The sequence below is a fragment of the Phaseolus vulgaris genome, chromosome 9 (assembly GCF_051622355.1).
Source record: "Phaseolus vulgaris cultivar YP4 chromosome 9, ASM5162235v1, whole genome shotgun sequence".
Taxonomy (NCBI): Eukaryota; Viridiplantae; Streptophyta; class Magnoliopsida; order Fabales; family Fabaceae; genus Phaseolus; species Phaseolus vulgaris.
The window spans coordinates 15935159-16006789 of record NC_143506.1 but is presented as its reverse complement, the minus strand read 5'-3'; the positions used below and the strand labels follow the sequence as shown (position 1 = coordinate 16006789).

The 71631-nt window shown below is 30.2% G+C and overlaps 8 protein-coding genes across 23 annotated transcripts in view; 5 read left to right on the top strand and 3 right to left on the bottom strand.

Annotated features, from left to right (window-relative positions):
• LOC137820927 (Protein kinase superfamily protein) overlaps positions 1 to 4109 on the top strand; it is a 12402-nt gene extending 8293 nt beyond the window's left edge. For all 7 annotated transcript variants that reach the window (XM_068625270.2, XM_090295843.1, XM_090295847.1 and 4 more), the window contains 2 exons: positions 214 to 486; positions 3714 to 4109. In XM_068625270.2, coding sequence (XP_068481371.2) covers positions 214 to 486; positions 3714 to 3941 — 501 coding nt within the window. In that variant the 3' untranslated portion in view covers positions 3942 to 4109. The remainder of the gene's footprint in view (positions 1 to 213; positions 487 to 3713) is intronic.
• Positions 4110 to 7705: 3596 nt separating this feature from the next.
• LOC137820928 (putative protein phosphatase 2C 59) lies at positions 7706 to 10888 on the top strand. 3 transcript variants are annotated; one of them, XM_090295976.1, is made up of 9 exons: positions 7706 to 7823; positions 8091 to 8326; positions 8440 to 8567; positions 8871 to 8969; positions 9070 to 9228; positions 9633 to 9719; positions 9802 to 9893; positions 10115 to 10189; positions 10360 to 10888. In XM_090295976.1, exons 2-9 carry the CDS (start codon positions 8244 to 8246, stop codon positions 10543 to 10545), a joined length of 909 nt encoding a protein of 302 aa, XP_090152102.1. In that variant the 5' UTR covers positions 7706 to 7823; positions 8091 to 8243; the 3' UTR covers positions 10546 to 10888. The 3 variants fall into 3 exon arrangements, with proteins under 3 accessions (XP_090152102.1, XP_068481373.1, XP_090152103.1); XM_068625272.2 differs by lacking the exon at positions 7706 to 7823 and adding an exon at positions 7853 to 7948; XM_090295977.1 differs by lacking the exons at positions 7706 to 7823; positions 10115 to 10189 and having other exon boundaries at positions 8097 to 8326; positions 10360 to 10687.
• Positions 10889 to 21479: 10591 nt separating this feature from the next.
• On the bottom strand, positions 21480 to 23159 carry LOC137821944 (zinc finger protein CONSTANS-LIKE 4). Its single transcript, XM_068626761.2, has 2 exons — positions 22141 to 23159; positions 21480 to 22025 (listed from the first exon to the last, which is right to left on the bottom strand). The coding sequence occupies exons 1-2, from the start codon at positions 22771 to 22773 to the stop codon at positions 21726 to 21728; spliced, it is 933 nt and encodes a 310-aa protein (XP_068482862.1). The 5' UTR covers positions 22774 to 23159; the 3' UTR covers positions 21480 to 21725.
• Positions 23160 to 36563: 13404 nt separating this feature from the next.
• On the bottom strand, positions 36564 to 37448 carry LOC137822776 (protein GLUTAMINE DUMPER 5). The gene has a single exon (XM_068627771.2). The coding sequence runs from the start codon at positions 37264 to 37266 to the stop codon at positions 36763 to 36765; it is 504 nt and encodes a 167-aa protein (XP_068483872.1). The 5' UTR covers positions 37267 to 37448; the 3' UTR covers positions 36564 to 36762.
• Positions 37449 to 41917: 4469 nt separating this feature from the next.
• LOC137821943 (NAD(P)-binding Rossmann-fold superfamily protein) lies at positions 41918 to 50037 on the top strand. The gene is made up of 10 exons (XM_068626760.1): positions 41918 to 42193; positions 42564 to 42681; positions 42768 to 42856; positions 43185 to 43240; positions 43337 to 43392; positions 43936 to 44029; positions 47182 to 47261; positions 48615 to 48657; positions 49080 to 49171; positions 49598 to 50037. The coding sequence occupies exons 1-10, from the start codon at positions 42138 to 42140 to the stop codon at positions 49775 to 49777; spliced, it is 864 nt and encodes a 287-aa protein (XP_068482861.1). The 5' UTR covers positions 41918 to 42137; the 3' UTR covers positions 49778 to 50037.
• A 1388-nt stretch (positions 50038 to 51425) lies between these two features.
• LOC137821816 (ankyrin repeat-containing protein BDA1) lies at positions 51426 to 53342 on the top strand. The gene is made up of 2 exons (XM_068626584.2): positions 51426 to 52142; positions 52483 to 53342. Exons 1-2 carry the CDS (start codon positions 51546 to 51548, stop codon positions 53248 to 53250), a joined length of 1365 nt encoding a protein of 454 aa, XP_068482685.2. The 5' UTR covers positions 51426 to 51545; the 3' UTR covers positions 53251 to 53342.
• On the bottom strand, positions 52232 to 59497 carry LOC137821815 (histidine kinase 5). 8 transcript variants are annotated; one of them, XM_068626579.2, is made up of 14 exons: positions 59134 to 59471; positions 57887 to 58703; positions 57657 to 57713; positions 57234 to 57461; positions 56958 to 57051; positions 56657 to 56863; positions 56346 to 56476; positions 56060 to 56109; positions 55551 to 55915; positions 55288 to 55391; positions 54415 to 55188; positions 54138 to 54305; positions 53850 to 53968; positions 52233 to 52360 (listed from the first exon to the last, which is right to left on the bottom strand). In XM_068626579.2, the coding sequence occupies exons 2-14, from the start codon at positions 58595 to 58597 to the stop codon at positions 52309 to 52311; spliced, it is 3060 nt and encodes a 1019-aa protein (XP_068482680.2). In that variant the 5' UTR covers positions 58598 to 58703; positions 59134 to 59471; the 3' UTR covers positions 52233 to 52308. The 8 variants fall into 8 exon arrangements, 6 of the variants coding, with proteins under 6 accessions (XP_068482679.2, XP_068482680.2, XP_068482681.2 ...); XM_068626580.2 differs by having other exon boundaries at positions 59224 to 59359; XM_068626578.2 differs by lacking the exon at positions 59134 to 59471 and having other exon boundaries at positions 52232 to 52360; positions 55288 to 55388; positions 57887 to 58609.
• A 5909-nt stretch (positions 59498 to 65406) lies between these two features.
• LOC137822241 (uncharacterized) lies at positions 65407 to 67511 on the top strand. Its single transcript, XM_068627135.2, has 6 exons — positions 65407 to 65806; positions 66229 to 66368; positions 66486 to 66643; positions 67049 to 67196; positions 67303 to 67365; positions 67458 to 67511. The coding sequence occupies exons 1-6, from the start codon at positions 65407 to 65409 to the stop codon at positions 67509 to 67511; spliced, it is 963 nt and encodes a 320-aa protein (XP_068483236.2).
• Positions 67512 to 71631: the final 4120 nt, after the last annotated feature.

The window sequence follows — 71631 nt, the reverse complement described above, 5'->3', positions numbered from 1 at the left end:
TTTGTTACTAGCATTTTTCTATTTACTTTGTGGAATTATGTTGCTTTTCCATAGAAGTAAATGTGCTTTATTCAAATGTCTAATCCTTTTGAGTAAATATCTCGGCATTTGCAAATGATGATCCTTTTAGTTTCTTCCCTTAAATTTGAATTCTAGTGGATAACATTATTCTACAACTTTGGACTGTGTAATATGGGTGTCATTTTTGTTCAGGTAGCAGCAATATCTGAACAAGCTTCTGAGATAACTGGAGACCCTAGTTCTGAAAAGTTTTCAAGTTCTTCTGTTTGGAAATTATTTGACATCCATGCTGTTGTCGATTCCACTGAAGATCTTTTATCATTCATATTATCAGACAAGGGTCTTAGAGTGCGTCTTTTCCTTCTTCGGGATATAGTAGAAGCAGCTGAACATTTTCTGCAAGAGGAAGTGATTGATTGCGCATTTGATGAGAAGCCTCAAGGCCAGAGTACATTACTATTTGAGGTATTTTCTTTTGTTAAATATATTCTAAATGCATTTGCACATCTCTAGGGAATAAATTATTTACAATCTCCTCATTCATGAGGAAGAGGATCTAGTTGGCTCTTGCGAAGAACTTCATGCTCTATCTCCCTTCAACCCTTTCAGTGAAATGTGGCAAAAGGAAAAAAAAAAGCTAAGACTGATCCCACCAAGTAGGAAACGAAATCACACCAAGTACCCCTTCAGCATAGGTACTACTAGATCACCTCAAATATCTCTCCGGTGTGTAGGGGTAGGGGTTGCAGACCGACTATAGAACCTTTTCTGAAGAAAAGCGAAATGCGCTATCATACATTTACTTGGACAACAAAATCCATCTATTTTCACTTAATATCACAAATTAAATTAACTAAATATCCAAGAACTTAATCCTTGTATTGGGAAAATACATAACCTTTATGTATTTATGGCTGTAAAGTGCGTTATTACTCTATAGTGTGCAAATCGTGTCAATCCAAATAGTTTGATGGCATCATGGGGAGAATTATAATGGATTTATCATATAGAGTAATGATACGTTAGAACATGATTTTTCATTTGAGGTGGCCGTGGTGACAAGGTGGGTTTGTGGAGGAGGTGATGGAAGGGGATGTGGGCAGAAGTTAGGTGGTGGAATGTTAGACAGTGACAACGGTAGGATAGTGGTATAATATTGTTTTTGAAGAAAGGAGTTTACAATGAATGACCAAAAGGGGGGCCTTGATAAGGGTGAGAGCACGAAACTGTCCTTATCATTGAACCCCATACCCGGGTAAAAAATCCAAATTACAAAATCCAATCTATAATTATCCAAATCCATATTAGTTTTAATCCATTTAAATTGATTTATCTCAAATCCAAATCCATATTTTTGGATTTTAAATTCAATCCATTCAATTGGATATGGATTAGATATAAGATTGGATACATTTTTGGATTATCCAAATTGCATTTTGGGTTGGATTTTGACTTGGCCCGATCCAGGTTGAGCCAAGACAATCCGGGCCCAAGTTGAGCAAAGTCGGCTCAAGTCCACGTCGAGCCGAGTCGTTCGGGCCCAAGTTGAGCCAAATCGTTCCGGGCCAAAGTCGAGCCAAGTCAACCCTGGGCCAAGTCGAGCTGAGCGGTCAATATTGAGTCGACCCGAGTCGGCCGGGGCCAATATCGAGCCAAGTTGGTCCAGGCCAATGTCTAGTCGAGCCGGTCCAACCCCATGTTGAGCTTATTCTTTCGTATCCAATATCTAGTCGAGCAAGCCCGGGCCGATATCGAGTTGAGCAGGCCCAGGACGATATCCAGACGATCGGGCCAGGGCTGATGTCGAGCCGAGCGGGCCTAGGCCGATGTCGAGCCGAGCAGGTTCGAGTCGATGTCAAAACGAGCGGACCAAGGCCGATATTGTGCGAAGCAGGCCCAGGCCGATGTCGAGCAAAGCAGTCCTAGGCCCATGTTGAGTCAAGTGTGCCCGGGCCGATGTCGAGTCGAGTAATCTCGGGTCAATGTCGAGTCGTCCAGGCCCAGGCCGATGTCAATTCGAGCAGTCCCGGGCCCATGTCGAGTTTTCCGAGCCCGGGTCGATGTCAAGTCATCTGGGCCCGAGCCAATGTCGAGTCATCCGGGCTTGGGTCGATTTAGATTCATTCGGGCCTGGGCTGAGTCGAGTCGTCTGAGCACAGGCTAATGTGGAGTTGAGCGGCCCCAAGCCGATGTTGAGCCGAGTCGGCCTGGGTCGATGTCGAGCTGAGTGGGCCTGGGCCGATGTCGAGTCGTTCAGGCCCAGGTCGATGTCGAGTCGTTTGAGTCCGGGCTGATGTCGAGTTGTCTAGGCTCGGCATGTCGAGTCGTCTGGGTCCGGGCCAGTGTCCAACCATCTGGGTCCGGGCTGATGTCGAGCCGAGCGGACCCGGGTCGATGTCGAGCCGAGTTGATCCACGTTCAGGTTGAGTCAGCTTAAGCCCAGTTCGAGCCAAGTTAGTCTGTGTCCATATCAAAATGAATTTAATCTAGATTTAATCCACTTTAAATAGATTTAAAAAAAATCCAAATAAATATGATCTAGTTAAAATGGATATGGATTTTAAATCCAATCCATGACCACCCGTACCCCAATCCCCCCATCACCCCTCGCCTTTTGTTTGGTGGAGGGAATTCTTTGTTCGGTTTAAAAGTCTAAAAGGGAGGGAAGGAGAATTGAAGGAGCCAAAATTCCGAGGAGAGCTCGGACTTTCAAGCTAGGAAAGTACTTGAGGTTTGTTGATTAAATTGGACTAGGGCATATTCGGAGAGTATTGTTTTGGTTGGTGGAAGAAAAGGCCATGGCGTGTTTAGTAAAATTATCAAAAAATGTTTTTTGTTATCATAAAATAAATAAATTTTGGAGCTTGTGATTCAAAATTATCATTATATTCTAATATTTCCACACTTTACCTCTATCGATTAATTATTTTAATGCAAAACCAACTATTATTGAACATATCTTTAAATTACTTTCTTTTAATATATCCAAAAGAAAAACACAATTATATACTACTGAACTATATCAATAATAGATGATATGATGGATTTTAGATACAATTAATCATGATTTTTGAAATATTTTTGCCACGGCTAATTTAAACATTACATAAATTGTCTCCATCCTACTCAACACTCCCAAATCCCTTCCATTGCACTCCGCCTCTGCGAGGTCCTTATCTCTAGCTTCATCACCGGTTTCAGACAATTTAAACACTTTGGACTGCAGCTTCACCGTCATTGCTAGCATTCTTAGGAGCGTCTTTGATTGTTTTATCACTGCCACTGTCACTGATTTGAAGCCCCTGCATCTTCATATTGTCGTCTTTTCCATCCTTAGAGGGCACTAAGATTTCGCTTGATTTCAGAGGAATAAAGCAGATTGCCTATGAAAATTTAAAAAATCTTACCAATACAAAGACGTATATGAAATGATATAATAGTAAATTGATTTTATTTGCTCTCTTCAGCAGATAAACTAAGCAAGGAAATTTTATTTTTCCTTCTTCACTCTCCTCCCCATGCCATGCTTTCCAATTAGTTTGCTCACTTCTTTCTTTGAATGAAACAGTCCATTTAGGTTTTTGTTATTCGAGTAGGGCGGTAGCATGTACTTGTCGCGTGATTTTTTATTCTGAATATAAGAAAAAATAGATTTTGTTGTTCCGTTTGTCTGAGTTATTTGTACGTTGCAGGAGCGTGATATGCTTGGTAGGATTGAAAAAGGGTTTGAATACCTTTGTGAAGTGGTGAAGTTGGCGCCAGCGGAGTGGACAGCAATGCTTATTCGGATGGCCGTAAGGCCCGAAGTTCACAAATTTGCTTTAGACATTATTTCAGCTATAGCTTTGAATTCTAGCCACAAATTACAGGTAGCTTTTTGGCTCTATTTCTCAAGACTTCTTCACAAAATGACAATTTGAGGTAGAAATATAGTCCTTCACTCTCTTTAATTAGAATTAGGCGAATGTTTTTCATCTACACTCGTCATCTCTTTAATTAGAAATTTTGTATGTAATTTGAAGTTCACCTTTCTTGCTCAACGCAATCTTTAACATAATGGCAAAGTTACGGAAAGTTAATTATTTTAACCGAGACTTTCTTTTAGAACAGGACTTCAGTTTAATTAAATCTCATAATAAAATCGTAAGTTAAAGTGTGCACTTATATACTAACTGAAAAAATGACGTATTGATAAATTGCTTGGAGTTTTAATATAAAAATAAGATATTTTTTTGAGAAAAAAAGTTATTTAATAGAAGATAAATTGTGACTAACTTCATAATTTTATGTTTTCACTATTATTTGATAAATTTTGTTAAAGAATAATATAAAATAAAAAATCTAGATAAAACTATGAAGTAACATGAAAAAGTACGTAACAGATTTTATAAGATAAATCATTCAAATAATAGTTCAAATGATAATCGTTTAAATGACACAATTGAATGTTCTTAATGGAAAAATGTAATTTAATTTTTATAAATGTAGTTTGAGAAAGAATATAATACAGATTTGTTGTCAATATATAAAGAATTTGAAACAGAATTAATAGTATGTTTTAACCAAAGTACTCATTAAATCTTAGTAGATGTGTTTATTGAAATTTCGTGCAAAAATAAAAGGAAATAAAATTATTTCAGTAATTTTTTAGGGTTACCTAGATCGATTACTTGAATAATTCATTAGTTTATCGGTTTGATTGAGATATGATGTAATAGAAAATGTTCTTTTTTCTTGGGCTAATATGGATTAGCGGGCCCAGCTTAAAACGATGTAATATTTTTGGAAAATCTTTTCAGAAAAGAAAGAGTAAAGTTTTTTTTTCTGGAAGAAATATTTTAGATAAACATGCACCAGGAATGGAAAGCTCAGTCTTTTTTTCTCAAAAAATAAAGCTCAAATAAAAGTATTACATAAGGAAGAGACGGTACAGGTTTAAATATATAGTTTGTATAGTAAAAGTTTTTATTCAATTTCGTCTTTAGTCTTCGGTATTCAAAATATTAATTAAATGATTTTTCATGAAAAATAAAAATTTATATTTATATAATTAAATGTTTGAAATTGATTTAGTAAACAAAAATATTTAAAAAATAATAATAATTAAATGTATATTTTAAAATTTGTTTAAACAAAAAAACACAAATAAAACATGTATAATTAAAGTTATGATAAAAGGGAAAATAATTTGAAAAAAATAAAATAGGTATTTTAGTTATTAAAAAATCGAATACTATCCGAAATCCTTTTTTTATCAAAATCAGGACAAAGAAAAATAAATGAAAGGACTCTTTCTTTCAGCATCCTTTTTTATTTCAAACTAGAGAGGTGGAAAAGGACTAAAGTACCCTATTTTCTAATATGGACTAACTAGTCAATTTGAAACTTTTTTTAAAAGCAATTTAAAACTCTTTTTTAGATAGAGCAATTTAGAAACATTTGTGATTTAAGAGTGGTATTCCATCTCTATTTGAGTGGGGAGTTAGATATAATGGAGATATGCCGAAAGGTTTTTGCGTTGGTCCAACTAAAGACTTCGTTTTGGGTTTTATCCAAGTCACAATCTGCTTTTTTTTTTTCTTTTTCTGATTAGTACATAGATCCGATGGTTTGTATTAGGATGATCTTATGAGAGGTTTACTTAGTATGTTAGATGATTAAGTTAGTGTTTGTATAGCCATACATGTAAGTATGTCTACTAGGTGTGATTAAAGTTGTCATTATGTATAAGAGTTGAACCATTTTTTAAATGACTCTTATTTATTTATTATTGTTGATAAAAAAATTGAATGGAGATATGCAAAAGTAAGTAAGAAATTGTAGAAACTACAAAATCCATACTATGATTAAAAAACGGTAAGACCACCAGAGTTGTGAAAAAAATCACAGTTTGATGGAGTAATTATATTACGGAAGAAACTTTTTGCCACAATTTTTGTATTTCATGGTTACGACCTCCTTAAATGTCCACAATTTGAAATTCATCGGACCAAAAATATCTTTTAAAACTAAAAAATATTTTGATAGATGTGATGAAATTCATATCATATTAAAGAGTAAAATCTAGAATTTTAGTGGCATGGTGATAAGTTGAGAAAGAAAATACAATTCAACATATAGGTAACTAGTTTTTAAAGTAATATTTATTTTTGTATTTAACCTTCTTCAACTATGCTTTTAGTTTAATAAGATAATTGAGTATTAGTAAATTCTCAATATATATGTGAGATAGAGATATTTTATTAAGAAATCTCGTAATCATTTATGATTTTTTTATTTTATTTTATAATTATGACAATTACCAAGATATATATGTTCAATTTAAAATTTAACTATTTTTTTTTGTTAATATAATTATTTGTTATTAAACTAATTTACACAAAAACGATAACAAACTTAGCTAATATAAATTCTAACCATTGATAAATTTCACAATAGTTCTCACTTCCAACCGATCTAATATATATGTAATATGTATTTAATTTTTTGCATCATACTTTTTTGTTTCTCTCATTGTCACTATTGCTCTCGTGATGCTGCAAGACAAAGCACAACCTAAGTTAGCTTGTAGATTGATTTTTTCATAGTTAAGTGGTTTTGTAACTCATTAAAATTTGTGTATACCTATTTTAGAGTACCTTAGTTTATTTCCTTTAGGAGCTAGAACCATTTCATTATTAAGTTTGATTATTGGTTTATGTATTTTTTTTTCTCAAAGTCAAATTATCTTGTGACTATATGAAACATGTGCTAGAACACATGTTACATCATTTGTTTTAAAGAACTAATGTAATATGTGTTTTGATTATCATGAGCTTGCAAAATATATGTTTCTCATCAATTTTAGGCATAAGGTGCAATAATTTTCAAACTTATATTGAATTAATAATTGATATAAAAAGTGACATACTTATTACAGTAGTGACATCTACATTTATAGATCTAAAATTGATGTAAATATAAAAAAATAATTAATGTTAAATATCAATTTTGTAATAATAAAAAACTAGAAAACATAATAAAGAAAAGCCTCAAAGGGGTATGGGAATTGAGTCTAACAAAAAAAAATTAGTTCTTGTACCTTATAATGAATTAAGATTCTAATTTCAATTAAAAAAATTATGTAAACGAAAAATAACCAAGAGACACTCTTAGAAGAGTTTATAGTGCGGCTTAATTAATTTATGTTTTAAAATAATATTGAAACTAAACATAAAAATTACATGCACTTTGATTTAATTCAACTTTGTTTAATTTAGTTTTTCTAATAAAAATAAAACTTTAAAGTAAATTACAATAAAATTGAATTTTTAATTTTTAATTTTTAATTTCACAAAAAAATATTTATTTTTTAAATTAATTTGATGGTTCAAAATGATTAATATTTTTCCGTGAACGATGTTTATGAAGAAAACAAAAAATGATTTGGTTTGATTTCTAACTAGGACCCTCTTTATTATTTTTAATTATAAGATCATCATTTTGTTTTTAATCTGTTTTCTGTTTTCAAGGATTTCATATAAAAGAGAACATTTCAGTGTTTCTTGTAAAATGGTTAAAAGTAAAAAATAAATTAAAAATAAACTTAACCTAAATAAGGGACAAGGGAGTCATTAATTAAGATGTTACTTTTGGCATTGACTTGGTCAATCTCAAAGCTTGATCTATCCTTCAGCGACGCATATGGAAACCTTAAATTCTATTAGACGGTGAATGATTAGAATAGACGATCATCAAAATTTCATGAATCACCAAACAACCTTTGAGCTTCGAAGGAATCATCCAAAATTAAAAGAACAATAGTAAACACTCTTATTTCCTCTTCTTTTCTAATAAACTTTGCATTCTTTCATTAATTCTCATTGATCATTTTTTCAAAGTAAATTGTCTAAATAATTTTCAAGAAGAATATGATAGCACTTTTTAGGTACCTTTTCTCTCTTGTAAGATAATTCTTCCCAAAATTCAATAGTTTGGACCTGGGATTCAGCATCTTTATGCCTTTAGCTGTATCAATAGCAACATATATGAAAATTTAAACCTTTCTTCTTGTGGTGTTCCATATGCAGGTTAAAACTTGGAACTTGGTGATTGCAAAATGACCCAACCAGTGTTATGATCACTTGAAGCATTGGCAAGAAAGAAGAGACATAGTGGTGGTGTTTGTTGACTTTGGTGAAAGAAATAATATTTGGGTAGGAAGAGTATATTGTAGTTGTAATATGAGCTTTCCCAATTCAGTTTTACCTGCTCCAAACCAGGTTCAAAATTCCCAGAATGCAATTGTGAGCGGTGGGGGTACAAGGTTAAATTCTTTCTTGCATTTTCTTTCAATTTGATGGTGGAGTTGTTAATTTAGATATTCATAGCCAGAATGGGATGTTCATGACACATTTTGTTATGATATTTTTTTTGCAGTCAAAATGGAAAATTCAGCTATGGGTATGCTAGCTCTCCCGGCAAGAGATCTTCAATGGAAGATTTTTACGACACAAGAATTGATGGTGTTAATGGTCAAATCGTTGGCCTTTTCGGAGTTTTTGATGGTATATTCATATCTTCATCACATAGTTCTACAAAGTAACCGGAAAATATGCCAAAATATTGCAGACAGAACTTATGCTATGTGTTAAGTTTTCTTCACATCATGATTTTCAACCTCTTTACCCCAAACTTCTCTTTATAGTAGTATTGACTCTAGAAACTTTATTTATTCCTCTTCCTGAACAATGATAAGCTAATACTGTGTTTTATGTTCGAGGTTAGATGTTTTTCCCTTTTAAAATTTATTCTCATTTCGTTCGTAAAGAGAAGTAGCTCCAACTTTTTATAACTAAAACTCTTTCCAGGTCATGGTGGTGCTCGTGCTGCTGAGTATGTCAAGAAAAATTTGTTTAGTAATTTGATCAATCACCCAAAATTCATTTCTGACACCAAATCAGCAATATGTATGTTATCTATCTATCACTACTAGTTACTTATGTTTGATGTTTTCCAATTTGGCAAATCCAAATAGTGACATTTTTCCAATCAATTTTTTACCCACAGCTGATGCATACAATCATACCGATTCTGAGTTTCTGAAGTCAGAAAATAGTAATAATAAAGATGCTGGATCAACTGCTTCCACTGCGATTTTAGTTGGTGATCGCTTGCTTGTTGCAAATGTTGGGGATTCCAGAGCTGTTATATGCAGGGGTGGTAATGGTAAGGGTCTGTTAGCATTGTAGATACTTTGCATACATCTTATCTGTAAAGTTGCATACATTCTTTGACATGTAGTTAAGTATTAGTTTTGTATTGTTATTTAACTTGATTATCGACATAGTATTATTGTTATATGATTTACATTTCACTTAGCTGTGGCTTATATAATTTGAATTTTTGTTAACTTTTAATGCCATCATTGAGAATTCGTCTTTACTTCTGAGTCTTTGGTGGTGACTATCTCGATATCATTTATTACTGAGTGTGTAATGTATTGCTAGTATAAAAATGGCATGAGTTTGTGCATAACATGGTCTTGTGCATCTACAATGACAGAGTCGTTTTAACCTTCATGTGTTGAATATTTACTTAATACTATTCTTCCAATTGTGGTATTTTTCTAGCTATTGCTGTTTCTCGAGATCACAAACCAGACCAAACTGATGAGAGGCAAAGGATTGAAGATGCAGGAGGATTTGTTATATGGGCTGGTAATATAAACCTGTAACATATAGTTGCCTTCAGTTTTCTTTGTTTAACTTAAAAAATTTATATTGTTTATCACATATACAGGAACTTGGAGAGTTGGAGGTGTTCTTGCTGTTTCTCGAGCGTTTGGTGATAGACTCCTAAAGCAATATGTTGTTGCTGATCCAGAAATTCAGGTTGGTGACATAGTTTTATATTCATCTCAACCTGTGCTTCTGTAGGATACATGACGAAGTTGTACATCTTGTGTAGTTAATTCCTATTACACTGCAATAACATTTATGTGTAGTATAACAAAATTTAGAAGACATGTTCCTTCTGCTATGATTTATCTTTATCCTTATTTGTGTAGTCTCTTTCTTTGATATGTTTAAGCTACGTGTTTTCCAATTTGTAGGAAGAAAAAGTTGACAACTCCCTTGAGTTTCTTATCCTGGCTAGTGATGGACTATGGGATGTTGTCTCAAATGAGGTTTGCATTGATGTTCAGTTCTTCTCATTGATAACTAAAATGCATCTTCATCATAACCACTCAAAGAAGGGAGAGCAATAAAACCAAATCCAAACTCATGATAAATACTTAAGTTACATACTGAGACATCTTATTTCTGCTACTGAGCTAAGATTTAAAGTGTTTTTCAGGAAGCAGTTGCTATGATCAAATCAATGGAAGATGCTGAGGAAGCAGCAAAGAGGTTGATGCAAGAAGCATATAAGAGAGGTAGTGCTGACAATATCACATGTGTTGTGGTTCGTTTCTTGACTAACCAAGGCATTTCTTCTCATAGTAGTAGTTCTGGAGGTGCTAATAAGGCTATCAAAAAATGAGAAGACTTCATCAAAATTGGCTTATAGCTGGTTCTGGTTAGTACTATAGTAGCTATTGGTGTTTCAACAAAATTTAGAAATAAAATTCCTACTCATTATGGCCCTGTTGCATAAGCAAATCATTATCTCAGTTCCATGATTTTTAGTCTATATGTTGTAGCTAGGAAATGTGTGTAAAGAGTGTGGTGAGGGTTCTCATGCACCTTCTGCATGTAAACACCATTCTTTGAGTCTGTCTAAGTTTCGTTTATGGTTAGTTATTTATGCTATATGCAACAGTCTTTGTTCACATTCATTGTAGCTTGTATAAAATGTATTATATACATAAAAAAACATTGATTTCGTTCCTCTTGTAATTGTGTTTATTAGCTTCTGATGTTGAACTCAACTTTTACAATCTGGCAAAACTTGTTGTAGATTCAATGTGCTGCATTGATCAATCCATTATTTAAGTTTTTTAATTGAACCTATAATCAGTTTTTAGAATTTTAATTTTTATTATTGATTCATTCATTGTGCCTTAAATTAATAATCAAATAATTGTTTTTAGCAGTATACCTACTTGATTAAACATTTATAATTTAATTAATTTGAGTTAAAAGATCATGCACCATCAATTGTTAGATCTTCAACATAATGATATGGGATAAACTATGATATGTTATATCCTTGTAAAATAAAAACATCTTTTTTCCTTGTTTATTTAGAAATTCAGCAAGTAAAATTATGTTGTTAAGACTAGCATAAGAATATATCCAAGTTAAGGAAGAATTGGAAAAAAGTTATTATGATGACAATGATTATTATATCCAATCATATGGTAAGAATAGGACAAAAAGAAGTTAAATATTTTTATTAGAAGTAAACATAGTGGTTATATTGTAAAATCTTAGTTTTTAAAAATAAAGTTTAATGAATAAAGTTTATAAATAAATTATATACATTCATTTTTAATTTTCATTAGAATTCTATTTTTTCGTAAATTCCTCTAAAAGAATAAAGATATAATTATATTGTTAAATTACATATTTGAGGAGAGTGATCAATTTTTAGCAATTATATTCTTAATTCAGATAAGTTATTTATATGAAGAAACTCATATATTTTCTTTAGGTACTTTGTAAAGGGAAAATGTTATTGATACAGAGTTTTTTATTTGAAAAATTTCTTAATTAAATAGAATTTGTAAAAGTAAAAAAAAAAATGTTTTGTCTATTAGCACGATATCTCTAAATAAAGAGATTTAATATTAACATCTAATTAATGGTAGGATTGTTTAGAGATGTGAATAATGTTGTTCTTGAATTAATAAGCAAGTAGATATGTATAGTTTTGCACCTAAATGTAAGAATAAAGTAAAATATGTATGAAGTTACTCGTTAGTAGAGATATTGTATCAATATAATTGATACTTTGAAATAATTAAAGCATAGTATGTAGTATATGTGATAATTTTGTAATTCACATTCTTTATTGTTTATAAATTATTCTCTTAGGGTGTGTTTGGATTAGAGGGTGTGGGAGAGTGGAAAGTTGAGGGTGAGTGGGAGTGGAAGTGTGAAGAAAGTTGAGGTTGTTTGGATTGGGGTATGTTAGACTGGATGTGTGAGGAAAGTTTATTGAAAATTGTGAGTGATGTGATAGTTGTAAGAATATTATAAATTATTTTGAATAGTAAAGTTTGTGAGATTACAATTTTACCCTTGTATATAAAAAAAGAATAAATAATGATTAATCCTATTTCATATTTTAGTTAATTATAATTTAAAATTAAAGTATAATTATATAATTTAACATTTTATTAATTAAGAATTATTTTTTATTTAAGTTAATTTATTTACATAATTTTAATATTATAAATGATTTTATAAATTATGTTATGTTATATATATATACAAATATATATATAAAATTAATTTTAATAATAATTTTCATTATTATGAATAGTAAAATGAATATATTTTAAAAAGAAAATAGAAATTTAGAATATAACATGAATATTAAGTAGGTGTCAAAATATATAATATAAAGTCATTACATGAAGAACATAATAATGTTAATTTGAAAAAGAAAAGACATTTCAGTAATAACATTTGAATCCTTGTGGAAACCTTCAAACGGTTTTCTAGAAGACATATCTTATTCCGTTGTATGATAATAATTTCATCTTTTTCATCGGCAACGTCTTCAATGCACCATTTGAAAAAATTACAGTCTAGAACTATGCCACTTTTAATCTGTTTTGAAGAAAACAATAAAATTGAACAATGAATAAGTTTAAAATAACATTCTTAAGTTTGTTTGAAACCTAATTGAATAAATTTTACCTTGTAGTTGGGACAATCCCAAAAAAAATTTCCAGCATTGTTTTTTGTGTTGTCGCTATTCTCAAAACAACAAATTGTCCACAATCACAAATAGGATCAACGAAGACACTTGTGCTCCCAGTAGCATGGGTAAAAGTACCACGGAGTAATAAGATGGTAAAAAAGTTGCATTAAAAACAATAGATTATGTAAATAAGTAGCATGAAAAGTAGCATAAAACCTTAACAATAACAATGTCAACGTCAAAAGTAACAAACACAATTCATCCATGTTCAACATGAAACATAGAAATAAAAATAATAATGACAATAACATAATAATAACACACACAATGACCTTGATGAGGTCGAATATCAGCCAGAGTAACCTCCATTCTGTCCATTCAGATATCCATGTTTTGTATGCCGGACAAAATTTGATTTAACAATTCCCTCTGAGTGGGGTTTTCGTACTCAGGTTGACCACCTTCAACATCTTGTGCTGACAATTCATCCTCTTCATCATCTTCTTCGTTTGCATGTTGGGGTCTACCAAGTTGTCATATGCCATTGACCTGGAATATATTTAATTTTGTCATACTTTTTTTGCCAAAGTAATGAAAACCCTATAAAAATATTTTTAAAATTTTTAATTTCATTCGGTCTAAATTAAATTTTGTAAATCTTTTTTATGAACAAATCATTTTTAAATAAATAATAACTTTGTACATTTATTATTAAAATATCAATTAAAAATACAACTTCTAAAATATCAATTACTTTTTAAAAAACCTAAGAATTACAAATTTCTATTTCAAATTGTAAAAATATTCATTTTAAAAACATTAATTTTATTCTTATAAACAATTAAATCTTATAACAAAAATAACTAAAACAATTTTTTTAATACTTTTAATGATAATATTAATAATTTTTGTCCAATCATTTTAAATAAATAAATCTATTCTCTTATAAACAATATTTAACTAAACTTTTTCACTTCTCTTTAATCACCTAAACTTTAAAAATTTTTGTTTCCATTCTGGAAATCATTCATTTCATTCAAATAAATATTTTTTTAAAATCTTACAAAAATTATAACTATCTACAAAAATTAAAACAATAAATCAAATAATAACATTAATTTACTAACTCCTTAACATAATTAACTAAACTAAAGTCTAAACAAATTATATTACAACCAACATTAATTTACTAACTCCTTAACATAATTAACTAAACTAAATTCTAAACAAATTATATTACAAAACCATAATCATCCAAACATAAATATAAAACAAAAATAAAAAAAATAACTTTACATAAAAAAAATTAAAAACCTGAAGATAAGCAAGAACAACACAATAGGATGACTGATAGGATGAAGAACAGTGCCTGAAAATCACATAAAAAAATTAAGAAACACAGAATTCCAAAAAAATTTAGAACATAATCGATTATGCTCTCAGTTATACACATAGGATAATCGATTATGACACTCAATAATCGATTATGGCCCTTTTTCAACACTACAGATAATCGATTATGCCTGTAAATTTTTACAGATAATCGATTACTAACTTTGAAAAATCGATTATCTGCACCATAATCGATTATCTAACTGGTTCTAATTGAGGCATAATCGATTATGCACCATTCCAAAAAAAAGCTCTCACCTCAGACGAACCCAGATGAACCACACAGATCAACCCAGGACGTGAGATGAACAAGGTATCCTAACACAAACTATGATGGCTTATAGGAATCTCTCCAACCACACTACACTGCACTCTTTGATCGCTCGGTTTCTTTGGTTTTCTGTGAATGGAGGAACCACCTTCATGTTGTTATATAGCCAGTTTCACACCCACCTACCTCACCCACTGCATTCACTCTCCTTTCACAGTTTCACACAGTGTCAAACGATTCCTGAGCCAAGTCAGGAATCTCATGGCTTCATGTGGCATGCATGCAGGGCCACTGTTCCTCTTGATTCCAGCAAAAGCAAGGGCAACTTTGTAACTTCCTTCGGATGACTTGACACTCCCACTCTACAATGCAACTTTCTCTTCATCTTTGAGCAGAAGGAGAATTCACTCAACTTTCTCCTTCCTTCCACACTCACCCGCAACCATGCATGGATCCAAACAGGGTGTTGTTGTGACTTCCGTCGTCGACAACAGTACCACCCCTGGATCCAAACAGGGCCTTAGAGTTGAAATTTCTCATAAAGCACAAAGACGAATCATCAATAGATTTTTAAAAAATATATATATAATTAAAAATACACAACTTAGTTTATTGATTATGTTCAACCTTAATAAGTGAAGATTTAATCACTATCATGAATTGATGGAAAAGACTTAAAGGACACTTCGTTATATTCTTTCTCTATAAAGCTTGTCGGATTTTTCTCTTGTTAGAAAAAAAAAATTATCAGAAAAAAAAATAAAATTGGAGTTTTTGAAACTCTATGATACATAGATAAAAAAACAACATCCTCCAAATAGAAAGCACTCTAACCCCTAAAAGAAACTGATAAAGATCCTAACATGGTTTCCCACAAAATGATATGATGATGAGAATACCAAATAACAAGAATCACCCACACCAAAAATTTACAACAAAGTTTAGATCTATACAAGAAGCAAGAGTATAATTCACTGCAAATGGGTTGAGTCCAACTTTCCTTGTGAATGAAATGTAACCTGTTTTCATGCAAAGTCAGAAAACAAAACCCCTTCCCAACCTATTAGCATTTAAATTTTGCAGATAGATAATATGCTACCCTGACAGAAGCTAGACAAATAGGCACACAGAAAAGCAAGTATGCATCAAGAAAATAGACATTGAGAGATGCATCAAGAAAATAGTCTTCAGTTTAAACATGAATTATAGACTCACCAAAGTAGTCAATTGCACTCAAGAGGATTTAAACACCAGTCTAAGTGACTACAATGTACCTTTGGATTCTTGTAGATAATCTAGCTCCATGTGTTTAAGTGTGCCACTGCAAATATTTCCAACACATCTCTTTTTCCATTACAGAAAATAATTTTATTTCTCTGCTGTCAAATTGCCCAAACAACTCCCATTCGTATGCATCTTCATGCTCTATTATGTTTTCTATTTAGCTGCATGAGAAAATATTGGTAAAAATGTTATATCATTTACATGCATAACAAAAATCACTTAAATCCACAGGTTGCACATATTCCAAATCTTGCATGAGGAATTGCACATGAAAAAGAGGTGTCCTGTAGTCTCCTTTTCTACACATGACACAAAAACAATTTGTAATATTAATCTCTCACCTCATTACTTTATTTAAAATCGGTTGATCAAGAAAAAAAAAAAAAGACTATTGCTAGATAAGAAATCACATTATTTGGAAAAAATTTGCTTCTTCTATTTTTTAATGGTTTTCTCTTTACAATATCACTCAACCAAATAATATTAGTATTTTCTCTGTTTTAATATATTTTTCTCTCAACTTTTTTTTTCTTCACCAAATCTTACAAAAAGAATTTTAAAATATTAAATGTATGAAAAAATATAACTAATCTCTCTTATTCTATAATGATAAAAACTAAATAAAAAAGATAAGAAAAATATATTAAAAAAATAAAAAAAATGAATAACATGCATTATAAATTTAGAAAAAAAAAACTTATCAATTAGTTAAAGAAAAAATATGAACAAATATTTCATGTGATGACAACTGAGATTTCAAAGTTGAATAATGATATCTAATATAAAATCTTTTTAAAAAAATATGAATAAATATTTATTAAATTCCAAAAATAAATACTATGCATTCTAAGAAAAAAAAAATCAAAATGCCCTTGCATCCGTTACTCACAGTAATCATTCAATAAACTAAAGTACAAAGTTATAATACATATGTATAAAAATTATTTATATGCTTAAATACAAAAATGAAGTGAGTAGAGATCAATTATGGACTCAGAAAACATTCATTCAACAAAGCAGCTTTTGCTCTTATGCACGAGAGAGAACCAAATAGTTATCTTCATTGTCCACATCTTCATAATTAGTAAACACAAGAAAACTAACCAAATAAAAATAAAATTCACAAACTATAAATAGAAATAAAGAAATATATATATATATATATATATATATATATATATATATCAATCTTCCAGTTCAAAGAGACATAAAGGAAAAGGAAAATGTGAAGAATAGAGTTGAGTGAATAGTATTGCTAACACAGAAATAAAGGGTGAATGGAAAAATGAAAAACAATTCAAATCTTTATATAGAGTTTTATTTATTTAATTAATACACTGTAATAGGAATATTAATTTGCATGTCAACTTGCATAAATACTATAAAACGTATCATATATTCATTCTTGCTTATCAAGTGATGTATTATCCAAGGTAGTGAATATTATATTAAGTTATGATTTTTTAAATAATTTCTGCATAGTGGAAAAACATTATAAGATTTAAGTCAATTGAATGACCTAGGAAGCAAGCATAAATTACTAACATTATCATTGTTTGTATCTTTGACTTTTCTATTAATACTAGATACAATCCAAGTATTACAAACCATTTTCATTTTTTCTTTAAACTATCATTTGAACTTGCGTAAACCATACTTTCTAAGTATTTTTTTTTAGTTTTGCATTAACATTCAATAAATATCTCAAATGAAAGAAAAAAAACCTCAAACTTGTATATTTTATTACTTGCACATTCAAGCAAAGGTAAGAGAGAACATAAAATAAATCAAAGGTAACTTTGCGTGTAATTAGCTAAAATAATTATTAAAATCGATTAAAATTTTGTTTAAATTTTAATGCGTTGACATTTATAACTACCACTCGAGCATGTAAAAAATATTTGTATATCAATTATTGATTAAAGTCACTTAATCTTAATTATCATTAGTAATTATTATTATATATGAATAATTTGTTTTTCTATTTTTTTCTAACATATTCTTAAAATATACTACTATTTAAGTTTCGCCGTATCAATAACAGTTATACTAAAACATATATAAAAAAAAATTCTAATTGAGTATAGTAAATGCAAGAATAGTAAAAAAAATAAAATTAAAGAACTTACTCTAATATGTTGTCTATTATAAAAATTAATAAAGTATGTTATCAATGTTTATAAGATGTCTTCTTTTTATTTTAAACTCAATCATCTATACATCCATGAAATACTCCAGATATCATGTTAGTATGTAAATTACATATAATTTATTTATTAATAAATTAGTTAAGCTAGCTGTGATAACTTTTTTTTATTTGGATGATATGGCGAATGAGAAATTATGCTCATTTTTAAGATAAAATTGAGCTTTCTAAGACTATTTTGGTTATTAAAGATTTAACTTGTCTAATGGGTAATTTGTCTAAAACTTCAATAAAGAATTATATGTTCGATTTCAATGTGCTCAAGTTTTTTTGTATTAACACTCATATTAGTAAAGTTTTACGTCCTCTTCCTGTTAAATGAGAGTTTCCTTCATCAGGCTAGGTTAAAATTAACACGGATGGGGCTGCTAGGAGTTATCCAGATATCGTTTGTGGAAGTATTTTCTATGAGAGTATGGGAGAGTTTATTGGAGCTTCTTGACGTTCAAACTGCTTTGGTTGCTGAATTTTATGAAGTTATATATGTTTCGAAGGAAGCTCAAAAGTTGGGTCTTAGTAATGTTTGGCTGGAATGTGATTTTATCTTGGTCTAGTCCCCCCATATTTTTGTATTTTTTAATAATACTTTTTTCATGTGATGACAAATGATTGTTGTTACTTGAGGTGTCAACGTAACTGAGATGTCAAGTAGCATAATGATGCCTGTGATGCCTAACATGAAAGTTTTTTATAAAAAAAAATAAAAAAAATAGTTAAAGATAGTTATTTGATATTAATTGTTTTGAATATTGACTACCATAGTAATTACATTACATAGTTGCAGTTATAATCTATATTTTATTTATTAAAGTACATTACAATGTTAACCTAATTAACACATTTAAAATTGTGTACCAAGGTAAATAAACAATGTATATTTAATGGAATTAAATGCATTCAGTTACACCAACAACTTATTTCATCTCCCACTTAACCTATTCTTCATAGTGTTATTAATGGAGGTATTTTAGCAAGAAGGAGTTCACTTAATTCAGTTGTTTAAACATACAATAATTTTAATTTGTTATAAATATATAGTTTTTTAAAATAATTTTGCAGCTTCTTAATGATGTAAACAAAAATTTAAGAAAATTAAGGAAAGTGTTTTTTACTTCACAAAAAGGTGTGTACATTCATCAGGAACACAAATATTACAATATGAAAATTATCACTTAAAAAAGTTTATAAAGTTGAATTTCATTTAAAAATGTATATAAAGATACTTGTGATGATACCACTTTTATTGGGAAAAATAAATAAATCATATGACTACTCATTACTTTTTCACACGCACAAAATTTAAAATTAAAGTTGTGTATTTAAAAACATATATTTTTACGATAATTCAAAACAAATTTTACAAATAAATATTATGCATTACAACAATAATTTTTCGCGTCTTTTTTGTTATAAAATTATATTTCTAACTACGAATGGCTTATTTTAGTAATTTCTTTTAAATTTATTCATCTTAGTAACTTTTTAAAAAAATTACAACAATATGGTGCTTTAACTCCACTTGTGCTTTCTCTCCTCCTCTAATTCATTTGACATATTATATATTTTTCTATTTAATGGTTTTATCACAATTTTATTTTAAAAATATGTCGATAAATTAGAGAAGGACAACATTTATGTAAACTATTATAAGCTCAGCTTTAAAGTAATTTTATGTATCGGAATATAATATTTTTTATGAAGGGATAGATATACGTTAAAACAACTATCAAAAAGTTAATGCACACTTAAATTTTTAAGGATGATTTTTTTTTTTAATATTTTTTTTTATACGATATGATTGTTGTTACTTAAGGTGTCAGCATAAGTGAGATAACTGAGATGCCAAGTTTTATAGTAATACATGAAAATTTTTATTTAATTTTTTTTTTTTAAGAAGATTACTTAAAAAATGTGTTGCTAACCTATTTTATAGTGTATAATGATTTTCCTAAACTAAATCACCCAACCAAATATTGACCAGAAGAAATAATATATATATTAGAGGATATTCATATAATTAAGTGTGGAACTCAGTAAGGTGAATGGTCAATAATATTTTTTTAAAGAGAATAGAGGTAAAAAAATTATTTAATTTATGATTAAGGAAACATTAAAACATGTTAAAACAATAAGACATAAATTTTCTTAAAGATTCCTTTAAAAAGGGCCATAAGAAATACTATTAACTTTCAAAAACACTTTTGAAGAGCATATCAGTGTATGCATTGGTATATATTCCAAAGTCAGGTTTAATGAAAAGTAAGAATTTATTGTTTTTTTTTTTGTTGAACTTTAGTTGAATGATTCACTAAAGAAAAAAAAAAGCGTTTGGTGACTATTTATTTTTAATGGACAGAAAGAAGAAGCATCAATGTTGACATAGGTAGATTCAAATTAAAAAATAATTGTAGTGCTATTGTAAAAAGTGATTCTAGTAGCATCTGAGATTGTTCCAATTCAAATTAGTATATTAATATTCTTTAAAAAACAAGTTGGTTGGACAATTTTTTTCCCAATAATCTTTAGAAAATAAAACAAATCTATTTAATGCATAAATTATTATTTTAAAAATTATATCAAAATTTTCTATAATAACTTGTACAATTATTATTTTTTATCAATTAAAAATCCTTATAATGAAATTTATTCTAATTATCCAAAATATAAAGTTTCCAAACAATTGAATATCAATTATATAAATTATGTTTAATAAATACTATTTTATATAATATATACTACATTTATAAATTTTAAGACATCAATTACAAGAATTTTTTTATTTAAAAATTCTATTTACAATTTAACTGCATTCGAAGTTAAAATCAAGACAGTATAGTTAAAAGATGAGATTGATCATAATTAAAGCTGCCTATCTTGGATAATAATTAAAGTGATTTTGAATACTAGGGACCAGATTAACAAGAATCCCGATATATAGGAACATGTGCTTGAAATCTTACTTTAGTATTCATCATGTAAAAATGGCTAAAAGAATTCTTTACATGATGACAGCATAACACGAATTAAAATTAAACATTACCCACATGAAATGAAACACGTAGAGGCTTCCAAGTGTTTTCCTTTTATTCAGCCTAAAAAAATAAAAAGATACCACTCGCGTATTAAAATAGTATAAACTGATATTTTGATAAAATATTACTCAAAAAAATCTTATCACGACGATATCATAAAATATTGAAATCCAAAAGTCATTAGTATAGTTATTGATTCTTACCAAAAGTAGTTGGTGCTATTTATGGAGTAAAGCTATTTTCTTAAACTAGATTGGTGCCAGTTGTTCTTTCTCTATGAGGAGAAGGAATAAAATAAACTAAAAAGATCGATTAAATATAATTTGTGATTAAAGAAAGCTCTTAATCAGATGTTGAATACCAATAGTTTTCCAGAATTTGATCTGCGAACTCTGCACAACAGCCACAGCCGAAAAGGAAGTGAAATTGCCATCATCGTTTCCTGAACCTCTTTTTTTACTTTCTCTTACATAAGCAAAAGATGCCAAAATTCATCCAAAAACAACCAACAAACTACAAAATCGATCCACAGAAACTGTTTGCAACTTTACATTGCTTAATTCAAACAAAAAAGATCGTAGTATATATACAGCAAAGCAAACATAAGAAGACAAAAAGTAAGAAGCAGCAGCATCATACATAATATATATATTATAAAGCGAAATCAGCACGACGGAACGACGCCGTATCCAGCCAGAGGGTCCGCGTCAGAGCGTTTTGCGAACCTGCCTTTGATCCTTGGTCTCGTTTCTGCATACGCTTTTCTCGAAGCGTAACGAATTGTCTTCTCGAACTTTCGGTTCTTCCTTTTCTCCCGGTACCTCAACACTCTTGCCTCCCTGTCCGCCGCTGAAAACTGCGCCGTCACTGTCACCGCCGCCACCTTGCTGTAGCTGCAGTTCGATATCTCCGACATCGTGTTTCCGTCCGGCACAACTCCAACCTCCATCGACGACGACGATACCTGGAAATTTCAACAAGAACAAACAAACAAACAAATTAATTAATCAACGTTATCATATTCCAAAAATCGATTTCGAAACAAGTAAACTTCACAGCGAGATAGTGATTAGACTTACACTTTGGCTCATCTGAGACTGCGACTGCGAGAGAGTGGTGGAATTGTATTTGTAACCATAGGCGAACGGCTCGTAGCTGCTCTGCACCGGAACCACGCCGTCGGCGGTAGCGGAGTTTTTTGGATCCGCTTTCGGATCCGCGACGGCATAGTCCAGATCTATGTAAGGAACGGGTTCGGATTCGGAGAACAAGTACTGAGAGGAATTTAGATCTGTTTTTGGATTAGGTAACAACCAGGACGCGGCCTCGGCCTCCTCGGTGCTGACATCAGCGTCGGCGTCGGAGAAGAAGCGGTGGTCGTCCAGAAAGTTGATCGGCGAGGAGGCCTTAACGGAGTGTACGGACTCATAGAAGGGCACGACAGGGACGCGCTCGTGGCGGCTGGCGAGGGGATTGGCAGAGTGGATGTCGCGGTCGCAAGCGAGGCAGAGCACGGCGGCGTCGGCCTTGCAGGTGACGTGCGCGGGCGCCTGCTCGCAGACCTCGCAGAGCGCTACGCGTGGGTGGCGCGAGGCGAGCTTGTTGGCGGCGTGGACCTTGGAGTCGCATGCTCCGCATAGAAAGGCGGCGTCGGGGCGGCAATACAAGGTTGCGGTGGCGGACTTGCATGAGTCGCAGAGCTTGGAAGCCATGAGTGGTGGCTCCCTTTACGTCTTTCTCTTATCTGTTTTTGTGTTTGTTTTGTTTGGGAATGGTGTGTGGAAGTGAAGAAGCGTGACTATGTGAAACCAGTGGAGTCTATCTAGGGGCCCCACGAAGATCTGAAGAAAACCCAATGGAATAGCGGCACGTGGAGAGCCTTAGCCAAATACAGACCCTACAAAAAATTTAGGGGTGGTAATGAAATGCAACTGCAATCACTCTCTACTATTACATTACTACTCTTCCTTTTCATCCCCCGCCTCACACACTTACAAACCTTTTTCGCATCTTTTTTTATTTTCTTCTTATTCTCTCCCACCTTTTATTCTATCAACCCTCTCTCATTATTTTTCAACCTACCACAAGTTAAATACTGCTATTCTTTTTTACATTAATACTTGCTGAGTCTAAGATGCGACCCTCGGAGTAGCACTGTCCCGCGCTATTATTACGCGACTCTACTCAAAACAAAGTTCTTTCATATTATGCATCGTTTATGCGTTGCCTTTCTTGTCTCCTTTTAGGGCATGTTTCAAAAGCACCTACCTTTTTCTCCACACACCTTTTCTCCTAATATCTTTCTTAATTTTCACCTAATTTCGTTTTATCACCCACACTGCTATACTGATGACAGAAAAAAAAAAAGATCTTTAGATTATCAGAATTTAATTGTTTTAGACATATTTTTAAACGTGTTTTAATGTTCTCGTGTTCTCTCTCTACACGTAGTTGAACAAACTTTAAGGTTACACTATACTTGTTCGATTTAATGTTAGGAATCATGCATTCACTTTATAGATTTAAAGAAATATAAAAATATAATTATTCTTGAACAAGTTGAAACTAAGATAACGATAAGGATCGTCTTTATTTTTTTGTTGGTCAGTCTATCTTTTTTTCCTTCCTCTCTTTTCACTCTTCTATCTCTCATAATAGTGAATTTCAAGTTTGGATGATACCTGTAAAAGACATTCCGTCGCTCAAGTGAGCTTTCGATATTCGATACTCGGTAATATTAGTACTAAATGATGACATATTTGGTTCTCGAAATTTGTGTTTATTTATATGGTTATCATAGACCATTTGTTATTGGGTCGGATTATGATTTTTTATCATGATTAAGAGTGTGTTACCTAATGCTTAACTACTTATTAGTCTTGTTAATCTTTTGTTTGGATATAGTGAATTTAATTGTATCGGTTGATCCTCACCGAATGTTGAATTGTAGTACGGATTCGACCGGTACAATAATAATTATTTAAATAAATATTTTGACTAATTTTATTTTTTATACTATATATTTTATTTTATTTTATATGGTCACGATTTTTATGTGATTTTGATATTTTTAACCTCATTTATTCACATGTTAACGTATTATAATCACAGTCAGCTATACATAACACATCCACACATATTTCTATTAAAAAAATATAATTCACATCATTTACATTCTTAACTTCACTTGAGAGTTTTAGGAATTAGGAATGGAACGAATTCAATTTAACTTGTAAGTTCGTAACTTCAAAAAAAAAAAAGTATTATGTGAAAGAGTAACACTTAACTTCTTATAAGAATCTACTCACTTATAAGATAATTCATCCATAAAAAATTAATATAACTTATTGCACTTATCTAACAAATAATATTATCATGGTCACCACACCACATTCTTAGTATCCATGTCCAAGTAACTTGAAAGTTAGTATCACTTATACAATTGTCATTCACACTAATACAATTCAATACCAAATTTTACAACATAATTATCATAATAAATCACTAAAATCATATTAATTATTTTCATATATATGACATTATCATTTTTCATCCCATACTAAAGATCTTATATCATTTCAAGTACCAAAAGATCAATCATTTGCATTAAACTATCAACAACAATATACATAATTACATAATTCATAACAAGTTGGTTGTTATTTTAATTTAAAGGTACTATCCAAAAAAAATATGTTGTCTATATTTTTCCTATTTCAGTCAAAATTATGCTTAAACAATGTAAAAGTTATTTAAAATTGAACTACACTATATAACACATCTTCCACACCTTTTCTTTATTGCACTGGCGGGAACACAAACCTAGGCGTTTCCGCGCATGTGCATTCACATTTTTTATTTTTTATTTTTACTATTATTATATGTATATTTATTTAAATAGAACATAGATTTATGTGTATCTGTATGTATGAGAGACACAAAGAGCATGAGAGACATACAGAAAGCATGATAACCATGTTATTGGATTTCAAGATATTTGAAGAAGCGAGATAAAGTAAGAAAGAATGAAGAGAGAAAAGACTCTAAAAATTTAAAAAATTCAAATTGAAAAACAACAACACTCAGTGAAAATTAAGAAATGGAGATATATTTTAAAAATTAAATTAAAAAAAAACTCTACATTCAAAATAAACGATTTTGATGACTATTTTAATATGTTTTTTTAAAAAAAAAATAACACAATACCCATAATACAATAATAAAATTAAATTAAATATTAATATAAAAATAAAATAAATAAAAAAATAAAATGGATAAAGAAGAAAATTCACTTTATGTATAGATTTATATATAAATATAGATACACATCCTTACCTTACGAGGCAAATATATACGTTTGTAAATCTTTTCATATGGGCTTAATCACATTATTGTTCTAAAATCTATCACTTCCTAAATCATGTGTACGTTCTTATAGTAGAAAAGAAAACCTTTTTTTTATACAAAGTTGGAAACTTCTAAAAAAAGTTTAGAAAATGTAATATTTCTCATCAATAATTTTTTTTTTGTAATTTTAAACAACAAAATATTCACTTTTTAGTTTATATTATAAATTTTCTTTTTGAAAAAGACTTTTAAGCCATTTAATTAACGAGCAATGCAATTGGCACCACTTCTATAACATTTTTATATAATTCATTCACACGTAAAGCAAAGAAAAAATTAACTGTGTAAAGTACAAAGACAAAGATATAAAATTGTTCATTATCACTTTCTTTTTTTAACTTCTCCTCTGCATAGTTTAAAAATAACTCTCTTCCACCACCTCTTTTTTCTACGGTAGTATTATATATTGAGTGTAACTTATTTTATAAATTGATTTTTTAAAATAATGTTAATTTTAAAATCCATTTATTAATAAAAAATTATATATATTTTTTCACTCCTCTAATCTTCACTGTAAAATACATGAGTGAATCCAAACAAAACATTAATAATGAGAGGATGGGTTTATAAAGGTGTTTGATTACTTCACGTCTCTTTGTCTCTTTGTAAGTACAGAAAAATGGCCACAAGATAGGAGAAAAAAAACTTGAGGTTCACGTTGTTTTTGTTTTTGTGTGTGGATAAGTAGTGAAGTAGTTGAAGTTCTAACTAGACTGAGTTTGGACTAAAGCTGATAGTGACTCAATGCCATAGGGGCCCTCTTTTTGTTTGCTCCAGTTTCTCTTAACTTCGCAATCCATCTACATATTCAGTGCAACAACATCTACTATCCACCCACACTTCACTTTTTTTCCTCCCATGCCTCATAGTTTTTGTTTCATTTGAGTATACAAGCAAGATAAAAAGTGAAAAGTTAGGGATATGGCTTTAATGATGTTACCCCAAGCACACACTCTCATGACCAGCCTCTTTACATCTCAAATTCAATCCATAAATTTATCTAATCTGACCAATGCAAACAGAGCACTACCTCCTCCATCTACATTTACAAGATTTAAATTAAAACTTACCTTTTTCATGTACGTATGAACTTGTAATATTTCATGCATGAAGTGTACTTGTATGGACTAACCAGAGTCTCGACCTCATCATCGGATTGATCGACCTAAGGACCAATTCTAGTGGATCGATCAATAGTATAAATCTTATCACACTTAAACCGACTCAACAAACCTAATCCGTGGTTAGCAACTAGGTAATGCAATCCTAAACGCAAACTCACTCCTTAACCTGATCCAATAAGTGTAGGGATATTGTGTGCGGAAGCGTGATAATTTCAACCAAAGATTATGAGAAATTAAAGTAACAAGTAAAGTGAGAATGATACCAGAATTTTTATGTGGAAAACCCCTTTAAATAGAGGTAAAAAAATCACCTGCGAGAGAGTCAAAACTTCCACTATAATGAATTCCTCTCAGGCTAATGATAAATAGCCCCAAAACAAAAAATCTCTCTATATGGGTTAAACACTTACACCCAAGAGCAGAAATAGAGAGTATAAGGAAAAGAGAGAGGAAGCAAGTGTGTGTTGTTGTTTTCTGTATGTTACATTGCTTGAAGGAAGCGTTCTAGGAGACAACAATAATAAATACAATTAATGGTAATTAACCTCCCATTGATTGCAATTAAGTGTGGCAAGTAACCTCCCATTAATGCCAAGATAACAATAAAGGTGAGTCATAAACCCACAATAAGGAAAATCCATTACAGTAATATAAATAGCGCACATTTCAAGGAACAGGTACATCATTAATTACATTACTGTACCGAGTATGCCGAATATTTCTTTCGCTGACTTGAACGTCAAAATGCCTTCTGCAATTATCCTACTCCGACATTCATTCAAGATCGTATGACCGAAACCCAAAGAAAAAATTACAAGAAGACTAAAGGAACTAACTGAAGTGCGACCACTCAACAATGAGAAACACTAAAGTTATCTAAGTGACTAGTTTTAACATAAACTCTTTAGAAAAAAGTGAACACTAATTAATGAAACGGATATATAGTTTTGGAAAAGGTTTTATTGTGAGGAGAAAGACGTGGTTTTCAAGGGTAGCCAAAAGTGTTGCAGTATCTGTTCTTTTTCGCAGTACATTCTCTCCATACAGTAACTAAAAGCTCGAGGGATGCAAATTTTGTGATTGATGTGTTATATTATCCACCCAATCCGATAAGAAGTGAAGGATGGAAAACCTAAAATATATTTTCACCATAACTTCATCAGTCCAATCATGATAATATATGAATATGCAGATATATATGGTCACTTCCATCACAAGAACGAAAAATGAAAGAACAAACCAACATATAAGTAAAATATATTCTATACTTTTTAGGCCTATAGTTCTGAAAAAAGGTACCTTTGGTGTAATGTTTTATGAAAATAAATAAATTGTATTTAGAATAATAATTTTGAAAATGAAAAAATCGCACATTCAAATATTTTTTTATAAATATATATATAGATAGATAGACACATGTATTCTATGACTTCTGTTTTTAATTTTCGAAAATTCTTTTAATAAATTGAATAAAACTCATGCATAATCACAACATCTTCGTATATTCTTTTTAAATGGTTTCGGCTACTGATATGGAGGATATTATTATAAAAAAAATTATTAAATAAAAATTAATTTTAGAAATCAAAATAATTAATTATTATTTAACTAAATTATAAATAATTTATAAATTAAAAATATTATTGATATTTTAAAGTAATTTATGATGTTAATAAAAAAATTAAATTAGTATCTAATAATTAGTTACAAGATTTTAGTTATTTAATAATATTTTAAATTAATTTTTATTGATTTTTTTAAAAATAATTTATAATTTAAAATATTAATAATTAAACTTTATAGTTTATTTAGATATAATTTGAAAACTATTTTATAGATTTTTATTAATAATAAAAACCATTTTAAATACTAAAAATGTTTTAATATCTAAATATTAATAATTCTTTTTAGTGTATAATTATTATGAGATGATAGATGAAGGTATCAACTTCTCCAAAGCTTGAGTGAGTGGATTCAATGGTATAAAGTTCTGAAAAGTGAAAACAAAACAACAGTTATCTATGCATTTGAACATAAGGAAATGGAATAAGTACAAGTAAAGTAAAGGTTCAAACAGGCTTTTGATTTTTAACTTTGGTTACTTTTTAACTTTTCTAAATTAAAATTTATCGTTTTTTTAATTATTGACTTTAAAAAAAATATTACTTTCGGTTTTGGTTAGTGACGATATATTCATAATTCATATATATTAATGATAAACCAACCCAAAAAAATTGAAAATAAATTTTTCTTTGAAATTTTTTAATCTGATTTTGTTATGGAAAATATTTGGTTCAAATTAAAAAATTAAAAATTAAATCAAAATACTTATTTATTTAAATGTACTATTATATGTTTGAAGCTAACCAACGACTTACAAACGTTTATAAATATGAGTTTTGAATATTGTTTTATAGATTATTAGTAAGTAATTTTTCCATGCAACTCCATACATTTCCATCTTATTCTACTGCGTTTTAATTTTTTTTTTAATTTTAACAATACTTTTTCTAAATATTTTGGAGAGTGTAGTGTTATTTTATTTATTTTTAAGTAGTTGTGATTGTTTGTAGTGGTTGTAGTAAACATTGATGATTCAGATAAGTTTTGTAGTGTTTTTATTGATAATGAATGTGTTTTGGTTCGTTTATTTTTTTATTTTTTTATTTTTAGAAACCACAAAATTCAGACAAAAAAATCAGAAAAGTGAAAAAATGAAATGCAAAATTCAAAAATAAGATTATCCTTGCATCGGAGAACGTAGAATACAATGAATCTTCTTATTAATCTTTGCATACATTCAAATGATGGTATTATTCTCTTAAATGATGCGACTGGAAAATAAGTGTTGTAGATAGAAGGGAAATATGGAATGCGGATGTGTACTTAAGGTTATTTAAAAAGTTAAGATTATATTTTATGTAAGATTATTTTAAAAAAAATTAAAATGTTAAAATTAAATTTTCACAATTAATTAATATGGAGATGGTGGGAAAATATGGAGCTAGCTTTGCTAGGTTTCATCCCTTACTCTTTTTATTATTATCTATTTCAAAAATTTACGTGCCTCATACACTTGTTTGGAATATTTGATGAATCTGATATTAATTTGTATATATGATATTGGATAAAAACGACTTTTACTTGTAGTCTCATAATTAATATTTTTTTTATAATAACTGCTATGATTTTATTTTAAATCATAACATTGATTGACGATTTTAGTATTCAATAAACGTACTTCACCTTGACAATTTATATATTTCCAGAAAAAAAAAATTATCCATTTTGAAAAATTCGAAATAAAATACACTACTTTTAAAAAAACCATTAAACACAAGTTGCATATTTCACAAGAGGAGTCACTTTTATTTTTTACTCTCCCAGTGTAAAATAGTCAAATTTCGTTACTTAATTAAATATTAATTTTTATATAAATTAATATTCTGTATAATAAAAGTTTTTTTAGAATTATCAAAATTTGCAATTATTTAGTTTATTTTAACTTTTTATCGATTTTTTTAAGATTGATAATTTGAGAGAAATTTGGGACAATTTTTATAATATAATGAGATTAAATAACAATAATATACGCAAATTTAATTTATAATAAGACTTAATATTGATTTAGTGTTAAAAAAGATAAAAAATATATATTTTATTTATTTTGATAAAGAAACCATCTTTATACGCAATTTCACGAAGTTAATATAAAATTATGATAATAACAAATTGATTTGATTTTTTATTTAACACAAATCTAATCAGTTTATTTTAAAACACATTTACCAAACCTTTTCTTGGTCCCATGCCACAACAATTGTCCATTTGAATTAATTTTAATTAAATATGTCAATCATTGTAAAATATTTTATTTAGACTGCCTAACTTTTCACTCAAATACATCATTATTACACAGTCAAGGAATGTAACATTTGAATTTCAATTAATTCAGATTAAGTTGTAATATCGAAGGTTGTATATATTTATTGATTATAATCTAATTTGGATTAAATTAACAAGTTTATTAAGATATATTTGATAAAATTAAAATTAATTTAAAGAAAGTTACCATATTTATTTTTATGCATTAAATATTTTAAAAGATTTATTTTCTTGAGGAAGTTTTATTTCACTTTAAAAGACAAAAAAAAAGAGTTAAAATTAACTCTTTTTTTCTTCTTTAACTTTTTTTTTAGACTTTTCCATTTCACTTTTTCTTTTTGTTTGTTCTTTCTCTTTTTGTCATGTGTTTGTTTTTTGTTTTACCAGTATACTTTTTACTATATATCATTAAGTTGAATTCTTTTGTTTTTTATTGTTTCTTATTGAATTTTTGTGTCATTTTGTTTCTTTAAAAAATAAGTCGTACAAGAATAATCTTAAAATACATATCAAATGAATGATCTTGCAAGACAACTTTCATGCGAAGAAAGAGAGGACTAATGAAGAAAATCTCTGAATTTTCCAAGAAGTGTGGTGGTGGGCACTGTTTGATTGTGTATGATGATGCTAATGGGGATGTTGGGTCACTGACTTCGTCTCAAAACCTTGTCAAAGTACATTCCATAATTCAAAAGTATTATGAAAGTCAATTAAAGAATGGAAGATCTCACCAGACTTATGGTATTGAAGAGTTTATTGAGAATAGGAAAAACATGATTGAGACTGAGATTTACAAAGTGGATAAACATATTAGCAACATCAAATATCCAACTTGACATCAAAGTATGATAAACATGGAAAAGGATTAATTACATCTTATTACATCTCTCACTTCTATTTTCTCTTATCCCCTGTAAAATAGCCAAATTTTATTACTTATTTGAAATTAATATTAGATTCAATATTAATTTTAAAATAAAATAATATTGTATAATAAATGTTTTTTTTATAGATTATAAATAATTTTAGTTCATTTTAATTTTTTTATCCAATTTTTTAAGATTGATAATTTTGGAAAATTTTGGGACAACTTTTGTAATATAATGAGATTAAATTACAATAATATACACAAATTTAATTCATAATAAGACTTAATATTGATTACTGTCGAAAACCTTTTAGAAGAAAAAAATATTTTAGTTAGAAACAAAATGAATATTTCATTTATTTTGATAAAGAAACAATCTTTATACGCAATTTGACAAAATAATATAACATTATGATAATAACAAATAGATTTAATTTTTTATTAAACACAAATCTTGTCTGTTTATTTTCAAACACATTTACCGAACTTTTTTTTTATGCCACAACAATTTAGATCTGAATTAATTTTAATTAAACATGTGAAATCATTGTAAAAAAATTTGTTTGCTAACTATGTATTTTCTATAACATTATTTTAATTAGACTGCATAAATTTTAACGCAAATATATCATTATTAACAATCAAGCAATGTAACATTTGAATTTCAATTAATATATATTAAGTTTTAATATTGAAGGTTGTATATATATTTAACATGTTTGTTGTATCATTACAATACTTATTGATTTACTACAATAAAATTATCAAATAAAAACTAATTTTTAGACACCAAAATAATTAGTTATAATAGTAACTAAATTAGAGACATTTTAGAAACTAAAAAAAAAATGGTTTCTAAATTAGTTTTTATTATTATTAAACAGTTTCTAAATTGATATCTAATTAACTATCAAGGTTTTAACTACCAATTATTTAAATTCTAAATTTGAATACTTATATTTTAATTTATAATGAATAATTAAATTATAATAAAATATAAATTTAATTATTGCCAATTTATTTTAATATTAGTGAAAGCAAGGGTATACTAACGAAAAGAAATTTCATAACATACTTAATTCATGAAACAAAAAACCAATCAGACTAACCAATTATAAATCTTTCTTTAAATGTTGTCATATAAAATTTAAATACCAATTGCATCATTCATATAGACCACACATGAATCTATTTTCAATTACAATCATTTGATTTCTTTTCAATTCATAGTACTTTGGTTTCATTTCAATCACAAACTACATATGAATTCATCGTTTTTCGGAAGACTCATTAGGTATGCTCCTACCAAATACTAACATTTAATTCAAACATTCAATACCGAGTGTCTACAATGGAATCCAGTGTGTATGACTCAGATCATCAATAAAGCTAGAGGATCTATGTTAAACATAGACTTTTCATACTTAATGTACCATCAAACAATAACTCATACATTATTCAAAATGTATGACATCAACTTCATACAATTTTCATCATTCATATATAATACATATCATTCAATCACATAACATTTATAAATTCATAACATTCAAAAACTTTTCCAACATCTAAAACGATATTTAATTTCCAAACTATCAAAATATAATATTTATACATTTTCACAAAACATAAAATCCAATAATTTTACCAAATAACATCGTGACAAGAGAAAATTGAAACTTGAAACTACGTCCTTCCACATTCAAATTTTCTAGCCTAAAGGGCTATTAAAAAATTAAAGTTAGTTTTTCTGACCTTAATTGTTTATTTTTTCAAGCAACCTCTAAAATTTTATCCCTTCAATCTGGATAAGCTTCAAGATATAAGGACAAGAGAGAAGGGAAGTCGAGAGAGATGAAGAAAGAAAGGAAAAGAAAAGACATAGAGGATGGGTGACTTTTTTTTTGTTTGCGTTGTTACATTTTATATATATTTGCTCACAAAATTAGATTTTATTTAATGATAATTAAATTAGTTTCCAAAATAGAATTTAAATTGATATCTAACGTCACTTATTAAAATTTTATCCACATACTACTATTAAATTTTAAATTAATATATAAGTTAATGATTTATTTTATCATTTTAAAGATAAAAAATTAATTTTTAAAACCAAATTTGATTGTAGTGTAATACTATTTCAGAATACTTTGAAATACTTTAAAAAAAAAAAAATTCTTCTGTCTGATTTTTTTTTTTTAATTTCAACTTTTTGAACCCCTTTGTTTTATTAACAACTAGTAGTTATAGAATCAGATTACTTAAGAGGTAACAAATGTTTGTCTGATGATAAACAACTAATAAATTTTCAACTTATATTTAAGGGAATCCATGAATGTATTAGAATGAAGATATAGTGGAATCTGCAGAAATAAAGGCATAGAGTGGATATGGAGGATCTGTAAGAAAAAGGAAAACAAAAACAAAAAAAGCAAAAGAATTTTTATTTAAGACTTGATAAAAATAAAAGTTTCTCTTATTTTCTTATAAAATAAAAAGTTTTGAATTTTTTTTACCATCATCGAGGTGTTAGTTTATTGGAATGTGTCTGCCCCAAAATAAAATTCAATATGTCTAAGGTGAAAAGTATTATAGTGCATTATACGAATCAAATTTATACATTGTTGAGAAAATCTAAATAATCAATATATTATTTAAATTTAAAGATGCTATATTTGTTTCGGAAATGTAATTTTTTATTTCAATATTAAGATGCAAAGTTAAATAGAGGGTTTTGATGGATTAACATCCTAAAGGAAGAAGTGAGGCTATGAAGTTTCATTGGAAACGAATTTAATTAAGTGTTTTTTATGCTTGTAGAAAATTATAATCTGATTTTAGATTATGGTTATATATAAAGATGTTTTATGGATAGAAAAATATTATGTGAAATGGATTTCTTTGATTTTATTGTGAGATAATAGTCTTTAAATAAAAGTTGAATTATCCATAAAATATCTTTATTTATTTAATTTTTTTATTGAGAAAAAAAGTGAATTGAATTTTTCATTTGAGTTCTTTTAGAAATATTTCTTTCATTTAAACATTATAATATTTTAGACTAATATAAAAGTAACCATTAACATTTCATAATAATTTATAAAGAATGAGTTGCAACGTAGAGAATTTTGAAATTTAATCAAACTTTAGAAGTAAAGAATCGTTATAATTAATTTCTTTAATAATGGTCATATAAATATTGGATATCTTTGAATGAAGTTCAACATAATCTTCTATTTACGATTTACACATTTTTCTCTTAATCCTTCTATGTGTCTTTTAAGGACAAAAATAAAACTTTGATTTTCAAAGCGGATAATAATTAAGATATAGTGATTGATCATAATAATGTTATCTCAATGGACTTGAGGTTGAGACATTGACACTGTTTGTGAGAGTGAAAAAGATGTTCCAAAACTGAAGTATTGTTCCTCTTAGATCTCGATTAGGGGAGTGAAAAAATGATTTCAAAGATGAGTCCTAATTTCCTTTTGACTTTGATTGAGATTTTGTTATAATATGCCTAATAATCTCACATCTCTAAGAAATGGATGTAGTAATTTAAATATATTTTTCTACCTTAATCCTTTAAATTATTTTTAAGCACAAAATCATGATGAAACTTTGGAATTTATAATAGATAATGTCTCCGATACAATGATTAATCATAAAAATATTATCTCAACAATAGATTTAAAATTAGAACAATTAGAATTGTTTGAGTTATGTAATTAAATTAGAAATTTATAACACTTACATAACTTTGACTTATGATTTAATTAGTTACTATTTTTCCTTGTTAATTTTAGAGATTGTATTTATTTCGTTACAAACGCATAAGTGGGTCTTGTTGTGTAAATTTGAATACCTTTATTAGTGTGTGAAATTGAACTATATGAATATTAAATTCAACTGGGTTTGATCCCAAGGGTAACAGTAAATAAAATCTAACTCAACTTAATAACCTAAATTATTAAATTCTCTTGATCTAATGATTACATGTCCTTTTATTATTAGACCTTACTTTGAATCACTCCTACAGCACTTATTAATATTAACTTTACTAATAAATAATAAAAATATACAATAACAAATAATAATAAATATTAATATTAAAAATGTCAATAAAAAATAATAACTTAACTCAACGTACAAAACGTATCTGAGTTAGGTGTTACACTTTCTATTGGACGTGACCCATATCCACTTTGTACTCCTCGTTACTTAATTTTTATCGTTTTCAAACATAAAGATAATAGATAGCTATTAAATTAAAATAAAGTACATAATAATATTATATTATATTATTTATTTATTGAGTTTTAATTTTTTATTGTGAACACTGTGCTATAAAAAAATACCAAAGCAATATAAATTAATCCTATTCTTGCATGTGTTAGAAATCTTCTCTAAGGTCTCTTTTATGGTTTTCGTTCCCATTTCACATTCTCTTTCATGTTTATTACTCAATGACTTAGATTTTCATCGTGGTGGAGAAGTTTGGTTGTTCGCTGCTTTTTGAATGACATTGCTTCTGGTTTTCATGCTCGAATAACATTGCGTGAGAAAATATTAATAATTTAAAATCTTTTAAGTGATTTTCTATTTAAAAGAAATTGAAAAGTAAGTTTTAATTTGGTTGGAAAGCAAAACCCTCCCTGGCTGGGTCAAAATATTAATGACGCAAAACTATCTTTTTTATCACGGTTTATCATATTGAATATATTGAACTTATATTGACAATTCAATTTTTTAATACAATTATATTATAATTTTTAATATTATTATTTTTGATAATTTATTATATCATTTAATTTTAAATTTCTTTTTTATTATATATATTTATTTTTAAACTGATGATATTGAGATTCGACTAGATATTAGATATTAGAATGTTTTCATTGTATATAAGTGGGTGCAAACCTCAACTTCATGAGTCAGTTTTATGGGGTTAAGTTAAGCTTAAAGTTCACTTCCTAACATCGTATTATAGTCATTTTGACCCTATATTAACGAGTATTTATTGTTTTTATCAGGTTATCACCTGTAATATGTTTTCTTACCACGAGGCGTAAACATTTTTGTAGGTGTAATTTTTAGGAGGCGTAAACATTTTTGTAGGTGTAATTTTTAGGAAGAGGAAGAGGAAAAGGTGTAAAATTATAAGTGATCTAAATAAATATCTGCAAAAATAAATGTAGCAGTGACATGCAAAGGCTCTGCAAAATCTGGTACAATTCCAATTCATCTCGCTTAGTTAAATTTACAATTTCCGAACAAACAATAGAATACAAACAAACTAACAAGGTCCAAAAACAAGGAAAAGGAAAAAGAGAAAAAAAAGAAAGAGTGAATGATGAAAAACAGAGGAAGATGAACTCCATGCTATCATAGAATTACAAACCAAAAATGATATCTTATTGCTGTCGCTGGCTCTGTTGTTGTTGCTGCCGCGTTTCTTGAGGTTGTTGATTATGGATTTCCACTTCTTTCTCTGATTTCTCAGAAGTCACGTGGTTTTGGAGGCTTTTCTCAAAATGGTTGAGAACAGGACGAGAAACAGAGGAGGCTTTGGGGGTGGCCAGGAATGTGGGTTTCTCATCTCCAGCCATAATGACAAGAATCTTCTCCTCGTACACCCTAACAGATTCCTTGTTCTCAGAATCACCCTGTTTCTCGCCGCCGCCATTCTCGATGTTCCTTTCACCGTTTTCTTCGATCTGCAACCCACCAGATATTTTCCAGTAGGAGCAAGCCAAGATCAAGAGAGCGAAGGCTACGAGACCGAGCATGGCGGCGAGTCCTCCAAACAAGTAGGGAACGGGAGAGTGCCACGTGGGGTGAGGAGGAGTCGTCAATGATGACGTGGCGGCTGTGGGTGCGGTTGAAGTTGAGGCTATTGTGGCGGCGATGCTCCTCATTTTGTTTAAACTTAGGAAGCTTGTAGTATGTGAGTGTGTGAGGGTTTTGGTTATGGGAGAGAAGTAGGTGTTGCGTAGAGATAAAGAAGGTTAGAAGGTGAGGTTGTAAGGGAAGATTGGGGTGACTGCTATTTATAAAGAGAAAGTAAAGTGGGTTATTGGCTTTCTCTTTTGGGTCACGGACTTCACCCTGTTTTGTTGTTGCAAGATAGATATAACTTGCAGGGCAAGGGTGGCACTGTGTTAGGGTACCCCATAAGACTTCAAGCAGCAGCACAACCACTATTTTTTAGTGTTGTTTAACTCTTTATGCTATTGGCCAACTTTGTTTTTCTCAAATTGAAAATTTCAGGTATATATTACGCATACATTTTTTTTTTCTCAGACAGTATCATTGTAGAGTCATCAATTACTAAATATCCTGATTCTATCAATGTTAACCAACTTTATATAGAAGGAAGATTTAACTTACTTTTATCTTTTAACTTTGACAGAAAGACTTGTTTGGATGGATACTTCTAAAAGTTCTATTTTAGCTAAGAAGTTAAGGTTGAACCACAGACCATAAACATTTTATAACTTGGAGTAAGTAACTCATCATAATTGACCCTGCCTGATGTTAAGAAGTTCCTTTGAAGCCTTATTTTGACAGCTCATGTTATGGAGCATGCAAAACTGCAGTTGACAACTCATAAGATTGTTGTGAATCGCATTCTTATGAGTTTCTTTTTTTACTATTCATGTCATTTTTTAGACTGCAGTTATGCATCTTTTATATTATAGTATATTTGGTTTGAAAGAAATAGTTTGAAGTTGTATGTTAACCAGTATGAGATGAACTCATTAGTTTATGTTGAACATTATTCTTGTTCTGTTGAAGAACTATTAGTAATTATAACTAGGGAGAGCATGCATTACAACAGATGTTTGTGTTTGATGGTGATCCTATGCATGATGTCATATGGAGAGAAGAATTTGCACTTTTAAAAAATGTGGGGTTTAGAGAAATAATTAGATACAGTAATTGTTATACTGCTTTACAGATTCTTACTAGACCACAGATAATGCATTTAAAAGGGATTTCTCTAAATGATGTAATATTTTCATGTTTCATGGAAGATAAAAAAAAAACCTCTTATCGAAGGTGGGTTTGGGGTTGCTATCTAAGGCCACAGTGAAAGCGCACTATGTGCTGTGTGATTAGACCTTACTACAATGAAAGTAGCCAGAGTCATGAACAGGGGATAAAAGATAATAAACAATGTGGGCAAAGTGGAAACAAAGCTGCGGTTTTCCTTTAGTATCATCATCATTTGGATATCGGATTTGATATTTTCTGTGAAGAAATTAGGGTCGTTACCCCTGTTGAACACAGCATAGCCCCCATATTACTGTTGATTATTCACTCTTGTTTCAGTGTAACTATGAGATTTAGGACTAGGTGCAAGTGGTTGTCGTGTCCTTGCTGCAGGAATATGCTTGAGGGGTATATTCTGATGAATAATCTCATATGGGTGATTCGTTGCATTGAAATTTGTATCAACCAAGTAGGTCAAAAGGTTTCCTTTGGACTCGTGATATTCAGTTGGTCATTTTCAAATGAAAGGGTTGAGTATTTATTAAACGGTTAAACAAAAATTTATGTTATTTGAAATCCTTTCAATTTATTTCAAAACCTTAATTGTTATGGGATGAGGCAGAAGAGAGCTGACCGAGACACTTAACCATTAACTTTCAAAGGTTACTGAAGTTAAACTACCATTATGAATTTAGGTAATGCAACTTTTAGTATGTAACTTTAAGTGTGATTCATTCTACTAATCGAACAAGTTCATTAAAATAATATAAATAGTGTATATTCCAAGAAAAAAGTACGTCATTATTACTCTACACACCTGAGTGTGGAATACCATTTTTACTAACTTGAGCGACAAAGTGCCTTTTGCAGGTACCTCACCCATTTGACATTCACCCGAGACTTAAAGTTGAAGGAGTATCACGAAGACAAGAAGGATCACAGTAAAACCTTAACAACCTGCCCAAAAGAAGAAAGAAAACGAAACATTCAATAGTTCTTTAGGTCACATCTCCCTAACAGAAAAAAAAAATATATATATAAAAACTTCTTGTAAAAGTTCTTGGACTTTTATATCCAAATAAAAATGTCTAAGAGAGATGGAGATATTATTGATACAGCATGATTGCAATAGTGAAGATGGAGAGAGATATTTAAGTTATTTGGACTTGTAACAACTATTAATTGTATAAGAAAAGTGCAATGAATAATATTAGTGGGAATATTGTAAATGCTGGCGGGTGCTGTAGTTCCTAATTGGAATCATGGGATAGAGATAACATCGTAGTGCTGCTATGCACTCAACGTTTCTTTTCTTTCTCCCAGACAGTTAATATCATTTGAGTAATTAATATTTTATTCTTAAAAATGTCTTAAAATAGTTATATTTAATCTGAAGTGTATAAAAAAATAAGAAGTAATAACCCAAAAATATGAAATGTACTTAATATATTTCCAATTATTTAAAGAATCATGAGGTCACATTCAGTCTCGTCCTGTGGCCTTTCATGTTGGAAATCTATGTAAGGGTTTTGAATTGTGTGTACATGTCTGTGCCCAACTAAGATCTTGAGAATTGAAATTAGCATATTCTTATTGTGGTGTGCCACTGTTGTCCCCCATTGACACCAAAACTTGTTTGTTTTGGCTCTACTTTTAGCTGTTTTCATTCACTCCACTCGTCTACTTGAGGCCATGGGAGATATGTTATGCAATGGAGGTGGGGAAGGTCGCAAAAGAAGTAGAAAAAATGAGAGTGATGGAAGGTTTTTTCACAATGAAGATGTTGTGAGGGAGGTAGTGGAAGTTGGTGACGTGAAATGGCTATCTAGTGTGGAATTTCAACGTTGGATAGTTTGTCCCACACTTGCATCATCCTCAAACGACAAAGGTACGGATTCAAAGGACCATCGTATCACCTCACTGTCCTTATTTGCTCCCACCACACAACTAAAATTATCTTATTTTCATGTTAAAAAAAAACCCAGAAACCATTTTAAATATTACAAAAGTGGTGGGATATCAAATCGACTAGAGATTATAGTATTTAATTGTATATAAGTGGGTGTAAACCTTATTTTATAAGTCGATTTTATGAAGTTGAGTTTAGCTTAAAGTCTACTTTGTAATTGTAATATGGTATCAGAGTCATTTAAAACCTAGCGAATGTTTATTGTCTTTATCAACCCATCCGCTATCAGAGCGGACTATCCATAATATGTTATCTCACACAAGTATCAATATTAATTGATCCAAAACGTTAAAAATTTTATATCCATTAAAGATAAAAATGTTTCATTAATGAAAGAAACTATATAATAAATGTAACAAGTAGTATGACAAAAAATATAAAATAGTGAAGTAGAAGTGAGATGAAAGAAAACCTAAATGTATTTAGCATTTGTGTAATGAATTTTAATTTATAGAAAATTATTATTTTTATTTGCTAATTAGTTTTGTCACAATATTAAAAATGATATGTATGGAGACGTCAAAGAAAGAAAAGAGATCTATATAGTGGCATAAACGTCAGTATCTTCGTTTATATTCACAATTGCATCCATTAACAGGCATCGTGATATTAGTAATTTTCTAATAAATGGAGCACAAAACAACAGCTCGTGGCTGCATTTAATACTGAAAGTGATGCTAATTACTATACTTAATTAGTGTTGATATTTAGAACTTTGTAATTTTCTCAAAAGTGGATATAGCACTAATCTTTTTACCACATTTCTTAAGTTTTAATCCCTGTTTAGATTCAAAAGCAACCTAATTATAATTACTCAGACCTATTTGTGATAAAAAAAATTAGAATCCATAGTTAGTATTTTTATCAAAACCATTTATTCACAGCTTTCCGTGTGAATGGATAGAGAAAAATTAATGCCCCACTCACTCATAATTAATTTAGAAATTAAATATTTTATAATAATAGCAAGAAAAGTAACTCTTTCCAATAATTTTTTATAATATCAATGAAATTAGTCGGGTAATAAACTAATTCATGCACCTTGAAACCAACTCATCAATTCTCCTTACACAGTATCAATTCAGATTTCCATCAAATATACTGATGCAAAATGTACATTTTATCCTTTAATGATTTAATTTTTTTTTCTTCTGAATATTCATGTAAGTCAAATTACAAATCAAATTACAAAGTTCTGGATATATAATTCGGAATTAATATGTCATTTTCAGATTATACCATCCGAAAACTTATCTGGACAACATAAATGAGCTTCCAAATGTCAAGATTCGTAAACAAACATAAATGAGTTCTGAATTTTAATCCTTAACATCATTTACAGCACACCATTTTGAATATGAAAATCTAAAATTCATAACTCACTTCTAGATATAACCATCCAAAAGTTTAAATAAAATATGAAAATGAACTTTCCAATTTTAAAATCCAAAATATATAAAAATCACTTTTTGGATATTAAGATAAGTAAATGTGTGAAAAGGGTAAAATGGAATTTTAAAATTCTCGTTAGATGAGAGTCAAAATTGATTGAGTATATGAAGCAATTGTAAAAAAAAAAAAAAAAAAAAGTTGTCATTAACCGTGTGAGGAAGGTTGGGGTGGGAAAATAGCCACATAGGGCGAAGAGGTGTCAGCAGGAAGAGGCGCCACGTGTACGCTGCTCTTTCTCGCCCTCAGCAGTTTCCAGTTAGTTTAGTAGAGACTTGATTCTCGTAAACCTCCTTTCGCCGTTCCTTATTCTCTCCACAAGCTTCCTTTCCTGAAGAACATTCGAAACTCAAAACTCAATTCAATTATCATAAAATGAGGACACTGCTTTCGCGCTTGATCCATTCCACGCCTTCCATTTCCAGGCTCAAGTACGCCTTCTATTCTTACTAATCGTTATGTTCAGTAATCGTGTCGTTTTTTTGTTGTAAATTCAATTCGATTATCTGCTTCTTGTTAATATTTTATATTCATATATTGTAAGATTTGTAAGTTTCTGTAACTACCTGATTGAAATGAAATTGAGCTCTACCGAATTAGCAATGCTGCACATGATTTGCGATGGTGGATAGCCTCTGCAATTTAAGCGCGTAATGAGTTTAATTTTTCTTTATGGAATTCACAGTGTTAGGTTCGGTACAAATGTGATTTGAATTTTATGTTGATTGGCTTCATGCTTTTGTAAATTACTCATTAAGTCATTTCACTGTGATTTCCTCTTTTTTTTTTCCTACCTTGCAGTACAACGGCAGTGTCAGTCAGCGGGAGAAATTTCTGCACGGGTTCTAATAAAGTTGATGAGCCATTCAAAGTTGAAGAAGCAGAGACTGTAAATGTGCCACCACCCCCAACAGAAAAGGTATTCTAGCACTATAATTGTATATGAAACATTTATTTTGCTTCTATGGCTTTCTAACCTAAAACTTGTGTTGGGTTTTATTAAAGTTGCTTGTGTTGGGAGGCAATGGCTTTGTTGGATCACACATTTGTAGAGAAGCCTTAGAACGTGGCTTGTCTGTTGCAAGTCTTAGCAGGTTTGATGCTTTTTCTCATTGGACAAAACTTAGATGTAGTTATGTAGGTGTTTTAGGTACTGTTCTTCAATCAGAATTGAAATTTCATCTTTGCATTAGAGGAATGAATTATTGAGGTGCAACATGAATTTTGATCGGAGAAGAACAGTAAAAACATTTATGGAACTACATCTATGTTTTCTTCTTTTTCATATTTGTATTATTATCTGTCTGTCATGCTTTATGTATTGACACTCTAAATTGTCACCTGCTTTTCAAATTTATTATTAAACATTTTTCTTCTTGTAATGTATCTGCATTGCCAATAACTTCATGTTTTACTTCCCAGGTCTGGAAGGTCATCCCTACATGATTCCTGGGCTGGCAATGTTATTTGGTATAAAGGTCTGTTTTTTTTATTTTTTAGCATTTCCCTGTAGACAACATCTTAGTGGTACACTATAATAGTCTAACGTGTCTATATTGTCTTCTAATAATTAGGGAATATCCTTTCAACTGATTCATTGAAAGAAGCTCTGAATGGGGTCACTGCTGTTGTAAGTTCCCCTTACTTTGTTATAATGTGCATGTTAAAAAAATAGTTGCAAGTCCTTTCCCCTTTAGTTTGTTATAATGTCTGGTAAATTATTGCAACTTAGAGGAAGCTCAAAGCCAAGTTGGTTTTATTTATATTTTGTTTCTTGTGCTATTACAAGATGTTGCTTTAGATTTTGAACAATTTGTTTGGTGACATGTTTTGATTAGTTTCCTGTGACTAAATATCTCACACTTTTATGTCCCTTTATGGGATAAGCTAGGTAAAGGTGATTGGAGTGTAGCTTTTGTCATGGGGGAATTTTAGATAATGTTGATGAGAATGATTGTTCAGTTTGGTTGAAAAACGTGGTTCTAACAGATTACAAGGAAAAAAAGGAGTGTTTGTGATTGATTACGAGAAAATTTGGGTTGAGAGAATTATAGTAACCATCCTGCACGCATGGCACTAACTGACCTAATATGTCTAAATTTTGTTGGTTACTTTAATATTTGTTCCCTTTTGATGATAGACCTATTGTGCTAACTTTTGTTTCTTTTGAAAGATCTCGTGTGTTGGTAGTTTTGGCTCCAACTCATACATGTACAAAATTAATGGGACTGCTAACATCAATGCAATTAGAGCAGCTTCAGATCAAGGTAATTGAGAAATTCACACATCTATTCTTAATAATCTCTTGTTCAATTCTTGCCATCTCTCATCAAATGACAATCTACCTCAAGTGTTTGGTTTTCTCTTGAAAGGTAGAATTAGATGCAAAGTGTAATGTTGCCTCTGGGAATTTTCTTCAAATTTAAATTCTTTGAGAAGTTGCTTTAGTGATATGAGTTCAGAAGAAACTAATGTCGTTGTCCTGTATTCTATTTCTGCACATGATCTTGGCACAACAATTTGTTTTTATTTTTACATGATATCCAATTACATCCAACAAGAACTCAATTTCTTGAAGTGGAGGGTCTATCATTTGGTGACCCAACGCAAAACGTTAGAATATCTAATCTAACAGTTTAAGTATTTTCTTATCTTCATAATTGCCCTTTAGGAGTCGTATGATTGCAACCCAATGTTCTTAACAAGAGGAGTTTAAAAATTGACTTACCACACTCACTAAAAATGAAATGTGAGTAAGTGTTAGGCAATTTAACTTACCCACTAACTATTTGTATCTCACTGGGTCAGAATATGGCTCTCCTTACTCAGGCATTACACAAATTCATTGGTGTTTCCCCAAAGTTAGCATTTAACATCCTTGTTTCTTCTAGAATGTTCATTGTACAACTTTTATACGAAGAAAATACCTTAAATGTCCCAAGATCTTTTGTCAAAACCGTTAAACAAGATATTGTTTTAACTGGACAATACCTTCCTTATCACTAGCTATCATAACAATGTTGTACACGTATACAATGAGATAGATACATAGTTAGGGAGAATGATGGTAAAATAGAGAATTTAACAACATCCCTTTGTATCATTATTCCAAATTGTTGGATGACAGTTTGAATGCTAAAATCATGCACAAAGTGATTTCTCGAGGCCGTACAGGGACCTTCAAAGATGAAATACCATATCAGATGACGAGTTCTTCTAACCAACAATTCCATGAAGTTGCTCCATGTAGACTTCCTCATTAAGATCACCGTGTATAAAGACATTCTTGATGTCAAACTGAAACAAAGTCCAGTGTTGAATAGTTACAATGGAGAAGAGAAGTTGGATAAATTCATTTTGGCAATCTGAGAAAGTGAGTATAATCTTATCATAGATTTGTGTGTATTCTTTGGCAACCATACAAACTTTATAGCGACCAATTTTACCATTAGGTCCTATTTTAAGAGTATACAACATTGACATGACACCTAACAATTGATTTGTCCGTTGGAAGAGAAACCACTTCTATGTATACCATTACTTGGAAAAATACATATCTCATCAATCATCGTTTTTGCCATTCTGGAATAGATAAAACTTCACCTGGAGACTTAAGAATAAGAACAAAATATAAAAGGGTCAAACAAGTATAAAAAAGTATGGTGGAAAGTAGATGATAATTGAGGTTATTATACTAAGGAGAAGGGTTACAAGTACAACATATATTAGATATGTGATATGCTGCATTGAAGTCAATGATGCTTGGACCAAAGGAAAAAAAATTATAGTAAGGAGAAGCGTTACAAGTACAACACATATTAGATATGTGATATGCTGCATCGAAGTCAATGACCCTTGGATGTACATTGATGTACATTGCCACCAATGCAATGTAAAATAGTACATTGATGAGGTTGATCGATGGTAATGTAAGAGCAACAGGTGACTTGACAATAGATGTCTAGACAATATTAGGTGAACGAGGGGAATTTCCCATGCAGCTTCCAACACTTGTTAATGGTATGTCCAATGCAGTGACAATGTTCTCATTTTGGACGATTTTTAGAATTACTTGTGCAAAAACATCCAAAACTATTACTCTATGATTCAAAACTAGTACTCTTTTGCCAACTATATGTTAAAACTAGTATTTAAAAGCCAAAACCAACTATTAGCTTAAGATGTACCATTTTTAGTTATAACTGGTTATGTAACCAGTTTTTCAGTTCTACCAAACCAAAATCATTATGGAAAGAAGTTATGGTTTGGTTATAATATTCACTTGTCATGTATTGGTAAAAGTTGGTAACCACTTTTAAGATATATATTTGATTATATATAATCAGTTTAGTTGCAACTGATTATATAATCTGTTTTGCAAAAATTAAAACTAGTTCTACCAAACCAAAACCAATTATGGAAAATCATTTATGGTTTTGTTATAATATTATTAACTTGTCATGTATGGTTGATTTTTAGGATCATTTTTAATCAACAGGTTATTATAAAACTGGTTAATTGGGGTTAAAGTTAGTTTTTTTTTTAACCAATGATTATGATAGCCCCTATGTAGAAATATGATAATATATGTTAGACAGTACGTAGAAATAGGATAATGTATGTTAGACAGGGTTGTTCCATTTGAATAGCATATGTGATGCATAACAATTATAAGTTTTTTGTGATGTCTCTAGCCTTTATTGTCATGTGTTTGAGCTTTCTGTTATAACTTATGTCTATTTTACAAAAAAAAATCAGACATATTTGGACAAACTTTTCTGCAAGTATTTATAGGAGAGAAAAAATAAATTGAGCTTCTCCATAAGCTAAAATTAGCTTATACATTAATTTGTAGATGTTCTTGTATAGTTTTTCTAGTTATTATTTTAACTTGAACATAAATTAATTTTAACTTATGGATTCAATTTTAACTCTAGTTATACATTCAATTGTTTTGTTCTTCTTTTTTTCTCTTTTAGAAGTGTTTATGGAGAAGTTTGTCAAAGAGACCCATAGTGCATTATTTAGAAAATATTCTGTTTTTTTTTCTGTAGTTCGCCAATTTAAGCCATGTTAGGTGTATAGAATGTTGTTTCATTTCATGTAATTGTGGACCAAACTAGTTGTCTCAGTACACATTTTCTTTGACAATTTGTTTATACATTTATTTGTTGTGAAACATGGAATGAGCCTAATGAAAGAAGTTAGTATTTATTGAATTAATTCAAACATCATCTAAATTATTAGGTGATATCTAGCAACATTCACTAGAAACTCTGCAATTTTCCAGTTCAATAGATTTAGAAAAAAAACTAAAATTGGTTTCTTATTTTTGTTGTCCTGTGAAGTATTGGTTATTGTTTCCTTCTGTATAGTTCTCTACCACTTACTGTTGGATGATTTGTTCTTGGTCCTACAGGTGTTAAAAGATTTGTCTATATCTCTTCGGCTGACTATGGTGTCGTAAATTACTTAGTGCAGGGGTATTATCAAGGAAAGGTAATACGTCCTGCTCTTTATGCTGAGAATAGTTTGAGGAATGAATTATTAGTTGATGAATATTGCTAGGAAATATGTGATGGAGAAGTATGAACAATTTTTTACATTTCATGGGTGCATTAACACTTGCTTGATTTTACTTGTTAGTTATTTGAAATTTATAGTTTAGGGCAATCACCTAGAGTATGATTTAGTAGATTTAATAGTGTGATTCAAAAGTTTGGTATGATGAGCAAGGTTGAGTACTTTCTTGGTCTTCTATCATCGCTCACCTACGCATTTATCTAGTTGTTTGTGTTAATGACATTGTCATTACCATAGTGATCAACTAGGTATCACATAGGTGAAGCAACATCTTTTCAAGCATTTTTAAACAAAGGATCTTGATAAACTAAAACATTTCTCTGGAATAGAGGTAGGACAATCTAAAAGTGGGATCATCATATCCTGAAAGAAGTACGCAATGGATATTCTAAAAAAATGAAAATGTTAAATTTCAAGAGAACCCACATCCCAATGTCAAACTCCTACCAAGCTAGGGAAAGTCTCTTCCGGATTTTGAAAGGTATAAACTATAGGTGGATCTTTAAAGGTATAAACTATAGGCGGTTGATTGTTACTTTTTCAGAGAAGAAGTAATGTCTGGTGTACTATAGGCTAGTTTTGTCAATTCTCATGATCAACTTGCTTGGTGCATATGACCTATATCCTTTAGTTTGAGGGGAGTTTTAAAATCTTGTAGTTACATTAGAATCTTACAATTATAGTAGTTGATGATATTAGGATCAATTAGACTGATTCTATATTTATGTTAACCTAAAATATGGTAACTTAGTATTATGCAAATTATCTTTAAATTGAATAGCTCCTCCATGAAAACACAGAATTCATCACATGCCTTCTTAGTTTCTTTATTCTCAACATATATAACTATTGCCACCATAAATCTACTATTTAAAACTACCTTCCTAAACATGATTCCCCTTTTTACTCCCCTCAATATGTCTATTGTGCATCCTCCTGATTCTGGAAGATTCACCTGATGATGGTTTTACTGATTAACCTCCTTCTTTTTAACTTCAAGTGAACTAGCCATTGACATAGTCTTTCCTCAATCTGAGCGAGCTTCCATCTTTAGAGTTTTCATCGTCTGTAATAGATCATGTAAAGAGATACATAATGATTTAAATGGTTGGCTAGTTCTTTTTTTCTCACTGATAATTATACTTTTTCAGTCGTCTATTTGAGATATTCTGAATTCTCTTTGTGCTGCAGTCTTTATCATGTATAAATTAAAGAAAAAATTCGTAAATTTGATGCTGAAACGTTTTTATATATTCTTAATTGATGCAGAAAGCTGCTGAAACAGAGCTCCTAAGCAAATTTCCTTATGGAGGTATGTATTCAGTTCTTAACATTGCTCCTGAGGTCCAAATCAAATATAGGCTACTCTTAATATTTTAATGTGTTTGCTATCTTAGTAGGTAATGACAACAATTGGAGATTCTATATATCTAGTCAAATTATATTATATAAATAAGTACAATCTTTACTTTTTATGAACCAATTTGGTGAGGTTGAGTTAAGTTTAAATTTTAATTTTTAAAAGAATTAGTATTAAAGGCATTCATAACCTATTCTAAAGTCTGTTAGATCTCATGCACCTGCCATGGTTCATGGTTCATTCTCGATGTTTTGTATTCTATTTTAGCTAATTATTGCAGATATTTCCAAGAAAGTAAAAATCGTTTCTCGTGATTCTCGGTATTAGGGAGTATTATGATCGTACATGATTGCCCTATTACATGTTTTTTTCAGGAGTAATTCTAAGGCCAGGATTTATTTACGGGACTCGAAGTGTTGGGAATATTAAGTTACCCCTTGGTGTAATTGGATCTCCATTGGAAACGGTAATTTCACGAGCTTCGCTAATACTGCAGACATTACTTTTCTCCTTCTATGATTTGACATTAATTTTAGAGTAAATTATACTAATCACTCCTTAAGTTTTGTGAAATTGTACAAACAATTCTCTACTTTTTCTATCCCTACACTTACCTTTTTTAATTGGTTAACCCTCTTTTTACATTACACTGATTCTTTTAAGCGTTTGGAATACATTAGAGCATGTACTTTACGAGGGAGGTTATCGTAAGGGTTAAAAATATGGGGGGATGTCGGTGTATCCATATGTCTGCAGTATACATTCATGGCATAGCACTTTCTACTTTTCCGGTTTTTGATTGAATGTCTAATTCTTAAAAACGATTTAGTTTCTCCTGAATACCAGCTCAATAAATTTGTTGTTCATATGTAATTTTACTTGACTGCTGTAGATTTTCCAAGTTGCTAAACCATTGCACCAGATCCCACTTATTGGGCCTCTATTGACACCTCCTGTCAATGTTACTGCGGTGGCAAAAGTTGCTGTTAGAGCTGCTACAGATCCTGTTTTCCCACCGGGGATCATAGATGTCTCCGGAATACAACGTTACAGTCAGCGTAAATCAAACTAAAACTATCTTTATTTTGTTTTCTGGGTCAATCTAATATGGAGCGATTTGCTTCTGAATATGTGTTTGCTGAACTGAGAATATTTCTCCGTACCATTTCCCTGACAGAATAAAGTCATAATTTTTTAGTTTAATTATGTCGTCTGTTGTAACTAACCCACATAGATAGCTAGGTGGGTTCGAATGTTTGATGAGTACTGAATTGTGGTCAAGGCTCCGTCAAATCACGTAATTTTCAAAGAAAATAAAATAGTACTTTATAACTTCTGGATGTGTTTGGACTATTACCAAGTTATAGTCTTGGATGGAAATAATGAAATTCTAGTCTTAATCATTTACTCATATATTTTTATAATCTGTTGACTGGAAGAAATATATTTGGAATTGGTCCAATTTCTTTTTATTTGTTTTGGGATCATACTCTTCCAGTCAAATTTTATGAAAAAGGAAACGCGGATCCATTTACCAACCAAATTTAAAGGGAAGTATACTGCAGTAGCCTAATGAAGACCGTCATTATGAGCCCAATGCATTTATGTCAGGAGCAAAATTTAGACTCGAGAAAATAAAATTAATTGACTTTGATTTATAAGAAAATTGAAGAACTTCACCAAACACAGGCCATCATTGCAGCGCATTTCCTTGTCCATCTCAAAAAGCGACGAAGATCAATGTCCACCCTTCGCAATGAGTAAATGCCAAGGAAAATCAAAAAGAAATTTAGATGAAATGAACTAGGGTCCGAATGGTGAAACAAAGATTCAACACCAACCTTTTTAAACAATAACTTGTTCAAATAATAAAATATTATACTCAGATGAAAATGACAAGTATAAATAAAATTTTAAAATTAAATAATAATAGGTTTAATTTTTTTTATCAGCAATAGCAAAAATATATAAATCCGAATCACTTTAAGGTGGATCAACTCTTATACATACACAAAAATATAAATGCGAACCACTTTAGGACGGATTTCATACGCAAGATATCCAAAATGGATAAACCCTAAACCCTAGCAAGTCCAACATCTACATTTACCATCAAAACAACCAGCAAATACACTGTCCCTGCCTATAAAAATGTAAGAGTGTCAAAATATGCCTTGTGGTTTGGACTGATGTGAAAGCCTAAAAATTCATGTATCTTTTAATTAAAAGTACATACTATTAATATCAATTATTATATGTAATAATTACTATTTTTTAGTATTTTTAACATAGTACTAATTGAACAATTAAAAACATTGGACGATAGATCAAGAAGAATATTATGTTAATCTTATTTCAAATTCTATTAAATATTATAATATTGATGGAGGTTTTTATTTTTGTCTCCATAAAACATTTCGATTAAAAAAAGTGTTCATACTTATCTTGAACTTAAATATTTATTTATAATAAACTTAAATGTAATTAATTTTACATTATTTAATAACACCACTCTTAAATCAGTTTTCATTTAAAAGAGATCAGTTTAAAGCTTCCATTTTTATTTATAATATTAATTTTTAAAAATAATTGTTAAAAAATAATTAAAATAAAATAATGTCAACTACAAAATAAAACTAGTTGGTATTACTTTACTTAGAATGAGTAATAATTTTGAAACTTGAGAAATACGGTGAGAAGAATTGATTTATTTGTTTATGAAAAAAGCAAGAAGCGACTTGAGGGTGTTGAACGTAAGGTCCACGGGATCATGGTGGGCGCAAAGAGCTATAACAAGCTATTTAAACCAACCATAGTTTTTGCTTCTGTCAACTATAATCATGAACAACTCTTTGCTTGCAGCTGCACAAGTTGGAGACATAGACCTGCTCTACAAACTGATTCAGATGCAACCCTATGTGTTGGAGCACACAGACTTCATGCCATTTGTTGATACTCCACTGCATGTTGCTGCTGCTGCAGGCCATGCCAGTTTTGCCACTGAGGTCATGAGACTCAAACCCTCCTTTGCATGGAAGCTGAACCAGTGTGGCCTTAGCCCCATGCATCTTGCTTTGCAGAACAAGCATCACAGAATGGTGTGTCGCTTTATGGAGATCAACAAGGACCTTGTTAGGATCAAAGGGAGGGAGGGTCTCACTCCTTTGCATATTGCAGCTCAAACTGGGAGAACTGATCTCGTGGCTAAGTTCTTATCGGCTTGTCCAGATTCCATTGAAGATGTAACTGTTCGAAGTGAGACCACGCTGCATATTGCTGTGAAACATAACCAGTTTCAGGTTTTGGAGGTCTTGGTTGGATGGCTTCAGAGAAACTGCCAAAGACATGCTAAGAACCGGGAGAAAAGGGTTCTGAACTGGCAGGATGAGGCAGGCAACACCGTTCTCCACCTTTCTGTTCTCAAAGTCCTCCCTCAGGCATGAACCACTATATCCTTCAACCCTTTTCTTTTTCTTGTGGTGCTTATTTAAAGGACTAAATTTAATTAGCCACATTGTTGATGAGTATTGTTTTTCAATCTAATTTAATGTTTTCATTTTGATATCACATGTGTTATTGAATCTGAGTGGCTTTGATGATCCTTCATGAGCTCAATTCAATAGACTTGATAAACTTTGCTGAACAAGAACTTAAACTGTAAAACATTGAAGAGAAAAGACTCCTTAGCATTACTTTGATTGAAATGTTGAAGTAGAATAGAGTTTTGAATATGAATCAGCTAATTTCAACGATGTGCATTTTATACTCTTTGTGCAGGCAGTTAAATTGTTGATAGATAGCAACATAGACATAAATGGCAAGAACTTTGAGGAATCAACTGCATTGGACATAGTTGAGATTAACCAAACCGAGGCACACAGTGCAGAAATCAGAGACATGCTAGTGAGAGGTGGAGCTTTACGTGGCTTTTCAGTTGCTACTACAACACTCGTGGAAGAGCTACGAACAAAAATCACATTCAACGAGAGAATAGCAATCTCAGTCACTCGCCTCAGAAAGAGAATATCAAACGACACACGCAATGCTTTGTTGGTGGTGGCCATTCTTTTCGCAACAAACACGTACGAAGCAGTGCGTAGCCCTCCTGGTGGAGTTTACCAAGGAGAGGGCAGTGCCATGAACTCTAAGAAGATCAGCACATCATTCAAGCACAGTGAGTATGCAGCAACGCAAGAAATTGGGAAAGTGGTGATGAAAATGCAAATATTCAATTGGTTCTGGTCCTTCAATACATTCTCCTGTTATCTTTCGATTTTGATGATATGTTTTCTCATGCCACGAGGGCGAATCAGTGTTTTCGTGACCTTACCACTTTCTATATTTTCTGGATGCTACGTGTTCTCCATGTTAGTGATATCACCCAGTTTCAGGTTAAACACTGCCACTGTGGTTCTGCCATGCGTCTTTACGCTGTTCTACTGTTGGGGAAGCTCCATATACTTTAGATTAGCCAAAAAACTTAAAATGTACGCTCATAAACAGGAAGACACGTTCAAGTTTGTGGGAGGAAACAGATGGTTATGATACAAGTTCATAAACACCAGAAACTACTTCATAGATTCAAAGTAAGTTATTGTAAGTTACTGTAAAAGTAACTATTATAACATTTTTTGACTTGAGTTGAGAGACACAAATCATAGATATAAGAAAATAATATCATTCTTCCTAATGTACAATACAATATACTTTAATTGAAGTTAGTAGTTTTTTATATATTATACAAATATTTCAAATATAAGTAAAACTTAAGAATGAAAATATTATACCAGTTATGAAAATTAAATATTAATGTGTTTAAATTTTATTTTTAAGTATTTAAAATTTCAATTAAATTGTATGAATTACTTAAATGGTAAATACGTTGAAAATAATTTATAAAACTTAATCAAGGGTCACTTTTAACTTTTAGGTTGAAATAAAGAAGCTCAGTAGAATGTTGACTAAATTTTGTGTATGATTCTGATAAGAGTAATAGGTATACATTATTACTACAACTAATCCAAGGCACTTAGTTAATTCATGCACTCCCTTCGGAACATGATGCATTGATTACAAAACTTTCCTTTGCTTTTATATATTCTTTTATATACTAGCTGAAATTTACAAGGATATCAGTATATCACCTTAGGTACTGTTCAATACATTCTTTCAGTTTTTGGAAAGTTACAGGTTTTGACACAAACGAGTCCAATCCATTTGCATAGCACTCTTCAGCACTCTCTGAGAAAGCATTTGCTGTCATCTGCATTATTGTGATAAACATTAAGACAGTGATCATTTACTTCTCAAAAATTACTAGAGAGGAAACTATTCCAATATCAAGTTAAAATCAGCCTAAAGGGTGTTTAGCTTAGCCTCATCACAGATGTCAATTATTTGCTGACATATTTATAGAGGGACTGATTACTCACAGCAACAATGGGAATCCGCTTTTTAGAAGGTTCAGAACATTCATAATCTGAATCTGGTAGACTTTGCTCGATTCCAGCATTTCTTGCAGCATCCCAAGTGCCTGTTTCCTCAAAAGATCGAATCAGTTTGGTTGCTTGAAGACCATTCATAACTGGCATGCAGACATCCTATGAAATGCAGGTGCGAAACGATTAGTAGAACTCATATCAAGTAAAGATAATAGTAAAGAATGAACAGAGAGATTTTTAAGATTCCATTACAGATCCCAGAAATTACCATCAGAATCAGGTCAAAAGTGCTGCGCTGAACTGCACGTACAGCTTCCACTCCATTATTCACAACATCTATGCTAAGGCCTAATTGCTTCATCATGGACTGTGTCACCATGATATTAATCTTGTTATCTTCAACAAGAAGGATCTTAGGCCTTAATGAGGATTTGGTTACTCCTGGTGTACTGTTGCTTGATTGGACAATTGGGTTGGTCTTCCCATGACCCTGACATGTTTGTTGGGTTTCTCCACTTGCCACAGTTGCTTCAGAGGAATCTGCATAACCATTCGTGGACCAAGTATGAGCCTTATCTTGCTGCAGTTTATCTCTGCCAAATAAACTTCTGTTCTTTGTTTCTGAGCTGTGACCATATGAACTGGCCGATTCAGACGTCTCTGGACCATCAATAACTGAAGATGAATCATCAACTGAGCATGTCTCTTTTGACATGATATCATTCGAGAGGATTGAATATAAACTCTCAGAAAAGCCACCAGGTTTATGGGAGCTTGTGTAGCCAATTTTGTTTGGTAATAACATCTGTGTCCTGCTAGATCCATTAGAAGGGAATAGAGAGCCCAAAGTGCATGGCTGGAATTGGAAGAAACTCTCTATTGTATCATCAGATGCAACATCATTATTCTCTACATCAGACAGCTCATCCTGGTCATCAGAATTATCACAAGCAATTGAAACCTTGTAAGGGAGTATGAAAGTGAAGGTAGAACCATAGTGTTCTTTGCTAGACACGGTTAGACGACCCCCCATCAACTCAACCTATTACAGGTGCAAAGAAACATTAGCAATTGAGTAAGCAGAGAAAACAAATGAAATACCACCTTTTTTTACGAGAAGGAAATGTCATTTTCAGTTTACCAGCTGTTTGCATATTGCTAGTCCTAGCCCTGTGCCACCGTACTTTCGAGCATGGTTTGCACTGACTTGCATGTACCTTTTAAACAAGGTTGGTATAGCATCTTCTGTCGCATTACAAAATGGAAAAAATATTCATCTGATGAGTACTTTTTTTCTGTAAGAAAATTCAAACTAGTGAATACAAAGTAAAGTTCTAAAACAAACAGAAGATAAGAAATCAGGGTGGTGACTGTGATGAATAGAAACTAATGCTCACTACATACCTGGTATTCCAATGCCCGTGTCATATACATCACAACGTATCCACACTGTTGTTCCAGCTGAATAAGGTTGCTCCTCAGTGTCTCCATTCATTGAGCATTCGCTTTTGACCGGTGATCTACATTCATCATTGAATGCATGGTTTTGGCTGGGACAATCATCATGTTTTTGACAACCACCAAGAAGATTTCTATCGCTGCCACATTGAGGCGTTGAGAGATATTTCTCTTCTTTCAAACCATTTACTGAAATAGTTGAATGCTTTGAAGTCATCTTTTGGATGCATTCTGCCTTTGCAAAAGTAGGTTCTGGCACGACGTAAAGGTTTATTCCAATTTTGCCTTCATGGGTAAACTTGACGGCATTGCTGCAAAATATTAGCAACAGAACTACTTTCATTATATAATTCTTCTTCTCCTATTATATATATGTGCACCACAGTACAGAAGTTTTGATCATTTACGTGACAAACTAATTGAAACAAGACTAGAAATGACATGAAGCTCAGTACCTAATTAAATTTGTGAGAATTTGCCGCATCCTTAAAACATCACCAACGACCTGAAATTATTAGTGAACCATATGAACTGCAATCAGTTAGCACTAATAAGCTGAAATAATGCTCTGCATTTTAAAGTCATGGTTTCGAGTGACACATCTTTATGCTACTAATACACCTTGGAGGAAAAAGATGCTAAATATGTGACAATATTTACATTGAATCAATCCAGCATATAAGGACAATAACGATGCAAAATATGTGACAGCTAACGTTGTAACTATTACTAACTCCTCACCTCAATAGGTACATCATCAGTTACATGTCCTTCCAAGGTTAGTATTTTTTGCAATGAAACTGCAGCAGTCTGGAGCACATGTTTGACTACCTCTCTTGGCCGGAATTTAGTAGCTTCCAATTTCATGACTCCTACATAGAGACGGGATTTTGGAGAATGGTCAAAATTTAAAACATCAGTGCCTAAAGTAAAAAATCTAAAGCACTATTTTGTCTTAACCATAAGTAACTTCCAAGTTGCTATCAGAATGATCTATTTTACATAACTCAGATTTCTTTTAGTAAGAAATGGAACAAGGATAGATTTATAACCTGACTCAACCTTGGAAAGATCAAGTATGTCATTTATAAGTTGAAGAACCAAATCTCCAGAAGATAGCATGACATCCAAGAGTTGTCTTTGCTCCCAATCAAGCTTTGTGTTAGAAAGAACTTCAGCCATGCTAACAACCCCAGACAAAGGAGATCTTATCTCGTGAGACATTGTTGCCAGCATTTGTTTTGCTCGCATAGTTTCCTCTATTAAAAGGAGGAGGGGAACATAATAAACTTTCTTGCTGCAAGAACAAATTGAAGTAAATTTGATATACGAGATTTGACTGAGTGATTGAACCTGTAATGTGAATGGTTTTATTCAGCTCTGTTTCCTTGGCTTTCTGGACAGCAATCTCTTCCCGAATCTTTGCCATCCTTTCCCTTTTTCTCACCTGCATTTTTTTTTTAAGAAATATAACTGTTCTCTTTACAAGAACAAGAATGCAAGTACAACAATAAAAACAAAGTTTTATCCCACTAAGTGAAGTTTCGCTATATGGATCACACACCATTTGACTTGGTTAAAAACAAAAAATGTAAGTAAAACTTGATAAAAAGAAGACAACATATTTACCTGATCTGTTATATCCATTCCCATGTAATTTATTCCAATTGTCTCCCCTGCTTTGCTAAACACGGGTTCTACATATATCAAAAATGTCTTTGACCCAAACAGTTCTGTCTCAAAAGTGATTTCCCTTTTTGCAGGTAATCCTTTTTCCAAAACTTCTCTCTTAAACTCTTGAGATTCCTTAACACCAGCTCCCGTGAATATTTCAACATCTGTTTTTCCTATGATGTCCTGAAAAAGATGAGTAATTTAAAGAGCTAAGATATTTAACCATGCTTGAAAGTCCTTTGCAATGAGCTAAAAGAGAGAAAAATAAGCTTCTTCTCAGTTTTCAGCAGCTTTTGATAGAAAACAACTAGAACAAAGCAAACTTATGCAACATTGATCATACCACCTTCCGACAAGAGTTTCAACAGGAATCATTACCTCTTCTTGTAAACTTGGAAAATGATTGTATATAAAGCAATAGCGCAAATCTTTGTCCTGGAACAAAAATATCAAGCAGATTAAAAGAGCCCTCATTAAGCAGTGCCTACTGGCTTGTAAGTACTCAAAAGAGTACTCAAAATCTCATAATCGATTTCAAGTCATAATATCCTATGATTATTCTATAAGTTATTTCAAATGAAGAAGAAAAACTCAACACGCTGATTTACCTGGTGGCCAATAACAACAGGTGCATTTTGGAGTATAAAATGCAAGAAATTGTCTGCCCTTTTCAGGATCTGGGACAGTTCTTCCACCGGTGAGGACTGCCTTTCAATGTTTGCTATACTTTCTTGCAACTTTTCTTCAAGTATCTGTTCCCTTTGGATACTTGCCTCCAGCTGCTTCTCTAATTGCAAGGCTCGCTGTTTCCAGTACATGACAGTGTCATTCTCAGCATCAACCTCGTTCCTCTTGTTTTGAACCACAGCATCACTTTTCCTGCAAGGTATATCAGGCCATATACCATCATAAACGTCATCCAAAATAGAAACTGGGCGTTTATCACCCCCATATCTTTCTTCCTCAAATCGATGCTCTTCCAATATCTCCAATTTCCTGAGCTCAACATCCTGCCTTTGTTTGCTTAGGTTGTCGAGCTCTTCCCTGAGAAGACGCACAACATTGGCCTCTTTGTACTCCCAACGTTTCATTAGGTACGCCAACTGAGAAGACCCCTTTTCTGTAAAATTTGTAAGCTCCATGAGACGCTTGAAGTCAACTATAGTTGGCTCCTCTATGATAGTAACCTCCTCTAACATGTCTTGGTCCCTTCCAGGCTTTTCTATATTAAACTGCTTTCCAACATCAGTTCCAATATCTTCAGGCCACATTGAAGGAAGAGCCTCAATGTCCATCTCCTCTATGCAATCATTCTCCATCTCTCAGACCATGAAAATAGTGCTAATCCATGTTTAACTCTTTGGCCTTTTGCATTATGAGAGACAGCGAACACCACGCTCAGATAGAAGCCAAAAGCAGTGGACCCTGCTTCAATAGTTAGGAGAAGATCAGTCCCGCACAAGTTTGGAACTAAAATCTTGTTTGAATGAATTTCTCAGTAAGCTCTTATAATAAGCAAGAATAAGAAGATAAATAAACTGAAAAATTCTTCCATAAGCTAAAAGCAACTTCTGCATTTAGCTTTATAAAAGCTATGTCATTTTACTTCTCCAAAAAAACTGAAATACAAATATAGTGTATAAAAGAAGCTTGATTCATTTTATCTTTTTATCTCATCTCCTGTAAGTACTTATCTATAAACTTATCCCAACACCAATTCAACTATTGAATTGGGATACACATAGAATAACAGAACTAAGTGTCCATGAAAAGATAAAGTAAATTGAAATGAAAGGGATGATAAAAAACAACAAACTCCGATCTTAAAAGACCATTTGCATCCTTTGCAACCCACCTCAACAATTAAATGGAGAATTAGCAACGTTCAAAAGGCTTTTTCCCTGCAAATCAGTCTCAGAGAAGAATCTCAATGTTATGCTGTTACCTTCCAAAGTTCAGAGTTTTCTTTCTTCACCAAATAATGATGTTCTTGTTCTTTTTCTTATGATGTTCTTGTTCTTTTTCTTTCTCTCTCCCAAAAAAATGAATTAAACCGTAGAGAGAGAAAATGGGTGTGTATGGGGACACTTGGTTTTTAAATCCAGAAGAAGCCATTGCTGCTCCCGCCTTTCCCAATGACACGGTGGTGCTGCTGCGGCGCGTGGAACCACGCGGCAGTGGGTTTACCAAATCAACTCACGTACTTTAAAGTTAGTAGCAATTGTCAGCAACAGTATCTACTCCGCTTTTAACACAGTTTTTTATTAAAAAAATATATAATATAAATTTAATTTAATAAATTTTAGTCAAATCATAATTTTATATGTAATATTTTTGGTATTTTTTAATAATAATTGAAGTCTTAGCATAATCTGTTTAAAGTAAGTCTTTAGATAAAACTTCAATTTTAATTAAATAAATTTAACTTGAACCATATGATTGCACATTTGTTTGAAAACCATTCCGACCATATTACTAAAACTTTTTATATTTGTATAAACAAAGAAAAAACTTCAAAATAAAATGGATTGAAAACCTAATTTCCAAAAACATATTTAAGTTATAAGTCATGGAATGTGATATGTTGATATTCTTCTAAATTTTTACTGTCATCTGATAACCACTTTTATTAATTTTTTATTCCATAATTTATTTTATATTTTAATTAAATGACTTAATTTAATATTTTAATTATTATTTAGAGTTATTAAATGGTCGTAGGGATTTTTTTCAAAATAGTTTTTGCCCTCGTAACACATACATTTAACAATTCCCACGTCATATTTTTTGATTGAATTATCATGTACTTTTTTATATTGTCAATACATTGCATTTTTTTCCATTCAATCCTGACTTATTTTTATTTTCATATATCTTAAAAAAATATAGCACTAATCTTGATGTATATTAATAAAATATACAAGTTAAAATAATATTAATATTATATATATGATGTATGATAAGAACTTCAAATAATAATATACTTGTAAAATAATTATTTCATACCAAATACTAATGTAATGGATGCAAACTTATTTATTTGTTGTTTAAATATGCTTTTATTTTTGTTTCAGAAAAAACAAAATTGTTTTAAAACTTTATAAAATTGAAAAATATTGCTTTTATCTCAAATATTTTTTTTACACTTTTTAACCACTTATTAATAGTTTTTTTTGGAAATAGATATAAAAAGATTAATATCAATGAATTATAAGTGAACTTATATAAGAAATTAAACTATTATCTTTAACTCAAAATCTTAATACAACAAGTTTGTAATTTATTTTTTTAAATATGTATATATTATTTTCTTAATGACTTTCAACTTACACTTTAATTTTAAAAAAACTTTCTATTAAACACGATTCTCTCTCTCATATTATTTACTGGTTTAATAATTCAAACTCGCTTGAATTATTAAACTTTAAGTGCAAGTTAAAATTTTACATTATGTATAAATGAATAAATTGACTAATATACATGTAAGAATGATCCTATAAGATCTACAACTTTGAACTTTAAGGTTAAATATGATATTAACTTTCTTGTATTATTCGATTGTGTTTATTGTTGTCAAATTTTTTCATATTTTTTTGAATAAATATAATCACTGATATTTTGAAAGTAATTACACATTATAGCCAATACTCTATTTTTTAACAAACCATTGTTTTTTTTTTCTTAAAAAATAAGTACACGTTTCATAGTTCTATTTTATCTTTAATTATACTTTTAAAAATAAACTAATACAAATTTATCTGCATATACATCTTTTAAAAATAAAAAAAAAACTCAAATTATATACCGCCAAAATTCATATATAACACAATAAATCTGTATTACATAGAACAAAATACAAATTTTAAATTCATATATAAAATTCGTATTTAGATATATATAAATTCATGTAATTATATTTTACGTACAAATTTATCTGTATATAATTACATACGGATTTATCCTTATTATTAACATAATATACTACAAATCACTACTTTTATTTTTTAACAACCATCATTAATTTTATTCATAGAAATAAAAAATATCCATCTATGTATATAATCTATATATTAAATGTTACTTTTATCATTTAAATTAAAATAATCTTTTCAGTCTTTTCAATTTATAAAAAAAATATCTGGAATGAAACATCCTTAATAAATAAGATAAACTAATAATTTAGTCCTTAATCGTGTACAACATTGTCAAAATATTCTTTGAAATAAAAAATATTTATTTCAGTTTTTAAGTGTGTTGAAATCATGCAATTTTGTCTTATTATTAAGTACCCGAGATTATTTTGTTATCAAAATAGCTATTTTAGTATAGAAGGAATATTCTTGATGTGATTATTTTAATATATATATATAGGATAAATTTGTAATTAAGTAATATAAAAAATTATTAAAATAATACTATTATGGACTGTTAAGTGGATGCAGAAAATAAGTTATGTGTAAACATATAAAAATCCTTTAATATATAAAATCAATTTCACAGGAATCCATTATTATTTTATCATTAAACTATAATATTAAAAGTTAATGTCAATTTTTAATACATTTATATATCAATTAATTTTTTTTATCTTTTCAAAAACTAATTTTACAACCTCTCCCACAATCAAATACCAAATTAATATTTACTTTGTTGAACGTAAGCACTTCTACTAAATTTGTTTGGAATGGGGCCACTGTGGTTTCTAAAAAGACATGCAAATGATGTAAAAAAATATATTTATAGATAAAGTAATTAATGTGAAGTTGAGACACGGCGGCGCGTGGGAAAGTCGCGGCTCACGTCATGCTATCGTGTCTTGTGTTCTTTCAGTTTGGCTTATTCACTTCAAAACCATTCATGCATAGATTTGTTTGTTAAGCTTAAGCACACAATTTTTAATCCATCATAACCAACCTTTTATTTAAAGGATTTGTATACGTGGCACAATCCTTTTCCTATGTATCTATATCTCTATATATATGGATTTTTTCTTAAATTTTTTTTTACGCAAATTTTTTATTTTACTTTTATTTAATATATCTTATTTTATAAGTATAATAGAGTATTTTTTTCATTTTATATAATAAAATTGTTTTGAATTTTTTAAATTAATGTTATGAGGACAATTTTTATATGTAAATTAATTTTCCACATTTTTCTTAATTCTTTATTTTAAGACAACAACAGACTTGAATTGAACATATTTTCACTCTCACTATCTTTCCACACTAAATCTAACATATCAAATAAAATAACTTTCATTTTCAATTACTCTTTTCACTTCATTTTCAATTACTCTCTTCATTCAATTTCAAACAACTCTATTTTTTGATAAAATCATCATTTTTTTTTGTATTTACCATCAAAGTGAATTTAGATCTTTAACGTTAACATCATTACACTCTCCAATCTCAAAATCACTAAAGGAAGAAAAGAAAAACCTTTAAAAAAAAGAAACTCAAACCATAAAAAAAAAAGTTGATTAATCAATTTATCATTTTCCTTTTACATATTATTTTTTCTTTTCAATTTCGACTAATCCAAAGTTATTTTTTATGTATGTTAATTTTTATCATATAGAAATTGAGTAAAAACGAAATGTGAATGCACGCTAGTTTTAATAATTTAACAGATATTCTAATATTATCACTGGTTTTAGGTAGTGCTAATTACATCTTAAGTAAATCTAAATTCACATTCTAATAATGATTTTTTTAGCTTAGACTGTTTATTCCAGATGCGAGAACTATGTCAACGTCAGCAACATGCATTAGATAAGATTTAATTAAAGATTAAGTGTAAAAGGTTAATTTTCTGATATTCAATATAATTACACATTGTTTTGAAGTGAGTTTATGCATACATTTCTTGTGTAATTTCTTTTAATTTCAAATGTGTTTTTCGAAGATAAAATTATGACTTATGATAAATTCTTTAATTTTAAAGAAATAAAATTTGGGATACGATAATTGATGTTAAATATGTTATCTCAGAACTTGAAACATTAATGTTATTTTGTGAAAATAAAAAACTTACTTTTTTTAACTCACAATTAATAAGTTTGTTTCGATACATCGTAATCATAACTAATTTGTATAAATCTTTCTCTTTTAACCATTCAACAGACTTAAGGAATTTAATGATAGAAGTTAAAAAGGAAGCATAGTATTTTTGAAATAGTTTGTTATTAAAAGACAGCTCCTGAAGTGAAGCAGGGTGATAGCTTTGGACAACATCCTTAATAAGCGGATTGTTTTAAGATGTTTATGGTTCATGAGACGCCACCAGTCTCTTTCACTTGTTTTTTTAAAAGTATTTTCTTTGAATAATAGTAAAACATTATTATTATTAAAATGATTTAATTAACGGAATTTTAATTTGAATGTTAGAGAAACAGGGGAATGATGAAATGGGGCCAAAGTATTGGCAAATTGAGGAGACAGAATCCATAAATACCGGACACAAAGTTTGGAAGCATTCATAGTTAAAAACAGCGTATTCACAAAATCTAAATATCCACACCTTTTTATAAATTACTACAATTTCCCCTTCAAATTCACCTTCAAAATCAAACCCTTTATCACCATCATTCACAAAAAGTATATAATTTCAATATTAGGTTAATCTATTTGATATTACAGACTCGTTCAACATGTCATCCATCCATGTTATTTTCTTGGACTTAAATTATTCTATATGATATAATTTGATACATCACATACCGCTCATATTTATAAGAAATTGTTTATTAAATTAATCAATTCATCCAAACATAATAATTAAACATTTTCTTAAAATAAAACATTCACTTGTATATAGTATAATATGAATTAAAATTATTAACCATGTAAATATTTTAAATTAAGTTAAAATAGGTTTCAAGAATAAGTTAATGTTATTTGAAGGAGATCATCTCTTTATACAATATTCTCAAAACAACCATATTTTTATAAAATCTTTCATCGTTTGATTTGTCATTCATTATTTCAGTAATAAGTTTTATCACTTAAACATCCCAATCACACTTTGCTTGAGTATCGTAACAATATAATATTAATTTATTATAAGAAAATCATGAAATAAAAACTAATTTTAGAAATAAAAATAATTAGTTACTATAATGACTAAATTAGAGACATTCTAGAAACTAAAAAAAAAGTTTCTAAATTAGTTTCTAATTAACTACCAAGGTTTTAACTACAAATTATTTAGATTATAAATTTGGCAACAAAAACATTGATTGTTAATTAAAAACCATTTAACAAAACTAATTTAGAAACCAACATTTTTTCTAGTCTATAAAATGGTCTATAATTTAGTCACTATAACAATTAATTATTTTTTATTTCTAAAATTTATTTTTATTTCATGATTTTTTTAATAATTAATTTCAAGCTTAATAAGTATTTCAAAGTATAACTTAAAATTTTCAAAATTAATCTATCGAACAATGACTCTTTACACTTTATTCCTAAACACCTTATTAGAATCATCATAAGAGATTTATAATTTGAATCAATAAAAAGATTATAATAAATCAATATATTTAATTAACATATTGCCATAAAAAAAATCTTACACTACAAGACTATTGCAATATATACACTTGCAAGAGGAGTTTGTGGTGATGGTTAGTTTAGGTAATTCTATATAATAGATGAAAGAAAGTGATGAATATAAAATATAGTGGAAAACAGCACTCCGGTTTTTGGTGCATGAATAAACCAGTAAAATGTACCCCAAACCGCATATAATTGATCAAACTTGTATCTATCGTTGTCAAACTCATTCTCACTTAAGGCTTCTGTTTTTTCTTATGCTCTCTATACAATGCACTCATACCACTAACTTCACCATAATTTGAACTTAACAATAATCCAATTAACTCTGTTTTTATAATCATGCGCACTACCTGCACGAGAAAGTAATTTCACCCAAAACTTAAGGTTGTGTTTAGGGTAATTTTTAAAGGGGAAGTAGTGGATGTACTATAAGTTTTTGTCTTGATTCAATTAAAGGCTTGGTTATGGGTTGCATTCAAGTCACAGTTTGAGCTTTTTTTTCTGATTGATGCATAGATCCATTGGTTTGTATGAGAATGATCTCGTGACGTATTCATTTAAGTTGTATGCTTGATCGGTTGGGTTTCTGTGCTAAATGGATTCGGTGGATAAAATGTTGCTTAGAATCCGCTTCAGTTTCTGTGTTGGTGAATGGTAGCCCAACTAGGGAATTTACTCCTAGGAAGGGACTTCGCCAAGGTGATCCGCTAGCTCCGTTTCTCTTCCTTTTAATAGCAGAAGGGTTGGCTGGAGTCTCTAGGATGGCAGAGGAGAAGAATTTGATTGATAGTTTGGAGGTTGGAAGAGCTAGAGTGAATGTGAATATGTTGCAATATGTTGATGATACTTTATTCTTTTGTGAAGCTAACACCAAAAGTATCTTCAACATTAAGGCGATTTTGCTCTATTTTGAGCTTGCTTCTAGGCTTAAGGTGAATTTCTTGAAAGCAGATTGGGGGGACTGGGGTTGGATTCGAACTCGCTATAGCGTTTCGCGACTATTCTTAATTGTAATGTGATGGTAACTCCATTTGTTTACTTGGGTTTACCGGTAGGAGGGTGTCATAAGCGCGGTGCTTGTTGGAACGGGGTGGTAGAGAAAGTCCAGAGTAAACTAGCTAGGTGGAAAGGCAGGTGCTTGTCGATTGCAGGGAGGATTTGTTTGATCAAGTCTGTTCTCTCTTCAATCCCATTATTTTTTATGTCTTTATTTAAACTGCCTTCTTTGGTAGTAGACAAGTTAGTTCAGATCCAAAGGAATTTCCTTTAGGGGTGGGGCTCTGATGGAAGGAAGATTGCTTGGGCTTCTTGGGATAAGGTGTGCGAGCCTCGGGATTTTGGAGGTCTTGGAATCATTGATCTTAGGATTTTTAACTTGGCATTGTTAGGAAAGTGGATTTGGAGACTGGGGACGGATATAAGAGGTTTGTGGAAAGAGATTCTCGATTCTAAGTACGGAGGTTGGAGAAGTCTGAGAGAAGACAACAAGTCTAATAGGGGTTCTCTCTGGTGCAAAGATCTAAAGGAGGTGTGGAATTCATAGGGTTGGGGCAGAAGTTTTGAAGATGGGGTTAAGTGGAAAGTGGGGGATGGTAAGGATAAATCTTTATGGGAGGACAATTGGTTGGGTTGCGGTAATTTGAAGGGAGGTTTTCCAAGACTTTTCTCTATAAGTTCGGCCAAAGACGCAAAAGTGGCTGAGCTTGGATATTGGTATAATGGTGTTTGGGTGTGGAATCTGGATTGGCGCAGATCCTTTTTCGACTGGGAGAAGTCTTTGGTGGAACAGCTAGTTCAGTTATTGTAAGAGGCGAAGTTGACTTTGGGGGAGGCAGACTGTTGGGTTTGGAAGGTTGGGGAAAGTCAAACTTTCTCAGTCAACTCTGTCTATGTTCAAGTAAGGCGGGGTAGAGGAGGGGAATTTTCTCCTGAGCACAGTAAGTTGTGGAGGTGTAAAGCCTTGCCTTCTGCTTTGTTCACTGTTTGGAGGGTGGTGGAGAGTAGGATTGCCTCAAGGGTTAATTTGGTAAGACGTGGAGTGGCGGTGGAAAATTCCTCGTGCTGTTTGTGCGGGGAGGAGGAGGAGTCGTCGTGTCACTTGTTCTTTGTTTGCAGGTTTGCTTGGCGTATCTGGTGTTTGTGCTTTGAGTGGCTTGGAGTGTCGTTTGTTTTTCACAAGGACCCTAAGTCAAATTTTGCACAATTCAGGATGAGTCAGGCTTCTGTTTCGATTAACGACGTTTGGGGTTCAATTTGGGTTGGCATTGTGAGCGAAATTTGGAATATTAGGAACTCGGTCATCTTTAATAGTGGAGTGACAGATGTGTCTGAGGTGTTCGCTTCGGTGCAAGTTAAGGTATGGTCTTGGATTCATGCAAAATCTCGATTTTCTTATTTCCCGTATTCTAGTTGGGTTTTAAATCCTTTTGATTGTATGAGGTTGATTATGTAATGTTTGATAGTGTTGGTCTGGTAGCCCATTTGACAAACTGGTAGCCAAGCGTTCTAATAAGAGTTATTGTCAGGTATTTATGTATAAGGGTTGGACCACCCCTGAGGTGGTTCTTATTTATTTATTTATTTTTATTGCTGATAAAAAAAAATTGTTTGTCCCCAGATGTCTTTCTCTGGATTAGCTAGGAGAACTCGGTATAGACAGACTTTGGAGTAATTCTAGTGAGAAAGGTTATGGTTGAGTTCATGTATCATCCCTAAAGTGGTTCATATTTATTATTTTTTATTGTCGATAAAAAAAGTATTGTCGATAAAAAAAGTTGTATTTAGTTTTTTTCAGTAACAAAATTCTTACACTTGTATTTAAAAAGTAGTTTTTATTGTTTTTCATTTTATATAATTGTAAATATTTTTACATGAGTATATACTATAATCGGAATTTATGGAACATAGTGTCTAGAACATAATTGTTGAAACAGGATTTTTGGAATTGAAATTCTAATGCATGTTTTCCTTACCACATAAAAATACATTTGAGGGTAAACTTTTCATATGATAGAATTTTTGGAACAAATATAATACCTTTCAAATATAAATTTTCCAAAACAAACCTTTTTAGAACAAGTCTTTTAAAATACATGAAATACATTTTAAAATAAAAATTGTGGAATAAGTTTTTCATAATATACACAATAAATTTCAAAATAAACTTTCTCTCTTCTTATTCTTCTTTTCAAAAGATGCAATAGAAGAAAAAGTTTTCCATTTTTCACCATTTTAAACCTGCATATTATTTTAAATAAAAGTTTTTACGTTAGATATCATTATGCAACTTACATAATTTCTATTCCAAAAACAGATAAAATTGTGAAAGGATAATTTTGATATTTCAAAAAATTTAGGAGTGCAAGAAGAGAAAAATACAGAGATGCAGGAAGAGAAAAATACAGGGGTCCAAGAAGAAACTCCCCGCATTCGGCCAGTAAGTACAATATATTTTTGGGCCCTTCATTATTATTTTTCTCCGAATAATATTTTCTCTTTTAACTTGTATGCCTAAATTCAATAATTCGAACGCTGTTGATTTTAATTGAACAAATTATTTCAGCCTTTAAAGCTGGTAATTACCAATAATTGTCACCCGTGTTAAAATTAAGTTAATTATTAACACACATTTTAAAGTAACAACTCTAATTTCATTTACAAATATATCAATTTTGTTTTCTATCACAACACTGATAGGGAGTATTTACTTCATGAGAGACTAATTTATAAAGTATTAGCCACTTTTAATTTATATTCATGTCTTGATATAATAATTTAAAAAAGATAAACCTACTTTTATTCGGAATTCAACGTATTGGTTAGTTGAAATAAATTTGATTGTCTATAATAAATAAAGCATAGCTTAGATATTGTATTTTTTCCTCTCACAATAAATAACTTGGATATTATGACAACTAATCCTATGTGAGATTTAGGTGGTAATTATATCTAAGTAGTTGGAGAATAAGATGTGTTATAGTACAATATTAATTATTTTGATTTCTTTCCATCCACAACATAACACCTTATTGATTTTTTCAAAACCATACCTATCACACATTCATTTCAATCTTATTGTTTTCTTATAAATAAATTTTATCTCACCACCTTATTTTTCTGGATACAATTTTTCAGCTAACTTTTTTGTAGGTATTTCCTTTTTTTTTTTCATAAAATTTGCATTCAAAATGTTATGTACATGTTCTGCTATTCAACCATCATCATTTTGTGAAATTTACTAGTACTTGATCCGTGCAAAGCACGATAATTTTTCTAAAATTTATATTTAACTTTTAATATTATAATATTAAATAAATTAAAGAAAAATTATTTCATATATTATATTAAATTTGACATTCTAAAATGTAATATGAGTTCTACCATAATTTATAAGTTAAAATTACCTGAATTATCTTAGATAAACTAATAATAGATAAGATAGTCATTTAAAAAAAAAATAGTATGAATTTAACAAAAATAAAAATCATGAGAGGTATTTAGAAACTTGGTAGTTAAAACCTTGGTTGCTAATTAGATATAAAATTATAAACCATTTAATAATAATAGAAACTAATTTAGAAACCAAAATTTGTTTTAGTTTCTGGTCTCTAATTTAATTACTATTACAACTAATTATTTTGATATCTAAAAATTAGTTTCTATTTCATGAATTTCTTGTAGTTTATCATTCCAAAGTCACCAAGCCAAAACTTAAAAATACATAAACCTACATGTATGCATTAATTTTGAAAACATAGTATGATGACTTCCTATTATTAAATAATTTGTTTTGACACAATGCAACATATGGTGAATTAGAACAAGTATTGTAAGAGAAATAGTGTTGAAGATTCACAACTTTTTCATATACAACAATTTTGTACAAAAATTTGATGGAAGAAGTAAAATTTATCCAATCACACAACAAAATCGACTGAAAAACAATAGCAAATGGAGTATATAAATGTTTTTCTTTAGTTGTCATAATATGAGTGATGAGTAATATGATATTTAATGTCAACACACTTGAATTAGCACAACACATTAATTACATTGCAAAAAAAAAAGTGAAAAAAAAATCTCCAAATACATGTAACCCTATGTACCATTAATAACACAAAGAAAGAGTTTATAAATTATGAAGAATGATTGAATACCTGTCATAACTTGTGTCGTAGTAGTTTAAAGCAAACATACAACTAAGGTTAATAGTGTTAGAAAATATAGGATAAAAATGTTTTGTATTATTTAGCAACTCTAATACAATATTTTTATTCGCTAAATCATGACATTATTATACTGATCGAGGTTAGATGATGCTATAATCCTCAATATCGAATGCCGACAGACTGACTTGTATAAAATGCATTAAAGTAAAAAATAATACATAATAAATTAGGTAATATATTTTTTTATGATTATGCACATTATTAATTATGGTCCATCAATAACAAAGTTCATTATAAGTATAAATAAACACAACAGATAAAACAAACAAAACAAAACTATATCATTATTATAGTATTAATAACACCAAAATACCGAATACTGAATTAAGTGTCGAAAAACCTTTTACATATGTGCTATCGATCGAAAAATGAAACCCAAATATTTTAAAAAAATAAAGAAAAAAGTACAACTAAATAAAATAAATAAATTATTCAATCAATAACCGGTATTATTTACAAATATATATTCTAATCGAAGAAGCTTATTTATGTTAACGGTATATACTTTTTTTTTTAAAACTTGGTATCTCACTTGTAATATATATTCACATATCTAATATTATATTTACAATATTTACAAATAATATAGGTGTGTTTCTATTGAATTTATCAACTATAATGTATTGGATGTTACAATAGTACTTTAGATTTGATTTGATTTATAATTAGAGGAATTATCCTATATATCATATTGATGTACATTGTAATTTGAAATTTTGAGTATTTTAAGATATATTTTAATTTTAATTTAATAATTGAGATTAATTATTGTCATGGAAGGAAGTTATTATTTTTATGTAAGAAAACTATTTTCCTATTTGTCTCCCAGTGCACGAGGATGAGACACCAACTTACTTGGAGAACATTCTACATAAACAACACTTTTAGTATTTTTTTAATATGAGATTGAAAACGTTAGTTTAAGTTGTGTGATCGATTTATTTTATAAGAAAACACCATTTACAGAAAATCACGTTTATTGAAAATCCGTTTTGGCGTGTCCCACAAAATTGTTTTGAAGGAGGACTGAAAATTTAACTTTCTCGACTAAAATTATTTTACTCTGAACAAACATTATGTTACTTTTATTAAATAATCTAACATGATAAAAATAATTAAAACATCACAAAACATCATATTATATTTTATAAAAAATAAAAAATAATTTAAAAAGTATTTACGACAATTATAATCCTTTTCAAGAATCACATTTCTCAATATTTATATATTAACTCTAAATATGTGTTATTTCTTCCATCATTATTCTCTTTTCCTTTTCGTTCATATCTATATAGCACAGATACGGATATGGACACTGACACGATACAAATACGGATACGAAGATATGTATAATTTTTAAAATATAGGACACGGGGATACAAATCTATATATTATATAATTTTGAATTATATAAATTGAAAATAAATATTTATGTACAAAAAGTATGTTTGAGATTCTTTTGATAGCATGAAAATATTTTTTATGATTGGTTCAAAAGAATTTGTTCCTTATTTTTATAATCATAATAAAAATTTATACAATAAATTTGAGTTTTTAGAAAAT

Coding starts and splice junctions, on each gene's coding strand:
- LOC137820928 (XM_090295976.1), top strand. CDS start 8,244: ATGAGCTTTCCCAATTCAGTTTTACCTGCTCCAAACCAGGTTCAAAAT. Junction 9,720..9,801: donor AGGATTTGTTATATGGGCTG/GTAATATAAACC, acceptor TCACATATACAG/GAACTTGGAGAGTTGGAGGT. Junction 9,894..10,114: donor TTGCTGATCCAGAAATTCAG/GTTGGTGACATA, acceptor TCCAATTTGTAG/GAAGAAAAAGTTGACAACTC.
- LOC137821944 (XM_068626761.2), bottom strand. CDS start 22,773: ATGGCTTCCAAGCTCTGCGACTCATGCAAGTCCGCCACCGCAACCTTG. Junction 22,026..22,140: donor AGTCTCAGATGAGCCAAAGT/GTAAGTCTAATC, acceptor TGAAATTTCCAG/GTATCGTCGTCGTCGATGGA.
- LOC137822776 (XM_068627771.2), bottom strand. CDS start 37,266: ATGAGGAGCATCGCCGCCACAATAGCCTCAACTTCAACCGCACCCACA.
- LOC137821943 (XM_068626760.1), top strand. CDS start 42,138: ATGAGGACACTGCTTTCGCGCTTGATCCATTCCACGCCTTCCATTTCC. Junction 47,262..48,614: donor AGGGGTATTATCAAGGAAAG/GTAATACGTCCT, acceptor TAATTGATGCAG/AAAGCTGCTGAAACAGAGCT. Junction 48,658..49,079: donor AAGCAAATTTCCTTATGGAG/GTATGTATTCAG, acceptor TGTTTTTTTCAG/GAGTAATTCTAAGGCCAGGA.
- LOC137821816 (XM_068626584.2), top strand. CDS start 51,546: ATGAACAACTCTTTGCTTGCAGCTGCACAAGTTGGAGACATAGACCTG. Junction 52,143..52,482: donor TTCTCAAAGTCCTCCCTCAG/GCATGAACCACT, acceptor CTCTTTGTGCAG/GCAGTTAAATTGTTGATAGA.
- LOC137821815 (XM_068626579.2), bottom strand. CDS start 58,597: ATGGAGAATGATTGCATAGAGGAGATGGACATTGAGGCTCTTCCTTCA. Junction 56,110..56,345: donor CTGATGATGTACCTATTGAG/GTGAGGAGTTAG, acceptor TAATAATTTCAG/GTCGTTGGTGATGTTTTAAG. Junction 54,306..54,414: donor CTTTTGACCTGATTCTGATG/GTAATTTCTGGG, acceptor TGCATTTCATAG/GATGTCTGCATGCCAGTTAT.
- LOC137822241 (XM_068627135.2), top strand. CDS start 65,407: ATGCTTGATCGGTTGGGTTTCTGTGCTAAATGGATTCGGTGGATAAAA. Junction 66,644..67,048: donor GAACAGCTAGTTCAGTTATT/GTAAGAGGCGAA, acceptor TGCACAATTCAG/GATGAGTCAGGCTTCTGTTT. Junction 67,197..67,302: donor TCGCTTCGGTGCAAGTTAAG/GTATGGTCTTGG, acceptor AATGTTTGATAG/TGTTGGTCTGGTAGCCCATT.